This window comes from Chenopodium quinoa, unplaced genomic scaffold (genome assembly GCF_001683475.1).
Source record: "Chenopodium quinoa cultivar QQ74 unplaced genomic scaffold, ASM168347v1, whole genome shotgun sequence".
In the NCBI taxonomy this organism is placed as follows: domain Eukaryota; kingdom Viridiplantae; phylum Streptophyta; class Magnoliopsida; order Caryophyllales; family Amaranthaceae; genus Chenopodium; species Chenopodium quinoa.
Window position 1 is genome coordinate 2,965,393 of NW_018745065.1, and position 72,089 is coordinate 3,037,481.

A 72,089-nucleotide genomic window follows, 5' to 3' on the forward strand; every position below is an offset into this window, starting at 1 on the left:
TTATTACTTGACCAGGAACCAACACTTCACAAAATATTACATTAGGAGAGATAGAGAGTGGCTTAACTACTACGGGGGCAAACCAAAAGACTGCCTTTCCACTAAGACCTAAAGCATCCATCCCACAAAAACCATCAAAGCCAACTGAAGACAACTTTTGTATAGCCATACTAACAGACACTAGAGTTTCCATGAGAAACATAATATCATTCCCCTCTTAGATAGAAATGTTGTGAAGGATATTTTGGCGCTGCAAACAAAATGATAGAGAACTTGTGCATGGATAATAGAAATGAAGTACAATTGTTAATTGCACAAAAAAATTGAAGAATAATTGTACAATTTTCAGTCCACATTTCACATTAAAAAAGAAGCGACAATAAGAGCTAGGACGAGGCAATGACTCTTATGTCTCATCTAAAACAGTGCCAAGTACAATCAATTAACTTATGTAACATTGCCAAATTTTCAGCTAAAGCAATGCATAGTTGCTGCTAGGAAAAAAAAAACGACGACGACTGCCATTTCAGAACAGAAAGCTACCAAAACTGCAATACATTTAGAGTTGAAATATTTAGTGAACTCTCAAGGACTGCTTTCACCACCAGAAAACCATTGCCAAACACCCCGCGAACCTTGTCTCTGTACTGATGTATTGTGCTCAACCTGTTCAGTGAAGAATTTTTCTTTTCTTAGTGATTGCACTTCAGCCTCTACAGAAGGGAGTGATTCCAACATGCCTTGTAATTCTGCTGTCTGTGCCTGGTAGACATTTAACAGAACAAAATGAATTCATAAGATCAACTATGCGTTTAGAAAGCATGTTCAGTATAAATAGAATAGTTGCAGCCTTTGCAGAAGGTACCTCCAACTTGAAACATCTTGATCTCTCTGATATCAACTGACCTTGAACAGAAGCAAGTTCCTAAAGAAAGAATATGTCCTTTTCAAATAAAATTCACAAGTTGCAGCATTGGCAGTTTGGCACCATATAAGGATTGATAAACTGTATACCTTGGATAATTCTTCATGGTTACTGTTAATTTCATCCATCTTTCCCTTCAGCTTAGAGTTTTCTTCTCTAACTTCAGCAAGTGACAATTCCAAGAGTCTTTTTGCATCTTTAACACTAGTCGTACCAGAAAAACCATCCTGCTTTTGACCTGCACCTTCTACTTCAGTGTTCTCTGTCTTGGTTGAATCCAACTGCTTCCCTGAACCAATAGAATAAGCTGCAGCAACGGATGCTGCTGCTGCAGCTGCGGCAGGGGACAGGTACATTTTAGGACGTGCAGAGTCGTTCAGTTTAGGTCTCATAACAAGTACCTAATAATAAAAGGTAGAAATAGCAGACTGTCAGCCATCTTATCTCTTATTTTTAGACAAGGAATTTTGAATCTAAAAGAGTATCAATTAAGGCTTCTTATATTTAACCTTCATCCAAAAGTTCATTTACTGAATCACAACACTGGAAATAGGACATCCAAATGAAAATGAAAGTATTGGGCATCAATTAAATCATTGGAAGGAGTAATGCATAAAAGTTCAAAAAATAATATGCATGGTTCATAAGCTGTACATAGTGCACACCAATGATGCACGGGTACGCCGAAGGGTGGCCGTTTCCCGTACTGGGGACGTATCGGGGACGGGGTACGGCCCAAATACGTCCCCATGGCGTACCCTCGAAAGGTGGTACGGGAAGCTATTTTGGGACGGCTGGGAGGAGCTCCGGAAACGTTTCGGAGACGGATCTTCTTCCATTTTGACGTCCCCAATACAAGCCCAACCCATTTTTTAGAAAAAAAACCCCAAATTTTCTTATGTCCGGTTAATTTTTCAAAACCCTAGAAATTGATATGCCAAGATTTCTTGGATTCCTTGCCGGCGACCACCTGCTGCGACCCACGAGGCCATGATTCCTTGCCGGCAACCACCTGCGATCCACTCAAAAACCGGCGACCACTTGCAATCCACTCAGACACCGGCGATCACCTGCGATTCTTTCTACTTCTATTTCTACAGACTAAAGTTTTTTCATTTTAATGGTTAATGTGATTATTTGAATAATATTTTTTTACTTTCAATTTACAGATTACTGGACAGTAGCCTCAGTCAGGGCCCTCAACAAGTCAGTAGGTTTGTCGTTTTTTTTTTTTTTGAAACCTGTTTGTCGTTTAATTTGTGCTTTGTTTTATTTTATTTTTTTCTTTTCTTTTTTTCGTTTCAAGTGGTTATAATTATGTGTTAAAAAAAATAATTAAAATAATATTATATAATTATCATGTTACTATGTGATTAAAACATTAATTTATTTTGAAACTTTTTATGTATTTATATTTTGCTAAATTAATTTTTTCCATATCCATGCCGTACCCGTTTTTTGAAAGTTTGAGTTTGCCGTATTCCGTCCCCGTATCCGTACCCGTTTTTGTCCCCGTATCCGTTTCCGTGCAACCTAGGTGCACACTATGCATGCTCCTCACAAAATTTAGATGTCAGCCTCATATTTCTTAGATTTCTTTAAAACCAATTTGAATAAAAACATCATTTTTGTGAGATTTTTATGAATCTTCTACCTAAAAGAAGTATTTATGTGTTCGCTAGATTGAGGTTATACTCTCTCCAATCTAGAGAGTAATGGGTTATATGAACCATTCTTGAGGGTTATTGGCCAGAATTATTAAGGTTGAAACTAATTCATGACAAGTTCAAAACACTGAGTTAAATAAATAGGATTACAAAGTCTCTACATACCTCATTGTTATAATTTCCATTATATCCACCAAAAGCAACTAAATATTGGTCCCCATGAATGTGAGCTAAGCAGATGCTGATTCCCTGCTCAGAAGAAAGTAACAATTATTATCCAGTTTCATTCATTCATTAAACAGAATAAAGTACAAAATATCTCAAATTCAAAGGTGATGTCTCCTTAAGTTACACAAATAATTTTACACCACCCACCGCAAAGTTGTAGAAATATAACTATATATATATATATATATATATATATATACAATGAGTAAATAAACTTCGTAAAATCTCTCTATATAAAAAGTCTATTGGTAAGAGTTTGATATAACTCTCTGCATAATATCATCTATCTGGTCAAAGACAAATCAAAATAGTTGCAGTCATAGATTAGTTTTATACTCAACACTTATCTTAATCATTCAGCCACTACATGTTAAAAGGACAATATATGACAAAGGTTGTACTCCCTCCTTTTTTTTTTTTCCTTTTAAGTGTTAAATTTTTTTATTTAAACAAGGATGCTTTTTATTCATTATTTTTTACAGTGTTACACTTCTTTTTTTGGCAAACTACATTTTAATATTATTTATCTCCTTTCATGGTCCCAACACAAGCACACATACCTAACACTACCTTATTTTTATAAAAGGGAAATTCTCTTTGATAACACCAAAGTTTTTAATTTTCTCAATGGTGAATGGTAACAAAACTTATTATCATTGATAAACTTGAAAATTTTATATAATGTTAATTATGACATTAATGATAAATTTTGACTAAATAAATTTTGCCCAACCGCACCTCTCCTTCCCCACTCCCTTCCCCAAATTAAGCTTCCCAACCCTCGAAACTCCATCCCGAAAATTCCCTAACAATCTCTCCTGCCCAAACAAAATCAGTTCATAGGAAGCTAATAAATCGTCGCTTTCATTGTCTTCTGGCTAGTAATCTCCCCAATTTGATCCTTCAAATTGGGATTTGTAAGAGAGAAATTGGAGATTTTTGCAAGAGACCAGCCCAGACCTGAGGTGCGTTTCACATATGCAAAGAGGAAGCCCAAAAAGGGCCTGATAAGAGATCTTGAGCTGGAATAATGAGCTGGGAGTTAGTTACGGAGAGGGGTAAATCAGTAATCAAGGGAATAAGTTTGTTAGTCCTTGTTTTGTGTGTTGAGTTTGTTATTTCTGCTTGTTAGTTATTTTTGAGTATTTAAGGAGGGATTGTGAAGGGGAATGTATCTAGAAAAGTATTGTGGAAATCATTACTTGGAGAGCATCCTTTCCTCTCGAAAGAAGGGAGTTGTATTGTGGTTTCTCTGACTTGCAATACAATATATCATATTTTGGCTGCTGTTTCTCTTAATCAGCTTATATTGCTCTGATTCTGTACTAATCTCTAGCAATTTTTTTAGGGTTGGGGTTTTGGGTAGAAGTCAAGAATTGAGACGAGGGATGGAGAATCGAGGTGGAGGGAATGGGAGGGAGAGTTCGACAGGGGAGGGGATCGGGTTGCCGGCGGCAAGCGGAGTGGGGAGCTAGCCGCCGCCGGCTAAGGGAGGGGTTAAATTCTGGGGTGGAGATGGGGGTTGATTTTTTAAAAAAAACATATATTCCTAAAATTATTTTAATACTATAAAATTAAATAATTAACCATGGTTAAAGAATTTTATTAAAAATAACTATTATCTTTGGTAACAAAAAATACAATGTTACCAATGATAATAAGTTTTTTTACAATTCACCACTTAGAAAATTATAAAGTTAAGTATTACCATTGAGAATTTCCTTTTAAAAAAATTTTATATCTACACTTCATCCCTTAATGTACAATAAGGAATACTTGTCAATTACAACCCGTAAAAGTACCAATTTTACTGGTTACAACCACCAAAATTTATTTTTGCAAATTACAACAAAAAAGTCACCAAACATTGTAAACTACAACCAAAATCTTATTTTCGGCTACTTTCACTGGAATATAATGTCACTAATCATTTATTGATTTAAAAAATAACCACCAGCCAAAACTAGTTTGGAATCATTTATTCCAATAAAAGTGGCTGAAAATCGGATTATGGTTGTAATTTGCGAAAATAAACTTTGATGGTTGTAACTCCCAACATAGATACTTTTAACAATTGTAATTGGTAAATTTTCTATACAATAATTCAATAAACTATTACCTCCACCACACTATCTTTATTTAAAATTGTTTAATACCCAACTACCCCACTTAAATCTTACTCCCTCCATCCCTAAATTATATTCCTATTGCTAGAATTTATTCCTCACATAATAGAAAAAAGTATGAATGTAATTTAGGGACGGAGGGAGTATTATATTAAAGTATTAAAATATATTTAATTATATACAACTATATGCCGGTCAAATTGTAACACTTACCCAAAAAAAACACACACACACATAAGGATACCAAGTTATCATGGGAGGATTTAAGAAATAGAGAACACTTAAAATGGATATGGGGAAAACAAAAACAAAAAAAATAAATAAATAAATTGTTTTTCCTTCAATCATTCAAAATTGTATGGATTTTCTCATATCAATTAATGCAGCCAATTTAATTGATATTTATCAAAATATTGAATTCTAGATGTTAAACCAAGAAAAGACGAAAAACAATGTAATATATAAGGCAAAAAAAAAAAAAAAAAAAAAAAAAACAAAAAACCCTAATGATAGGAACCGACTGACATTCACCACACTTGTCAAAATGCCTATGATTTAGAGACCAAGCGGGCATTTTACCCATAATGTATATGTATGTGATTTGTTGTTATGGTATTCTTCAAATTATGTCCATAATTCTATTTATTTATGTATCCCAACAGAATTTTACCCTTAAATAACTAAGAGATGTACAAGTGTATGAGGTGTCATTTACTTATATAACAAAACCCCAACTGAACCATCAATTGCAAGACACTCTGGCTCATAGGCAATCACCCTAGCCATACAAGGACTGGACTTTGGTGCACTCAGGATAGGTTGGCAAAAAGCCAACAACCCGACCTGAACCCAACCCAAAATAAATGAGTTTTGAGTGAGATTTCCAACCCATTTATGTAATTGGGTCAACCTGAACCCGAACTGAAGTTAAACAGGTCCAGGTTGGAAATTCGAACTCGAAACCAACCCTCCTAAACCCATTTAATTAATTGGGTTGGTTTTGAGTCCCAAAACCCAACCCGCATAACTTAATTAATTTAAACCCTTATTTATTTTTAAATATGGGCCAAGCCCAAACTATCTAAAGTCTAAAGGCTAAAACCCCTCTACTCACCTACCTCACATATCACGCCTTCAACCTCTCATTCCCATTCTCTATTTTTACCTCTCATTTTCTTTTTCTCTCCTCTCTCTTCTCTTTCTTGTTTTCAATATTTTTCCATTAAAATTGCTGGTTTAAACTCTTTAATCTTCATCTTAAGGTAGTTTACTTGTAAATTTCACTATCTTTACTTAATTTTGTTGTGTTTTAATTTGATTATGTTTTATAATGCTCTATTATATCTTGAATTCAATGCATGCATTATGTATTAGCTTGTTATGAGTTTATGTTTTCTCTCTGCATTTTAATCAATTAACAATCGTTAATTATCAGATTGAATTATTAGCCTAATTTTGTTTAAGTATTCTATTTGATGTGTTTTCTGGTTTTCTCTCTCTTTTGGCCTTTTGAATTTTAATCTCATGATGATGATATGTTATTTCTTCACATTTATGCATGCATTTATTTTGACTTTTCTACAGGTTTAATTTTTGCATTCTAAGTTTATATTCTGCAATTTAATTTTAATGAGGTTTGTTTCTGCTTTGTTAATTTCTTACGCATTTGAATTTGTTTTCACTTGCAAAAAAAAAAATAAGAATCCTGAAATCAATTATGGTAGAAGGAAGAAGAATTAATGATAAAGACTGCTAGAAAAAGTTTTTTGGCAAAATGGAGAAGCTTTAGATGTAAATTCTGTTGCAAAAATGTATTTCATATATAATTTGTAATACTCTGTAATATAATGTTTACAGGATGTATTTTCAACTATTGTGAGCGTTGATTTGGATAAGTTAAACATGAATTTAGTTTGTTTTTTATACACATAAATAATTTAATAAATTGTGTAAAAAAGCCTTAACAGGTCGGGTTTAGGTTCGAATTTCTGCGTGTTTATGTAAACAGGTCGGGTTCAGGTTGGGGGTTCTACCCCGTTTATATAACAGATTGACCTGTACCCGACCTATTTGCCACCCCTAACTTAGGAGCCTCCACCACTCATTGAACCTTGCTGCTAAGCCATACACCTTGATGCCAAGGAAGTAAATTATCTTATGTTTTTATCCTAAAAAGTGAGACTTCTAAGCCCTAATTCTTCCCTCATAGGCAATGGTAATAATTATAGCAAGGTAATCCAAGAAGTATCTAAAATTCTAACTACTCACTATTATACAGAGTTTTCAACAAACAACTGCAACAATACAAGGATTGTAAAAATCAACACAAATAGGCAAAGAAATCAGACCTCACTGGCAAGTGGATCTCTTGGTTTCACCGTAGTTACCACTGACCAAACAAGCTTGGTCATATCTAAGACTAGTGTATTGAGGGCTCCTGATAAAACAACCATAAAATTCAATAATAAGTGCCACCAACTCCTTGCAAAACTAAGGGAGGTAACATCTAGAAAATCGTAAAGACGAAAACCATAGACAGGTAGTGTACTTACCGTTTTTATTGTCTCCACCACCAACTATATACCAGTTTCCATGCACCGTAATACCAGAATGTCCAGCTCGGGGAGATACATAATCACCTCGAGTCTCGGGTTGAGACCACTCCATCTACACAATAGGAAGGACCAAAATTCATTTAACAGCCTAAATATAGGTAAGAAATATATTGGGTTAATGAATAGACTTCACAGGTTTTTCAGATTTATCTATTTCTCAATGAAAATACCTTATACAATTATCTAACACTACTTTGAACATTACCAAAATAAATAAATAAATATATAAAAACAGTACTCCTGTTTCAGTATTCTCCATTTTGCATTATTGGTTGTTACTAAATTACTCACCCCAATTTATCCAATTTACAGTTGAGCCACACAATAAAATATTAATCGATCCTTCCTTTACACATTACCTCGCCAACCCCTACTCTCTCCTAAAAGTAAAATAATAAACAATAATGAAAAAAAAAACACCTATCAACACCGCTAACCACATGATGGGCCCACCTTATACTCCCTCCATAACCTATGTGCCCAAACAGGGTATTCCAATGGTTGAATGTAACATTCTCTTTAAAAGAACCAAATAACTGCAACTGTTATTCCATTTGGGAGAAGGCGAATGAAGGGCTTAAGGTAGAGAGGATGAAGGTTCTTATCTCCCATTAGCAATTGCAGGCTGCTGATCTTGATAGAACCATGTCCTTAGCATTTAGCAGAAACTTGAATTGGTGTTCAGAATGGGGAACAATCTTTGTAAATGTAATTTAGCATGCTATAGTCTATATCATGATTCTAGCAAATAGTTAGCACATTCAAGTAATAGCATGGTGTCAATCTCTGGATGATGGTAATAACTTACTCAAGATTGCTGTTGGGAGGCAAACTACAGTTAAAATCTGATTCGGCGCAAATAATATTTCAGATCAAGAACTTCGGTTGGGGGACAGGAGTCTTAATCTCCCTTGATGGTCAGATATCCTAGCTAATCTTATTTGTTGAGCGTACTATCCTACTAGTTCTCTTTCTAACATAGGAGTTCCTCTTAAGAACAAGATAGACAAATTAATCAGAGACTTCCTGTTGACACAGTTGTGATACTAGGGGAATTCATCTTTATCTGCCCAAAGTTTAGGGAGGCTTAGGTCTCCAAGACTTGGTCTATGATAGACTCACTTAATCCACACAAGAAGCAAGAACTGAAAGTAACAACGGATGAGCTTTACATTAGGGAATGAGACGATGACGATTATAGGTGATCCGAGTCTAGCAAGAACAGGGGTCACGCTTAAGGCGATGATCCGCACCTTGATGAAAGGAAATGGTGGGCTACTGGTTGAATTAAGTAGTCTAAAAAGGGGTAGAGAGTAGCCTAAGGGAGGGCAGATTCCGGAATTCTTAAAAGAGGCGGTAGAGGAGTATAGTGTGGTGTTCGAAGAGCCGAAAGGGCTGCCCCTGAACCGTGGTCACGAGCACGCCATAGTTTTAAAAGAAGGGAGCAATCCGGTTAGCGTTCGACCCTATCGCTATCCACAATTTCAAAAGGATAAAATTGAGAAACTCATCAAGGAAATGTTAAAGGCCTGTATAATTAAACCGTCAACAAGCCCCTTCTCTAGCCCGGTGTTATTAGTGAAGAAGAAAGACGGTTCGTGGAGGTTTTGCGTAGATTACCGTGCTCTCAACAAAGAGACGGTGCCGAAAAATATCCGATACCGGTAATCGATGAGCTCTTGGATGAGTTGCACGGGGCTCAGGTGTTCTCTAAGTTGGACATCAAGGCGGGGTACCATCAAATCTTAGTTCGACCGGAGGACACGCATAAAACCGCGTTCCGGACTCACGAAGGGCACTACGAGTTTCTCGTCATGCCATTCGGATTTACCAACGCATCGGCTACTTTTTATGAATGAGGTATTTCGCCCTTTTTTACGCAAATTTGATCTTGTGTTTTTCGATGATATACTTGTTTATAGTGTTAGCCAAGTGGAGCATGTGACACATTTGAAAGTCGTGCTAGCAACTCTTCAAGAACACACCTTGTTTGCCAATCAAAAGAAGTGTGAGTTTGGCAAAGAAAGAGTGGCTTATTTGGGCCACATCATTTCTCATGAGGGAGTGGCAGTGGACCAAGGTAAGATTAAGTCAATGGTGGAGTGGCCCACTCCAAAATCCTTGAAAGAATTAAGGGGGTTTTTGGGCTTAACCGGTTACTATAGAAAATTTATTAGTAATTATGCCCATATAGCCCAACCACTAACAGAGCAGCTTAAACGAGATAACTGCGGGTGGTCTCCAATGGCACAAAAGGCATTTCGGAAATTAAAAGAAGCCATGACTACTGCTCCTGTTCTTAGCATGCCGAATTTCCAGAAAATTTTTGTGTTAGCGACGGATAGATCGAGATTCGGACTTGGGGCCGTGCTAATGCAAGGACGGTCGGTAGCCTTTTTCAGCAAGGTTTTGGGTCCCGTAGGCCGAGCAAAATCGATATATGAAAAAGAATTAATGGCGGTGTGTTTGGCAGAAGTGGAAACATTATTTGTTGGGAAAGAGATTCATCGTGCGAAGTGATCAACAAAGCCTCAAATTTATTGCTAAACAGAGAGAGGTAGGGTCCGAGTATCAGAAATGGGTGAGAAAGTTAATTGGGTTCGACTTTGATCTCCAATACAAGCCCGGGGTCTCGAATAGGGTGGCCGATGCCCTTTCAAGGAGAGGAGAGGGCGAATTTGGGGGCGAACTCAGTGCCCTGGTAGCCACGCAGGTGGTGAATTGGGAGTTATTGGATAAGGAAATTGCGGGTGGCGCAAATTTGTAGAAATTGAAAGAGGAGGTTGAGAGGGGAGAGGGAGCTACGGGATACTCCATTGAAAACAGCAGACTGTTGTATAAAGGAAGGGTGGTAATTCCACGCCATTCAAGCATGAAGAAAACGCTACTCCAAGCCTACCATGATTCACCGGAGGGTGGTCACACTGGAGAAACCAAAACATACCTGAGGATGGGATCGGAATGGTTTTGGGCGGGAATGAGGAGAGATGTGGCCGAGTATGTGAGAAGTTGTGATGTGTTTGACAAGCATTCCCGAGTATCTCCCGGAGGGCTATTGCAACTGCTTCCAATTCCAGTGAGGGTTTGGGAGGATATAAGTATGGACTTTATTGAAGGGCTTCCTCGTTCCCAAGGACTTGACACCATACTTGTGGTGGTGGATCGCCCGACCAAATACGCGCACTTCATTGGTCTCAAGCATCCTTTCACGGCATATAGTGTGGCAGCGACCTTTGCTCGTGAGGTTGTGAGGTTACACGGAATTCCCAGCAGCATAGTGTCCGACAGGGACCGAGTATTTGTGAGTGCTTTTTAGAGAGAGCTCTTCCAATTGCAAGGTACCGAGCTTAAGAAAAGCACATCAAAAGCACATCGTATCACCCACAAACGGATGGTCAATCCGAAGTGGTGAACAAGAGGCTTGAGACGTATTTACGCTATTTCACCGGAGGGCAACCTTAAGGCTGGGCTAAGTGGCTTGCGTGGGCGGAATATTCATAGAATACCACCCCTCACTCAGCCACGCAAGTTACTCCCTTTCAAGCCCTCTATGGCAGGGAGCCACCCAAGTTAATTCGAGTGGGCACAGGACGACTGTGAGTTCCGTAGAAGAAACTTTGCAAGCAAGAGGCTTGATGAACACAAGGCCAATCTGAAATCATGAGGAGGAGCGAAGACAGTAAGCGGCGAGATGTGGAGTTTCAAGTGGGGGATCACGTTTTTCTCAAGCCATATTGGCAGAAAACAATTGCAAGGCAACCTTTTGAGAAACTCGCGGCCAGGTATTAAGGGCCCTTTGAGGTGGTCCAAAGGGTGGGTGCCGTAGCCTACAGATTGTCACTTCCCGCTCACTGCCGCATTCATCCCGTATTCCATGTATCGCAATTGAAAAAGGCCATTGGAGACTCCCCTAACTCACCTACCATACCGGAGCACATCACCCCTGGAGTTAGTGGTGGAGCCCGAAAGTGTGTTGGAAGACAAGCCAAAGCCACGCCGAGGGCAGGGATATAGAGTGTTGATTATTTGAGTCTACGTGGGAGGATGCCGAGGTCATTCAGGAGCAATTTCAGGTGGCGCTTTTGGGGGGGGAGTATTGCAATGCACCCGCGGCCACCAATCACTCTTACAGCAGGAGACCAAGGCAGCAGCAAGGCATCAACAACACCCCTCCAACGGTTCACTAAAGCAATAGCAAAGGCAGAGAGGTTTGGCTTATTTGGGATTCACTGTGGTAACTTGGAAGAAGACAAATAGTAAAGTAAAATAGTAATTGAGGCTCTTGCCAACTTTTGTATGCTAGTGGTAGTATATATAGTTGTCTCTTAAGAAGTAGTCATTCAGAAATTTGTAATTGGAAACTTGGAGAGTGATGGCCTCAAGCCATTAACGTTTTACACAAGCCTTTGAGCTTAATCAACTGACTACCTTAATCCTTCCCTAATTATCCTGTTCATACACGCGTTCCGTTGCATAGGATGAACCGTTCACAATCTATATAGAATGGAAAACAATAATAAGGCTTCTCCCATGCCCAAGAATACTCCCAATGAACAATGAACTCTAAATCACCCACTATGTATATGACCAAAGTCAAAAAGAGAGAAATCCCTGTAAAATAAACATCCATCAGTAAAAAAAAAAAAATAATAATAATAATAATAAAAATAAAAAAATAAAAAGCCTGGTTTCTGTTAGCGCTTCTCATCCATTACATTTAGTACTGTAAGCACATGAAGTTCATCTACAGCAAGCGCAATAATGCTGTTAGCAAACATAATCCATCATATTTATTGCTTTGTTTTTTTTCTACTTTGATCTCCTTCCTCTTCTATCACCTCAAATAAGCTTAGTACACTACATATACCATATCTACTATGTGCCTAAGAAAACCAAGTTCAAGAGGACAGCCATTTTTCCCACTAATATAATGATTTTAGTCATCAGATTACCAAAACCCAAGTCACCCTTCTCCATAGGAATGTGATAGATTTGGTTAAGAGAAAAATTTATCTTCTCGGGAACAACTATTCAAACACAAACATGTAAATTGCTCTAAAGATAGCATATGCATGAATAGGAATAAACCAAAAACACTACCAAAGATTCTGTAACAAATGCAGAACACACTATACAAAGTTAAATCTTTCCATTGTAAAAGAGTGTATGTTTAGCATCAAGTTCAATCAAGTTCCAAAATGGTTTGAAAGACATCTAGATTCTAGAAATCTAGTCCTTCCATCGTTACCTATTAGATAAAAGCTTCAATGGTGCATTTGGTGATTATATTTGGTCTTTGTGCAGCCATATGATCCTAAATAGCTCATGCCTTAGAATTAAAATACTAGCAAATTATATCGTATTCGTTTTAAAAAAAATAAAAAATAATCTCAAAGGACAATACTTACTGTTTCCAAGTCTAGCACGTATAAATCATTGAAGCAAGTTGAATGAGAACATCCGCCAAATACCAGGAGGTAACGTTCAGCATGTACAGCAGCTGCATGATCATATCTTGGAGAAGGCGGATTCTGCCTATCAAAATAACAAGAAAGTGATGCACAGCTCATATGCAATCACACAAAGAGCTTGCAGAAAAGGGGAAAAGAAATACTCACGTAGCTTCAACTTTATTCCAAGTCATTGTGTCAAGGTCGAGAATATATATATCATTTAGAAGTTTCCGGTGGATATCTTCACCACCAAACACTATCAATTTTGAGCCAACCAGTGTGACTGACTCTCCTTCTCGAGCAACCTTAGCAAGAAAAAATACAAGGTTAAATAATTGTACGAACTTCAAAACTTGTGTACCATAACAAAATAATAGAACAATAAAAGAAAAGAGGTGCTTTGGAAAGTGAACAAACATCAGTCAGCATATTTTAGTTACCGGAATTTCTCCAATAGTCTCCATAACACCACATTGTTGCTTCTCTAGATCCAAAAATCGTACTGCAAAATTGACACACGGAATGTCAAATAATAAAGTACCTTTGACTAACAATAATAAACCAAATGAGAATAATGAGAAAATGGCTGAACCTGTTACACAACTAGAATATTTTGAATGCCCATCAAGTAGTAGCAACTTCTGTCCCCAAACAATCTGCAAACATGACAAATAAAATGCATAAGAAAAAATGTGTTTTACTTGGTTGGGATAATTATGGTTAGTCAATTTACCATATGGTGACCTGAGGTGGCTGGGAAGACTTGTACCAAGCTATCATTTTCAGATTTAGCTGCAGCTGGGGCAGCAGGAAGCTTCAGCGACAACCATGTAGTATTTGTAAAATCTAAAACCTAAAAATGCAAATGTACATTAGAAATGTCTTTCAACTACAATCAGCAAAAATAATGTCTTGGTTACTAACGTTAATAATAATTAAATATGAAATGATGATAACCTGAATATCTGACAAGTGGCGACCGTTACGACTACCACCAGAAATGAAAAGCCTTTGCCCGGCAACTGCTGCAGCATGCTAAAAAAGACAAATTAAAATGTTATACCTTGGTTCATATGAATAATCACGACAACAAAATATCAAAATATTGTTATATAAAACAAGAAAGGTAGGAGGAAGATATATAGTACTACATCCACCAATAACATAACACTATAACAAGTACAGAGTAGTACCTTTGATTATTTAGTTAGTATAGTTTTTGGTAAACTATGTGCTTAGTCTGGCGTTACAATTAATTAGAAAAAGGAGTACAAGTTTTCACAAAATAACACATGGAAAGACATATATGCTACAAGCAAGTATTTCATACAGACTACGACTTAAGTTAATGGCATTGACACAAACCCCATCTTTTCCATTACAAGTAAAGTTCCAAATCCAATAACCTTGACTGATTATACTGAACCAGAATTCTTTAAAAAATAAAAAACAATACCATTGAAGCCAAAAGAAAGCAATCTCAACTTAATTCACCCAAAGTCAAATATCTTTCTACCTTTAATGAAATTGCTTAAAATGCAGAAGAATTTAAACAAACAAAAACAGTCAATGATCACAACCTTATAGCGACCCGGCGGTCGACGACCGGCAACAGGAACTGTCACCCATTGATCATGTAGCAAATTGGAAAACCAAGTTCCAACATCAACATCCTGATCTCCATTTTCCATATCAACTGCTTCAGAATCGCAAATTATTAGTTCATATAACATGCCAAAAACAGATCCAATAAAATCAAAATCAAACAATTACCAATCAATAATTCACAGGCCCGTCCCTGAAGCAGGGCAGGAGGGAAAAGAGATCTAATTTCATATTCAATTATCTCGAAAAATACATAGTTTTAGGGATATTTGATTCAATAATCAGATTAGGCTCATAATTTTGGTTATGATGTTTCACAATCTAAGAATTTAGAACCAATAGTTGAGATTTACGAACCCTAAACATAAAGCACTGATAATTAAATTAGATTAGATCAGATATAAACGTTAGATTGTGAAATTGATATGATGAACAACAAACAACTTACCACAGGAATGCGCTTCAACGGAGAACATGAACTGCGCTTCAACGGTACTGCACAGTTCCTTGGGAATACATTTTTTGTAATACCTTTTTTTATTATTATTCAAATGTGTTTCGGGTGTTTTTGTGTCCCGGAGAGTTACAACTCGAAAACTGGATCCAATGGAGTTACCTGTACCTGCTAAAGAACGAAGCTCCGGATGTTCGGTGGTCTACCTCCGAAGATTATGTTACTACGGATTCGGAGTAAAACGTGCGGAAAGTAAGTATCTTCTCGGATTTCGAGATCATGTGTTCTCTGTTTTCGAGAGCAATAAATGATGTAATGATTTAAACATGTCCCAATGAATGGGGAATCTCCCTATTTATAGGATCCTAGGAAAGTGTGCCCCCTAGGGTTTGATGACTTAGGGATTTGGGATGCGCCGTTTTGCGACTATCTCGGTAATTGGGCCTTGAAAGCAGTCAATTTCTGGGAGGGTACTGCTTTGTTTTGGGTGTTTTTGTCCCTCGGGAGTGTTACGGTTCGAAAACTGGTTGCGCGCGGCCGGTACCTGCTAAATAAAGGAGACTCCAGGTGGCGGGAGCTCCACCTCCGACAGCCAAGTTAGTACTTGAACGAAAGTAGGAAAAAGGTGCGGAAATCTAGGTGGGATCTTCTCGAGTTCTGAGATCAGGTGTTTCTCTAATGTAAGATAATGTAGGATATGTTGTAATAAATTGTAGATGCCCCAAAAATGGGGGAATCTCCCTATTTATAGGGTCATTGGAAAATGTGCCCTTGATTAGGTCACTCTGACCTAATTCTGCTGGCTACGCCGAATTACAGCTTTCTCGAGATTTGGGCCCTTGAAGGCCGCCTTTTTCTCCCAAGTTCCAAGAAGAACACGTGATAGATGGAGATTGATCCAATTTGGACCAACCAGAGTATGACACGTGTCAGGACATGATTGACCCACGTGGCATGGATAAAATTACCCAAAACATTTGCCCCACACAGATGTGACGTAGCGCGCCACGTGGCATCTGTGACACATGTCACTTAGCCATAGGAAATAGTAATAAAGTTTTTTTCTGTAGAAGTTTAATCTTTCACATTCTGGGGAAATTACCAAGATGCCCCTGTTTTTACCCCTCTATAAATACACAATTTACCCCTCTCATTTTGGACGTTTCCAAAACATTCTAGAGAAAGAAAATCACTAAATCTTAGAGAGAGAGTCTGTCTTCCGTGTGTGTGTGAACACAAGCTTTGCTAATTTTCCGCCTGCCTTAGCCGATTTACAACCGCCTGTGCCCAAGCAAGCAAGGTCAACTTCAGCAGCATCTTAGTCGGTCATCACCGTTTGCCCCCCTTTCAGAGACAAACGTAAGGTACCGCCTCTACCCCCTTCAGCTCATTTACATTTGTTTCAATTCAATTTGTGAAAAACTACCTAATAAAAAAAAGGGTAATATTATATGTAGCCCTAAGGGCTATATATAAGCATTAAATATACTCTTGAAAATTGTATAAAATTAGGAATTCATGACAAAAACACACGTAAATCCGTATAATTAGTGTTTATATTTTTATGATTTCCTAATTTTATACGATTTTTAGTGTATATTTAATGCTTATATGTAGCCCTAAGGGCTATGTAAGATACTTTCTTAGACTGAATGTTGTAAGAAACTTCCTTAAAAAGGGTAAAATGTTGTAAGATACTACCTTAGACCGAATTTCCACTGTTGACTTAATTTTACAACGTTGATCCACATTAAACACCCCCAAAACCACTGTGAGGGTTGGTTTTCAAGATGTAAAGGTAAAATCGGGGTGGTTAGAGGATATTCCGAGTTGGAGAGGGTAGAATAATGCTTCGGTATTGTGGTTCTTGGGGTTAGAGGTGGTGTTTTTGGGGTTGAAAGGTGGTTTAGGTGTGGTAAATGCGATTTCAAGCAAGTTGTGTTAGTTTTGTGAATGAAAGCGGTGGTTTCGAGAGCATTTTGAGGTTGGTCAACGGTGAATATTAGATATAGGTAGTATTTAACAATATTTTACCATTTCTTAGGTAGATTTTTTTTTACAACATTTTATCTTTATTAGGTAGTTTATTACAACATTTTTTTTATTAGGGTAGTTTCTCACAAAATTTTGGTTTTATTATGTAGTTTTTTTGACAAAAAAATCCTTATGTTATTTGTATTTACATAGTATTTTATTTTATTCCCTTTTATTTTTTTATAATGTCATATTTTTAATTGAAAAATAAATGAATTATACTGCACATAACTATATAAGATAAGACATGCAAGTAGATTAAATCATTTCCTACCTCCCGTAGATAAAAATAAAGGTTTCTTATCATACCATTGCTTCAGCAGCTATACAATCGCGAATATTTGTTTACTCGTCGTATTCACCAAATCTTTAGACACAATTATAACCTTATATTTGACCCACCATTATATACATTTTCCTAAGCAAAGCATTGTGTCATAAACAATTACATAATATGCATACAACCAAGCAACAACTGATAAAACATACAACACAAATATATAGATATGGATATTGGTTAATTTTTGTACGAATAAAAGATATTTATTAAAGATTTGAAGAATAAAAGACAAATTTCATATATTGTAATTATTTAAATTTCGTACATAACCATTACATTAGTCAAGATTAAGCTGTAATATTAATTATGCATTAATATTACTGATCGGAAGCGGCCTCCACCCAGACATTCCGATCACTTGACCTCACTGAAAAATTATCTTTCTAATAATTCCGAATTTCCTATCGGAATAATACACTTGTTCGAAGGACACCATTCCTTTCAGCCGCCTCCAGAGACCAATCGGCCTCCGAAAGAAGTGTTGGTCCAGTCGGACCATGATTCTGGTGACGATGGAGACAACGAAACCTATGTGGCCCATGATGGGTCCCTCATGTCTAATGCATCTGTCATAAAGACATGCGGGAGCGCAATGCTAACCAGGCAGGTCCAAGCAGGCCCCCTGGACAGTCAAGTAAGCCCTCAGGGCAGCCGATTGATCCATCTAAGGCGGCAAGATTAGCCCCAGTCACCCGAGATGAGCTCATGAAATTCATGAGCAGCTTCAAGGGTGAAATTAAAGATTTGATCACCAAGCGGTCAACTACTCCTAGAAAGGAACATTCGGCCAAGAAACCAACTCAGCCTTGAAAGTAGAAGTCGGTCAGGGACCGTCTGCCGACTCCTCACCCTGCTCCAAAGGAGAAGGCTCGACCCCAAATAGAACTCTCAAGACTCTGTTTCCCTGAAAAAGGTGGCTAGGAAAGCCATCCGGCATGTACAGCCGGATGGTAGCAAGAAAACATTCTCTGATGCTCGACATGGTACATGATGAGTGTCATTTATGACACTCTTAGGCTAGGTTTTCTTTATAGTTTTACTCTCATTTTTGGTCTTTTATGCCGTGTTTTTATATAATAATGCTTGCTTTGCGTGTTTATGTGTAAGTCTAGAGAAATGCAAGCTTTTAATGGTTTTCTTGTCATTTTGTTCATTTCTCGACTATTTCTCTCGCTTCTTTGTTTCCTTGACTTTTTTTGTAGGTGTGTGTGGAGTTTCCCGAGGTTTGATCATCAAGGAGGAAGCTTGAGCGCATTCAAGAAGGTTGGAGCTAAGTTCGGGTTTCCAAACATGTCATTCAAGCTAGCTTCACAAGCACAAGGACCTTAGATGCAATGCATTGGCATGAGGCGTTTCAAGTGCTTGGAAGATAAAGGAGATGCTTCTCTCATGAGCATTTCCTCGAGTGCACCAATGATAGGGATGCTCGTGAAAGGAATGGTGTCATTCGAACAAGTGTATTATTCTGATAGCGGGTACAGAATTATTAGAAAGCTAATATATTCAGTAAGGTCAAGTGATCGGAATGCCTGGGTGGAGGTCGTTTCCGATCAGTAATATTAATATAATTAATATTACAGCTTAATCTTGACTGAACCCTTCGGGTCACACCCAAGAAAAATATACGAACTGACTTGACGAATTAATTCGGAAAAATTAATTCGTCGCTCGAGTGTTAAATATTTAGACGTCGGTAATTCGAGCTTGGAGCGTCAAAACCAATCGTCGGAAGTCGAGTCAAAAATAATAAAAAGACGAGACGCGCAAAATAATAATAAATCGACCATATTCCCAAAATACCCCTAGCATCGGAATGCCCCGAGCATCCGAATGCTAGGGGCAAAAATGTCCAAGCATAGGTGGCTAGCAAGCGCACCAAGCCGAGCCTAGCATGGTTGGCTAGGTGCGTGCTAGCGCACCGTGCTAGCAGCCACGCACAGCAGCAGCTAGCAGCCGCGTGCACATGGTGCGTGCAACAGCTAGCTGCCGCAAGCTAGGCGTGCTAGCAGCGCACGCACTAGCAACCACGCACAGCAGCAAGCCCGGACCAAGTGCGTGGCTTGCGCGCACAGCAGCAGCCCGCATCTTGGTGCGGGGCTGGGCTCGGGCTGGGCTCGTGGCTGGGCCATAGAGCTGGTCACTATGGGGAAACTTGAGGAATATGGGAGCAAGTGGGTAAGGACATGTGGCACAAGGAGAGTATTGAGTGGGGAGCAAGTATGGTCCCCTACTCTCCATGTGGTCCTCACTAACCCATTTCACATGGTAATGCCACTTGTAGATTTATTATTAGTTTGCAATTTTAATTTAATTTAGCATTAAATTAATTTGTGGAATTTCATGATCCCACCTTGATGGGATAGAAATTTCCACTCATACTTTCCTCTATAAATACCAACCTTGGGATTTGGAGTAAAGTGCTTGAGTGGGAGTTAGAAAGAGCATTCCATATTTTGGAAAAACTCTTAAACTCCATTAACACTTGGGTTTTGGTCGGACCTTGCTAACTCCAAGGTAGCGGACCTAAAAAGTCGTGTTCGTCCTTTGTGGGTGGATACCGTTGGAGGCACGGCATTTGCGGTGCTCAAGGCTTTCAAGTAAGTGCCCGTTTTGAGAGGGCGAAGCTCGCTTCAAGGGTATGATTCGTTCTTCCTTTTCTTGTGTTTATTTATTTATGCTTTATGGTTTTATTAATTACGAGTGGTTGGGGTTGGTTCCGCGGTGAGTTGGACTCACCAAACCCCAACAGCGGTATCGAATCCCTGCTCGTTTATTTTTATAATCATGTTTTTCAAGGTTTATTTTGGCTTATTTTTCTGATTTAAGTTGCTAATTAGATTAGTAGCTTGGTTTTATTTATTTTAATCCCGTTTTTTAATGTCGAATTTGGCCCAGAACCCAGATTTTCGCCCCAAAATAGTGAATTTTGGGTGGAATAGGTGTTCTGGAAAGGTTTTTACCCCTTTCCCTTTGGGCCTGTGATTTTAGCCAAATTCTGACTAGGAATGCCTTTTTCGAGGGATTTTTCGTTTTTGACGAAAAATTTTAAGTCTTTTCTAACCTTGAAATTAATGGCATAACTTGTTGATTATGTGGTTGATTATTTGCATTATTTTCTGCATTTTTAAGTCCCCTTAAAGCACACTTGGTAGTATTTGATGCTTAAAGGTTGATTTATTTTCACATAATTGCAAACTAATTGCTTTTTAGTGTGAAAATTTTTGTTTTAAGGCTTCCTAAGTGTTAAAGATTCAATCTTTATTTGTGATAAGTGATTAAAACTTTAAAAACCACTAAATTCCATGTTATTTTGTGTTAAACTTTGTTGTTTTAATCATTTTGAGTTGATTGGAAACATAAAGTTTCAACTTTTGTGATAGAAATTTGGTTATCTTCATGTTGGAAGATATAATTTTCAAGGATTCACAAAATTTAGATGTTGGAATTTTCATTTGAACATTAAAGTTCGTATTTTTCCAACTTCCCCTTACTTTGTCAAATTCTCAAGTTTAATTTAAATTGATTAAATTTAAAGTGAGAAATTGCCTCAACTTTGTTATTGCACCAAGCTAAACCAATTTAATTAAGAATGGTTCTTGGAATTATTTTGGTTATTTGCACTTTAAAATTTTATTAAGTTAGACTTATTTAAAATTTTTATTTTTTTCTCATTAAGTCAGTTCTAAAATTAATTTAGAATTAATTAATTATGTCTCGCAAAATGGGATCAAATCCCGAGGCCATGGCACGCAAAACGAGGCAAAGAACCACCCCTGGCTAGCCGGGCTGCATAGCAGCCCGCATGTGGCTGCCAAGGTGGCTGCCCCGCGCACCAGCAGTACACGGCCGCAACAGTCACGCACCAGCAGCCATGGCTGTGCGTGCGCGTGCGTGCGGCAGTGGCAGCAGCCCATGGCTGCTTGCCGCGGGCCATGTGTGCGGAGTTTTTTGTGTGTGCATATGCTTGGTGCGGTGAGGTGAATAGCTGTAGTATGCTTGGTTTGCATGAGCCGCGATTATTCGAGTTTCCTTGGCAAAACGCTTAAAGCGAAAGCCACTTGAAATGCGGTTGGCTTAATATTGCTTATTTTTCCGTTTTATTTATTTTAATTAATTTTTTTTATTTTAATTAAAATTTTGGGAGGCAAGGCCTCGGTTTTGAGCGACATTGGCAAACTTTTATTTTGACAAGTTTAGGTGCTACCGACTTAATTTATTGGATTAATTAAGGGAAATGCGGAATTTAGTGGGAGCTTCAATTATTAATGACGTCAATTACATTATCGGTTAAACATCTTTGACTAGTTTTAATTAGGCGTATTAATCGGATTAACCACCTAGATTAGTTACTAGTGCGCGCGTTGTTTAAATGCATTTTACTTGTTTGATATTGTAAATTGCATGGGCCATTCACAAATAGTGAATGGATGAATGGAATATATATTCTCTCTCACGGGTTTTATGAAATGGCAACTAGTGGGACCCGATTAGGATATAAAATACGGACTACGTGCCGTTATGTATTTTTGTAAATCTAAATACGGTCTACGCACCGTTAAGTATTTTTGTACCTTAATATTTAGATTATTCCTAGTCGTAGACACTAGTATTTGCATAGTTTGGTTAAGTCTTGAAGACGGCGTATCTTGGAAGACAAGCCTTGAATTGCAAATGAAGACCTTTTGAAGATTTGAAGAATTCAAGGGGTCATGCTAGTTGCCAATATGCATCTATAATTTCGCTTTATATTTTATGCTTATATACATGTGAATTATTCGTTAGATGCATGTTTAGGTTTTCTTTATGTTGCGATGATTAGTTAAGTTCACTTAAATCAACCAACATAGAAATCCTAGGTCCCTAATAAAATTGAGTCAAACTTGCCTTTCCAAAACAACACTTACCAACCGAACGAGGGTGATGGTAGGCTACGCCAAAGCGAGGTGTCATCACTTCTCCAAGGCTCATAAGCACACCGGGTGTGCACGTTGGTTTTGGTTTAACTCATCGGTATGAGTGAGGAGTCCTCACATACCGTGGCAAAAGAGATACATCGTCAAAGATGCATTAGATGCAACGATTGTCTAACCAAGAGTGGCTTAGAGCCATTAGCAAGGCAATGCTTACCCTAGAAGATTGAGTGTTAAGACAAGCCAAAGCATGCTTAACCACTCTTTGTTTCTTCGGATCTTGGAATCGCCTTTTTCACAAAATAGGGACAATTTTACGTGTAAATAAGACGCTAAATAAGTATTGAAAATTTGCATGAATAAAATTCAATCTTATTTAAGTAATTTTGAATGGTTTTTCATTAAAATTCTTTCAATTGTAGAATCATGTCTTCAACTAATGACAACGACCTTATGTACCCGAAACTTCCCGAAAAGTTACCATTTTTGCTCAATTTGGTGAACTTTAAGGAATGGGAAGATGAACTCCGAATGACACTCAGAAATTGCTACCTAGAGCATATCTTGGACACTCCGATCCCCATTTTCTACTCGAAAGGGATCATGAGTGATGAAGCTCATGAAGAATGGAGCATGGATTGCAAGAGAGTTTCGAAACTCATGGCAAACTCCATCCCGGATCAATGGAAGGAGATTTTCTCCGGCTATTTTCCGGACATGATGCTCAAAGCTCTTGAGGATGTAGTCAATTTGAGGGTCACCAAAAGTGCTAGGGGCAATTATGATGGTCACGTGGAGGATGTGACTAGGTCACTCTCCAAAATGAGGATTAAGCCACCGCAAGATGGTTGTCTCTCGGAAGAAAGACAAGAGGTGTGGGGAAAAGTCTACAATGCGAGACTTAGGCCCGGAATGCCACTTCAAGCTCATGTAATTAACATGACAAGGCTATTACCATCTAGAGCAAATTGGCAAACCAGTGGAAGACGAGCAAGCGGCTCACATGCTTCTTAGCTCTCTTCACTCGGGATATGTGGGGCTTAAAATGCGTCTCACCGCCAATAGGGATACATTGTCCTTAAGGGAAGTCATCCAAGATCTCCAAAAGACCTATTCTTGAAAGAAGGATAACTTTGCCCTTAGACCAAGGAAGAAGGAGTTCAAAGACAAGAGGAAGATGCGCTGCTTCTATTGTGGTAACCCCGGACACTACAAAAGAGGATGCATCAAGTTTCTGGATGATGAGGCGAAAGGAAAAGTAACCTCAACCTCAGGTATCATCTTAAACACTTGAATATAAGCAATTTTAAAAGGTATTAGATACCGGAAAATTGACTCACAATACACTCCTTTTTCAGGAACCAAGTGAGTGGTGCTTTTTCATGTGGAAATGAGTGCACAAGTAGGATGAAGGTGATCTATCCAAGAAAACTTGTAATCTCATGTTTTGTATAAAGAAGTAGAACTTATTTAGTTTTATGCACCATACTTTTGATGTAATTCCGACGTTGGACGTCGTTTTCATCAACCAAGACTTTTGTTTTGATGTCTTGAATATATTTATGGAATGACACTTTCACGTGTTTTTAGACAAAATGTTTGATACCAATGCAAAGAAATCTAAGACTACACCATCTAGTCAAACTTACTTGTGGCACTGTCGTCTTGGCCACATTAACATCAAACGCATCAAGAAGCTTCTTCAAGAAGGTATTCTTGACTTATTTGATTTAGAATCCTTTGAGAATTGCGAAGGATGTTTATTAGGCAAGATGATAAAGCAACCATTCTTCAAGTTGGGAGAAAGGGTCGGTGACTTGTTGGGACTAATACACACCGATGTATGTGGGCCAATGAGTACACCCGCAAGGAGTGGTTATCGGTATTTCATAACCTTAACGGACGACTATAATAGATATGGTTATGTCTATCTAATGTCGCACAAATCTGAATCGTTTGATAAATTCAAGGAATTTCAGAGCGAAGTTGAAAACCAACTCGGCAAGAAAATCAAAGCGCTTCGATCGGATCGAGGTGGCGAATATTTGAGCCAAGAATTCGATGACCGTCTGAAAGAACATGGAATACTTTCATAGTTGACACCTCCGGGAACTCCTCAATGGAATGGAGTATCTGAAAGGAGGAATCGAACCCTGTTAGACATGGTCCGATTGACTATGGGTCTTAGTGAACTTCCAATCTCTTTCTGGGGTCATGCACTTTTAACTGCGGCACTTACACTGAATCGTGCTCCGTCAAAGGCACTGGAAAAGACTCCATATGAATTATGGACAAATAAACCTCCAAGGTTGTCTTTTCTCAAGATTTAGGGATGCGAAGCATATGTCAAGAAACTCATTTCTGACAAACTTCATCCGAAATCTGACAAGGTTTACTTTGTGGGTTATCCAAAAGAAACCAAAGGGTATTACTTCTACAACAAATCCGAGAACAAAGTGTTTGTTGCTCGTGATGGTGTCTTTTTGGAGAAGGAGTCTCTCCAAAATGACAAGTGGGAGGAAAATCGAACTCGACGAAGTTCGAGAGGACGAGGAACAAGGACAAGTTGACAATCAAAGTGCTCACGAAGCATCTGTTGACATTGGTCGAGTCAAAATATGCAAAGTCAAATTGACAATGCAAATGCTCAGTCCATTACCCTACGTAGGTCAACTCGGCCAAGATCTCAACCTGACAGATATCTCGGTGTTGTATTAACCAAAGATCAGGATATCCTAGTAGTGGATGGAGATGAGCCGGCAACCTACAAGCAAGCTATGACGAGCCCCGACTCTGCAAAATGGGAAGAGGCCATGAAATCCGAAATGGACTCCATATTTGAAAATCAAGTATGGGACTTGGTTGATTTACCCATAGGTTACACACCTATTGGATGTAAATGGATTTTCAAGATGAAAACCGACAAAGATGGAAATGTATTCATTTACAAAGCAAGGCTGGTAGCAAAAGGTTACAGTCAAATTCACGGCGTTGATTATGATGAAACCTTTTCTCCACTAGCTATGCTTAAGTCCGTTCGAACTCTTCTAGCGATTGCTGCATATTACAATTATGAAATATGGCAGATGGACGTCAAAACCGCCTTCCTCAATGGTATTTTGGAAGAAACTATGTACATGACACAGCTTGAAGGTTTTGTCAACCAGAACAATCCTAAGAAGGTATGCAAGCTTAAGAAGTCCATTTATGGATTAAAGCAAGCAAGCAGAAGTTGGAATCTGCGATTTGATGAAGCCATCAGTAAGTTTGGTTTTATCAAGAATCCAGATGAGTCTTGTGTTTACAAGAAGGTTAGTGGGAGTGACGTCGCCTTCCTAGTCTTATATGTCGATGACATTTTGCTCATTGGAAATAGCATTCCGTTGTTAGAGTCTGTAAAGGCTTGGCTCGGGAAATATTTTTCAATGAAAGACTTGGGAGAGGCTTAGTACATATTAGGCATCAAGATCTATAGGGATAGATCAAAGAGGATGATAGGAATGAGTCAAAGTACTTACATCGATAAGGTACTAGCTCGATTCCAAATGGAAGGAGCCAAGAGAGGGAACCTACCCATGTCACATGGCATAACCTTAAGCAAGAAGCAGTGTCCAAAGACACCTGATGAGCGAGAAAGGATGAGTCGTATTCCATATGCTTCGCTTATTGGATCGATCATGTATGCCATGGTACGTACTAGGCCGGATATATTGTATGCCTTGAGTGCTACGAGCCGATACCAATCAGACCCAAGAGAGGCGCATTGGACTGCGGCCAAGAATATTCTAAAGTACCTGAAAAGGAACAAGGATAAATTCTTGGTCTATGGCGGTAAAGATGAATTGGTTGTTGAGGGATATACCGACGCAAGCTTCTAGACAGACAGAGACGACTCCAAGTCACAATTCGGATACATATTCTGTCTCAATGGAGGAGCGTTTAGTTGGAAGAGTGCAAAGCAAAGCACAACCGCTGATTCTACAACTGAAGCCGAGTACTTGGCAGCGTCTAAGGCAGCCAAGGAGGCAGTTTGGATTCGCAAGTTTATTGATGAACTTGGTGTTGTACCCTCCATCAAGGGTCCAATAGACCTCCATTGTGACAACAATGGAGCTATTGCTCAGGCTAGAGAGCCACAAGAACATCAGAAGGTCAAACATGTCAAGAGGCGATTTCACATGATTTGAGAATGGAAGACAAAGGGTGAAATCTGAATTTGCAAAGTGGGAACGGATGACAATGTAGCCGACCCACTTACTAAACCCTTTTCTCAAGGGAAGCACAACAAACACATTGAGGCAATGAGAATCAAGCATGTCGCGAACTGGCTTTGATTTCCATATTACAGTGTTTTAATTAAATTTTGGACAATGTTAATGTAAAGCACTATGATGAACCATTCAGTTTTTGGAGTAATTAAAATTTTTCATGCAATTTAATTCACTCCGTCTCTATTTAATTGTGGTTTAGAATTAAATAATGAGTCCATTCGATTTTAATAAATATTCAAAATAGGGTATCAAGTCAATGGCTTGGATAAAGAAACACCTATTAAGTGAATATTGAATATTTTAATCGAAAATTATCCCTAATCAAGGTCATATTTTTTGTGGACGATTAATGACCATTAGAGATTAGTGTGTAGTATGATTTATAGCACCGTTTCTTGTGCTATGAGGATATAAATCATTTGCACAGGTATTGGTATAGAACCATACTGGATCGACCTATGAGAATACTTTAAGAGATTTAAAATCGTCATAAGTATTTTTCTCATTATTACTATCAGAACTCTTTTCCTTGACCATGAGTAGTGGGAGGTCTCTTGTTTGAGTACTAGTCCGCTTTGGTATCCGCCAAACGTCTGCCGTAACTGGGGATTATAACGACAGATATCGGGCGGTTAAGTCCTCTTAGTAAGAGAAGCTACATTACAAGACTGGAAATGTCCCCCTACTAAAAATAGGGAACATGTCTTGTTGTTTACAAGGCCTCTCGAAGAGCGAGACTGTGAAAATGCATGGTCGTGCTCAGATGAATTTAAGAAATCATTTGCTTATTGACAGTCAAACTCGGATTTCGAGAAACACTTCTGGACGTAACAAAGATGATGAGTAATCTTACTATGTAGTTCATGAAGAGACATAGGAAAGGGGCTATACACTAAATACACACTTGTCCGGAAGGACAAGTGGGAGATTTAAAGGAATGGTGTCCTTCGAACAAGTATATTATTCTGATAGCGGGTTCAGAATTATTAGAAAGCTAATATATTCAGTAAGGTCAAGTGATCGAAATGCCTGGGTGGAGGCCGCTTCCGATTAGTAATATTAATATAATTAATATTACAGCTTAATCTTGACGGAACCCTTCGGGTCACACCCAAGCAAAATATACGAACCGACTCCACGAATTAATTCGGAAGAAATTAATTCGTCGCCCGAGTGTTAAATATTTAGACATCGGTAATTCGAGCTTGGAGCGTCGAAACCGATCGTCGGAAGTCGAGTAAAAAATAATAAAAAGACAAGACGCGCAAAATAATAATAAATCGACCATATTCCCAAAATACCCCTAGCATCGGAATGCCCCGAGCGTCTGAATTCTAGGGGCAAAAATGTCCAAGCATAGGTGGCTAGCAAGCGCACCAAGATGAGCCTAGCATGGCTGGCTAGGTGTGTGCTAGCGCACCGTGCTAGCAGCCACGCACAGCAGCAGCTAGCAGCCGCGTGCACGTGGTGCGTGCAGCAGCTAGCTGCCGCAAGCTAAGCGTGCTAGCAGTGCACACACTAGCAGCCACGCACAGCAGCAAGCCCGCACCAAGTGCGTGGCTTGCGCGCACAACAGCAGCCCACATCTTGGTGCGGGGCTGGGCTCGGGCTGGGCTCGTGGCTGGGCCATAGGGCCGGTCACTATGGGGAAACTTGAGGAATATGGAAGCAAGTGTGTAAGGACATGTGGCACAAAGAGAGTATTGAGTGGGGAGCAAGTATGGTCCCCTACTCTCCATGTGGTCCTCACCAACCCATTTCACATGGTAATGCCACTTGTAGATTTATTATTAGTTTGCAATTTTAATTTAATTTAGATTTAAATTAATATGTGGAATTTCATGATCCCACATTGATGGGATAGAAATTCCCACTCATACTTTCCTCTATAAATACCAACCTTGGGATTTGGAGTAAAGTGCTTGAGTGGGAGTTAGAAAGAGCATTTCATATTTTGGAAAAACTCTTAAACTCCATTAACACTTGGGTTTTGGTCGGACCTTGCTAACTCAAAGGTAGCGGACCTAAAAAGTCGTGTTCGTCCTTTGTGGGTGGATACTGTTGGAGGCACGACATTTGCGGTGCTCAAGGCTTTCAAGTAAGAGCCCGTTTTGAGATACTGTTGGATACTGTTGGAGGCACGACATTTGCGGTGCTCGCTTTAAGGGTATGATTCGTTCTTCCTTTTCTTGTGTTTATTTATTTATGCTTTATGGTTTTATTAATTACGAGTGGTTCCTTGGGTCGGGGTTGTTTCTGCGGTGAGTCGGACTCACCAAACCCCAACAGCTCGGGAGCGCGGAGATTGATTAAGCAAGCGAAGGAGGCAAGGCCACGAGTACTAAGCAGGGGTGCGCGCGCACAGCATTGGTGGTGCGTGCGCGCATACCCAGCTGTGCGCGCGCGTGCGGCCTGGGTGGTGCGCACGCACTGCCTATCCCGACCCCCTTCGCTTGATTCTTCTATTTATAGCTTTTGACTTTCTTTTTTTAGGGAGATGACTTATTTTGTACTTAAGGATTATTTTCCAGAAATAGTAGAGAGAGAAGCTTAAGATTTACTTGATTGTACTTGAATTTGGTCTTAGATTTCAATTTAATCTTGGAATTACTTCTTCAATTCAATGAAAACTTGTGAGAATTCTTTCCTTTGAATTACTTTTATTGCAATTTCCTTTTGATTCTTGAATTTTGATTTGAAATTCATTCTTTGCTTTAGAATTTGTTGATTGATTGAATTTCTTCTTGAGTAAACTTGAAATGAATATGATAGTGATTGAATTTGTTTTGCTTCTCAATTTTACCATGATTAGAGTAGATTAGTTGCTAGGGAGAAGAGAAAGCATGCTTGATTGATGATTTTTACTAGTTGATGATCCTTAATTGATTGAATTGTTGCAATTAAATTGGTTGACATAGTTGTGCATGTGATTAATTAGACTAGGAGTGATCAACCTATAAGATTAATCTAGATTGCATTGTAATTTTCAATGATATGAACCCTTGATTTGAGAATTGCTTTAATTGATTAAATTTGATTGTGATTTTCCTTGATTTCCATTCATAGTGAACCCTAGTTTGGTTTATTAGGAGATAGCTCTTGAATTCTATTGATTGCAACTATTTTTTTTCCATTGCAGTGTTTGAATTGATTGAGTGATCCTTCAATTAGCGTAATCATTGAGCTTGCATGTGGAACCTATATCCGTAGTGTTACGTATATTGAATTTCTCGATTATTTTGGCTTTCTCGATACCTTAGTTACCAACCATAACCTTCTACATTCTTCGAAGTAGCTTGACATAGGATATAGCTTCCACCTACTCATTCCTTTGGGTTCGACCCTTGACTTACCATATACTAGTATTAGGTTGGTCGAGTGTTTATACATTTAGTTTGGCTCTAGGAAAGGGTAGAAAACGACTTACATTTTCCTTCTGTCAAAATGGCGTCGTTGTTGGGGAGTTTGTTATAGTTGTCGAGTCTATTTCATCCTTAATTGAAAAAAAGAAAGAAAAAAAACAAACAAAAAGATTTTTCTTTTTAGGCTACACTTGTAGTCGTGCTACTAATCATTTCTTTTGAGATTGTATGCATAGAGCACATGGTCATTCACTAGTGCCATTTGATCCGGAGATTGAGAGGACTATTGCAAGATTAAGGGTTGCTAGACGATCTTTGAGTTCTAGCATCTCAAGTGAAGAAGAACCACAACAAGAAGAACAAGCAAGAATGGGAGAAAATCCAAGGGTAGCTTTGAAAGAATTGGGGATTCCCGGTGCAAATAGATTTGAGAGTGGGATTGCTCCACCTACAACACCGACGAATTATTTTGAAATAAGGCTGGCAATGATCACTTTGATAGAGAGGCGACAATTTAGTGGGGCCAAGCATGAAAGCCCACTAAATAATCTCAAGGAGTTCGAAAAATATTGCAATACTATCAAGGTGAATGGAATTTCCTAAGAATTCATCCGCCTCAAGCTCTTTCCCTTTTCCCTCATAGAGCGTGCCTTGGAATGGCTAGACAAGGAGGTCAAGCCAAATTCTCTAAGGACATGGGACGAAGTTACCAAGGAATTTTATCTTGTTTCTTTCCACAAAAGAAAACAGCTCAGGCTAGAGTTTTTATTCAAGGTTTTAAATAAAAGCCAAGTGAGAGCCTCTATAAAGCATGGGAGAGATACAAATAGTATCAAAGAGAATGTCCTCACCACGGAATTCCTACTTACCAAATTATTCAAATATTCTATGGAGGCCTTAGTCCTCAAGGGAAGTCATGTTTAGATGGAGGAGCCGGAGGTCCCATCATGAATAAAACGGAAGAGGAAGTGGTAGACATAATTTAAGACGTAGTGAGATACTATAGAGATTGGCAAGATGGAGAGAGAGAGAGTCAACTAGCAAGAGTAGCTCTTCGGTGTACTCGGTTGATCATCTAAATGCAATCAACAATGTCTACTCACAAATGACAAACTCGGGGAAGGAAATGTCCGCTATCAAGGCAAAATTGGAAAGTGCTAACTCCCAAGTCTCATGTCTTCTCTCCCAATCTAATGGGAGAGGTATGTCTTCTAATCCTCAACCCTCTCCTTCTTCCAGTAACATGCCTAGTGGATGCTTATTTTGTGATGTTTGTGGATCTGTAGGGAATATTTCAAGCATTATCCCAAACTTAAACCCCACTGTGATCATACACTAAAGTAAGGTGGCGTCTAAAGGGAAGGAAGGTAGAGCAAAAGAGTTGCTAACAAGTTTTAGGAACTTGTAAACCTTTCACAGGGTGAAGGTTACACCCCTTAACGATCCAAGAGATCTTAACACCAATAGGTCTGGAACCAAGACTGGAAGTTCGGGGATGAAGGTACAAATCCAATCTAAAAGAAAAAGAACCTGCCCTAATAATAGGCCTTTACTTTATTCTTCTCGTATTCATGTGCCCTTTCTGACTAACATGCAATCATTAGGTCTAAACCTGTTTAATCTATGTCGGTTGAATATTAATGCACAAATAAATTTGTTATTGGCGATCACTTGAATTATAATCATATTAACCCTAAAAAAGATTATTAATTATCTTATTAAATGTAATTACAAGTACAAATTCCCTTTAAACATGTATAAAAGGTGTGATCAAGCAATAACAAATAATAAATATAATCAAGTAACATAATATTAACAAATTATGTTAAATAATTCGTAAATTACCAAATTACGTTAAATTATACAATTCGACACAACAATAATCATAATCATGTTAAATCATAATATTAATAGCAATATCCTAGGCATAATACTAACAAGATTAATAACAAACCCTAGCATGTCACTAAACAATAAAGATTAAAGCTTTAACCCTAACATGATACTAACATGCTATTAAGAAAGATAATAGGAAGAATCATAGAAATCATAATTGATATAAGAAACTTATTCTTTACCCTAAACATCATATTAAGAAAAGCATCCTAACATGATACTAGGAATCAAAAAACAAACTAAGCATGATTTTTATATCAAAATATCAATAAAACAATTAAAGTACTTACTTGGATGCCTCGTATCTCTTTCTAATAACAAAATACACACGTTAGTAACATCAAGAAAAATATAAAATCAAAAAATTAAATCAAAAAATTAAAATAGAGATTTGGGACCAAACCCTTAGAAATATCAAACCTTTCACGTCTAGGGCGAAGGCAACCTCGAACTTGGATAGGTGTGTCTAGTGCTAATGTATGAGGAATTATGTTTGTAAAAGGCTAGGCTAGAAAAAGGGAGAGAGAATAAGCTTTAGCTTAGAAAGAGAGAAGAGAATTAAAGAATTCTATTTAAGAGTTGATGATTAAAAACGGAGGTCCAGGGACCCTATTTATAAGAAAATAGTCCGGAATTGATCAAAACGAATCAGAGTTTGAAATGCAATAAAACACGCCTCTGTCGCCAACAACAGGATCTGTCGCCAGGCGACAAACCTGTCGTCCGGTGCTACAAGACAATTTTTGCAAATTATGTTTTTATCATATCTTTTGATCCAAAAGCCCAAATAAGTCATATAATATGTCGTTGGAAAGATATTGAAGTCTAATTTCCAACCCAATTAGAATCAAATTAAAATATTTGGAAGATAAAAAGATATTGCCGAAATAGTGGAAGGGTGTCAATTTTGGATAGAGTTTCGTATTCCATTCATAACTTTTCCGTATAGCTCGGAATTAATATTATAATATATCTCATGAAAAAATAATTTCAAGATCTATCCAACCGTACAAGATTTGGGTAAATATTATGAGACACAAAAATAATATCTGAATATATTCCATTTCGTACAAAACAAGGATTCTCAAAAGGAGTAGTTTTATTCTATTTCAAACTCTTTGAAACATAATTATCAATCCTAACTCCATTAGGATTCAAAAGAACATTCTAGAGTATTCTAGAATAATATAATCAATTCTAATAGATTTAGGAATGATAATTAATGATTGGCCCTCCTCTAGATCATTGGGACGCATATAAGAACCAAATCAGGCCTAGTTTAGTATTTTGGCCATAACTTCCTCATTATTCATCGGAGTTGGGCTTATAATATATCGTTGGAAAGTTCTTTTCAACCCCTATCCAACTACACTATTATTGGACCCTTTTCATGGACCAAAATAAACTGGATTGGTTATTTTCATAAAATAGAGTAGGTTTTCGAAAACAGAAAGATTTTGTATAAAAACTTACCGCAACATTAGACTTTTCACACCTTCACTTTGTTCGATTATGATTCGATGCGAAAGGTATTCATCACTGGGTTTGGTTTTGGGGAGACACATTTGGGTGTCTACAGAAGCTCCCACTTTGACTGAGTTTGGAGAAACACAAGTTTCGAAAACAAAAGTCAAAGTATCGATAGGGACGGAGAATGATTCATAACGTTCTGCGATCCTAAATCATTCTTGTAACGCTGAAACCTGCAAACGTCTCTGGGGGTAACTGATTTGTTGTGACGATCTTCCTCAATCTAGGGGATACCGCCTGAAAACTGCTCTACTTGTAAATGCCCCCGATTTCCGCTGTGATAGTCTTCTACAAGCCAGAGAATACTATCGAAGATTGTTTTGCTATTTGTCTTATGACTATCTTCCGCAAGCCAGGGAACATGATCGAAGATAACTTCGCTTGAAATCACCTCCAGTTGTTCGTGCCAACCCTCCACAAGTTAAGGAACGCCGTCGATTAATGATGATACATCTCGAGCCTTTTTCTTAAATCATAGTGACAACCTTCCCAATCATAGCAAAAGTCATCGAAGACCGCCTCATCACGAACCGCTCTTCTCAAATCTTGGTGACAACCTCCAGAATCTTAGAGAATGCTATCGAAGACCGCCCATCTCGTGCTATCTTCTCAAATCTTAATGAAAACCTCTACAATCTCAGCAAACGTCGTCGAAGATAACTTCACTTGAAACCATCCTCAGCTTTCTGACAACTTTCCATATCCTAGGGAACGCTGTCGAAGATAACTTCGCTTGATGTCATCCTCAGTTGTTGTGATAATGTTCCAAAGGAAATTACTGAAGACCAACGCTTGTCGATCTTTAAAGCTCGCTTGAACTTTGCTGTTGCATTTTTTTTTGCTGTAATTTCCGCGATGCCGGCACGTCAGCGCATTTTTACTGTTTGTGAACCATTACGTCGGTGCTTTTTACTTCTTGTGAATCTTTATGTCAGTGCCTTTGTTATGAGCCAATATTTAGGCGCTTTAAGCTGAGTGAGATGATCTTTTATCAGGTCGATCACTTTATGTGATTGTAATCAAGCCAATTACAAAATCATGTCAAATTGCTTAGAGGGGCTAACTGGCGTACCAATGAACCCGAAAATTTCTATACTAGGTCCGCATAATCTAATATGGGGGCCACGCATTGTGTCGTCGCACCAGCACCTGCTTGGAAAATGTGTTGCCGCACTTTGCCTCTGTCTCCAGGCAATAGATGTTGTCACTAGATGACAACCTTGTCGTTTGGCGTTGGAGTAAGGTTTTCATTCGCGACTTTTTGAAAAAAAATTCGGGAATGTTCTTGCTTGCTGAGATGCACCTGCATTTATATTTTGGACTATAGGACTTTGCTCATCTCTTTAATTATCTTAGGGTTGACCTAAGGATTAGTTAAGACTTAATGTGTCTTTAACACATATGACTTGTCATGACTCGACTCAAAGTGCTTGAAACATGTGTTAGACTCAATTCAAGATGATATGACACGATATGACTTAACGTTCATGACTCGTGTGTGCATTATAGTGTGATCGTGCGACTCGAAAAATGCAAAAAAGCAAAAATTTCCGTCATTTTTGTGGAGGGTATCGACTTTCTCCCGAAAAAGAAAGACGCAAAAAAAAGAAAGAAGCGAAGTTTTTAAAAGTGCATGTTGAATGATCTTAGTCAAACATTGTGCAAGGATTAATTCATCCTAGGTATCTCAATTGTTGACTCCATGATGAAAGTATTTGGGTAACTTAGGCACGGAGGCTAAGCACTTCGTACTTTGTGATGCAATGATGAGTGATGAGTGATTTTGTTATGACGAAGTATGATTCAATGTTGTGTTAAGATTTCATGACAAAAGGGTTCCTAAGGGAAGGACTATTTGGTCATATATCAGTGCAGTGTGTGAAAATGACACTAAGGTTAGGCCCCAAGAGCTAAGCGTGTGGAAAAATATATTAAAAAGAGTCAAATGGTGGTGACTCTTAGGCTGGGTAAGCTAATAATGTAAGGATCAAGCCCCCAAGTCTAGCTCTACATGGATAACGATGAGCATTGGATATCCCTTGATATAATCAATTATGCATTTTTATATTACGGCCGCACCTCGATGTGAGGTTGCCTACGCATCCGTTAGGAATCAAGCCGAACGTAGCTCTAGCCGAACCTCGCACAAGTATGTGTATGCCTCAAAGAGGTCATTTAAGGGTTGTAACGTGGTTAGGCTAAAGGTTTGAATAAGAAGAGGATAAAAGGCTCAAGACCCTAGATAAACCCCCAAGGTGTGCAACCTTGCTTTTGAATATTTTTATGCTTGAGGCTTTGTACTCTTTTTTTTAGCTCTCTCTTTCGCTTTAGCATTTATTTTATTTTTATAAGTGTGGGCAATCCCGATCATGCGGTCTATCACTCACTTGACATTCATGTTTCTCAGGCACGGTACCGAACACTCGATAAAAGACGCAATCTGAGACGTGTTCATATCAAAGACATGTTCGTGTCAAATACATTGGAACACTTGCCCTTTTGTACACTTTATTATTTCTATTTTGTTGTTTTAATCTTTTGAATCACTCAAGCTTTTGTTCTTTGAAAATCGCATAAGTTACACACTATCCCATCTCAAGGTTAGGTAGATGTGGGTTGAAGAAAGAAAGGTCAATCGTTAGATGAGGCTCAAAGTGGTTTATCAAGAAAGGATTGCATATTTGAAGGGTAAAAGATGATATGATATGGCTACAAGGGGTGCCTCAAATCATTGGTATACCTTGTGCTTAGTTTTTCCTTTTATTTATTTATTTTTTTTTAATGCGATGCAATGATCATACGCAAGAAATAAAATGCTCATTTTATTAAAAGGGAAAAAGAAAAAATCTAAAAAGTATATCTAAGGAAAAATAGAAGGTGTCTATGCTAGACTTATTGGGGATGGGACAAAATAAAAGAAATAGAAAAAGAGGTCATGAAATCTTGTCGTTGAAGCTTGCTTCGTGTCTTTGCTTTATCATCACTCGCTCTTCTTGCTAGCTGGAGGTATGGGAAGCTTGTTATTATCGATCAAATGTTGGATAGCCTCTTTTAGCTTCCAACAACTCTCAGTAGTATGACCCCTACCTTGATGGTACTTGCAATGTGCATCTGGGTTCCAACTAGACAATCTCTTTTCAGGTGCATGATCTTGAATAGGTCCAGTAGGAGTTATGAGTCCCTTAGTATGGAGTAGATCAAAGGCAGCATCATAGCTCATCCCAATGGGGGTGAAGTCTTTCCTTAGTTGCTTCTTAGATCCTTGGTTATCCATGGCTAAGACTTCACTGAGATCAAAGGTACTAACATTGTTACTAGAGTGGGCGTTTTCGGAAGAAGAAGGATTGTCATTCTTCTTTCCTTTCTAGCCACCGTGGTTAATATTGTTAATAGCTTTTTGCTTTGCGAGGTCATCTTCGATCTCGATGTCATAGACGGCCTGGAAAGTATTCAAGTTGTGTTGATATTTTAAGTGCTTTGAATACTTTTCTTGTAAATTTTTGGTGAACATCCTCACGGATTCTTTTTCAATAGGGAATTCGATCATGTTAGCGGAAGTTTCCCTCCACTTGTTGAAGAAGGAGGTGAACCCTTCGTTTTCTTTTTGTTTTAGCATCTCAAGTTGTCTATGGTCGGTTTCAATTTGAATATTACACTTATATCTATCAATGAAAGAATTTTTTATTCCATCCCATGTAGAGGTCTTCTCTTTATCAAGAGAGAAGAACCAATGTTGACAAATGGTTTCAAAAGATAGCGAGAACAAAGAGTGAAAAATATTCTTATCAATCCCTTTAATGTTCATTACAGTTTCAAAGGCCCTTAAGTGGAAGTAAGGATTATCTGTTGCCTTGAACTTAGGGATGTCATTGGCATTGAACTTTAGCGAAAGAAGCTCCTTGTCCACTGAGACCCTTTGTGAGCTAATGCCCTGAAATCTATAGTCATTGGATATTTTGCTCAAGCTTTCTTGCATAAGCTTCATTTGTTGTTGGTTCACAGGGTCATTGATTAAAAGGGTTAAAGCCTTCAACACCTCAGTCACATTGGCCATTTGCTTCTTAAGCTCATTGACTTCTTCTTGACTTGCCATTATCTTCTTAGCTTTTCTTTTTCGACCGACTGGTTTATCAAAAAGTTGAACTTGAATAAAGTTGTTGTCTTTGATTAATCTCCCTTCTCTCCTTGAACAAGTAATGTGGAAAGGGAAATTAGGGATAAGTTTTCATTATTTATTTATTTTGACTTAAACTCTATTCAACATGGAAGAGAAGGTGGAAAAGAATGGGAATAAATTGGACCCCCACTCGAATGACGGAAAACGACTCTTGCATGAACCTAAGATATGGTCATTGTGTACATACATATAATTGTGTGCTAAACATAGTGAGTGTAGGTGACATGTTAAGACTCATGTCATGAACATGTGGCTAGACTATGTGACTAGACTCAAGCAAAGACTAAGTTAAGACCTCACGTATATGCATTAAACTGAACAGGCTGTGGTATTTTAGTCATAACTTTTGATCTGCGACTCTATTTAGGACGACCCCAACGCCAAATTAAAGATAAAACTCGGGGCGGCAGATCCATAGGCTGTACGACTAGTAGTTCTTCCTAGAACTCCGGATATGACCAAAACAAGTTGACGCTTGTGCAGTATACGGGAATAAAAATCCGGGTTGACTTAAAGGAACTATGGCTCGATTTTAAGTTTTATTCATTAGTTCAAATTAATTAATCAATTAATTAAGCAAATTATTTTAGTCCTTGGTTAGTTTATTAAGACTTATTTACAAACACAAGTTAAACCAAACGGTTAGTTTAGTCACATAATAAGTACGCACAAGTAAGAGATGCACAAGTAGTCAAATAGTCACAACATGATGCAATGAGTTTGCAACCTAACCATGGATCTAGTTCTCTAAAGTTTGGGATATGGGTTAGTCAAAGAGGGTCCATGGTTATGAGTCCGGATGCACCGTGCGGAAGCCTTACCTTTGGAAGGGTTGGCGCGTATGGATGGGACCCCGCGAGTTAAACTCGCTTCCATGGTTTGGTGAATTCAACATTCTCGGATGTACCCTTTGTTGCTCAGAGCGTTTAATTGGGTAGATGGAGCATGAATTCCCAGAGGGTTATGTCCATATGTAGAACACATATGGGTTTCAGAAAAGAGTGCAAAACTCAATCAGGAAGTAGAATCGAGCTAACAGTGCTAAAACTAGTCGAAACAAGAAGACAGATTTCTTGCTCGATATTGGAAGAACACGGCGCCAGAAAACAGAGTCTGTCGCCAAACGACAAAATTTTTGCTTGGCGACAAAGCCATTTTTCAGGCGATGAACGCCGCTTTCTAGACGCTAGTTCCTACATGCCTCAACAGCTTTCTGTATTCTTAGAATTTTTCAATTTTTGGATTATTATTTCGATTCTAGTTGTGAAAGATATTTCTTAAATTTCCTACGTGTAAAAATCCTATGTTTTTGACTCATTAGGGATGGTCTTTCCAATGAGAACCTTTTTTATGCATATGACAATAATGTTAATTAAAATTACGCACATGAAATACTTAGAACTTTTCGAGACTCATCCACTCATTCTAAATAATTGCCAAAATTAATTTTAGGAATTAAAATAGAAATCCTCCCCAGCGGAGTCGCCAAAAACTGTAGAGAATATTTCAAACATTATCCCAAACTTGAACCCCACTGTGATCATATACTAAAGTACGGTGGCGTCCAAAAGGAAGGAAGCTAAAGCAAAAGAGTCGCCAACAAGTTTTAGGAACTTGTTAACCGTTCACAGGGTGAAGGTTACACCCCTTAACGATCCAAGAGATCGTTAACTCTAATAGGTCTGGAACCAAGACTGGAAGTTCGGGATGAAGGTACAAATCCAATCTAAAAGAGAAAGAACCTGCCCTAATAATAGGCCTCTACTTTATTCTTCTCGTATCCATGTGCACTTTCTGACTAACATGCAATCATTAGGTTAATCCTAAACCTGTTTAATCTATGTTGGTTGAAAATTAATGCACAAATAAATCTATTATTAACGATCACTTGAATTATAATCATATTAACCCTAAAAAAGATTATTAATTATCTTATTAAGTGTAATTACAAGTACAAATTCCCTTTAAACATGTATAAAAGGTGTGATCAAGCAATAACAAATAATAAATATAATAAAGTAACATAATATTAACAAATTATATATAAATTATCCGTCATTTAACAAATAACATGAAATAATTCGTAAATTAACAAATAACATTAAATAATTTGAAAATTAACATATTACGCGAAACAATTCGTAAATTAACAAATTACGTGAAATAATTCATAAATTAACAAATTACGTGAAACAATTCGTAAATTAACAAATTACGTGAAACAATTTGTAAATTAACAAATTACGTGAAACAATTCGTAAATTAACAAATTACGTGAAACAATTCACTAATTAATAAATTACGTTAAATTATATAATTTGAAGCAACAATAATCATAATTATAATTATCATAATCATGTTAAAGCATAATATTAATATCAAAATCCTAGGCATGATACTACAAGATTAATAACAAACCCTAGAATGTCACTAAACAATAAAGATTATAGCTTTAACCCTAACATGATACTAACATGCTATTAAGAAAGAAAGTAGGAAGTATCATATAAATCATAATTGATAATTGATATAAGCAACTTATTCTTTACCCTAAATATCATATTAAGAAAAGCATCCTAACATGATAATAGGAATCAAAATAACAATCTAAGCATGATTTCTATATTAAAATATTAATAAAGCAATTAAAGTTCTTACTTGGATGCTTCGTATCTCTTTCTAATAACAAAATACACAAGTAATTAGTAACTTCAAGGAAAATATAAAATCAAACAATTAAATCAAATAATTGAATAGAGATTTGGGACCAAACCCTCAGAATATCAAACCTTTCACGTCTAGGGCGAAGACAACTTCGAATTTGGCTAAGTGTGTCTAGTGCTAATGTATGAGACATTGTGTTTGTAAAAGGCTAGCTAGAAAAGGGAGAGAGAATAAGCTTTAGATTAGAGAGAGAGAAGATAATTAGAGAATTCTGGTTAAAAGTTGATGATTAAAAACAGAGGTCCAGGAACCCTATTTATAAGAAAATAGTCCGGAATCGATAAAAATGAATCAATGTTTGAAAAGGAATAAAACACGTCTCTGTCGACAACAACAGTACCTGTCGCCAAGCGACAAACTTGTCGTCCGAGTTGCAAGACAGTTTTTGCGGATTTTGTTTTTTTCATATCTTTTGATCCATAAGTCCAAATAAGTCATATAATATTTCGTTGATAAGCTCTTGAATTCTAGTTTTCAACCCAACTAGAATCAGATTAAAATCTTTTGTAGATAAAAAGATATGGCTGAAATAGTGGAAGGGTGTCAATTTCGGATAGAGTTTCGTATTCCATTCATATCTTTTTCGTTATAACTCGGAATTAGTATTATAATATATCATTGGAAAGATAATTTCAAGATCTATCTAACCATAAAAGATTTGGGTAAAGATTATGAGGCACAAAGATAATATCTGAATATATTCCATTTCGTACAGAACAAGGATTCTCAAAAGGAGTAGTTTTATTCAATTTCAAACTTTTTTAAACATAATTATCAGTCCTAACTCCATTAGGATTCAAAAGAACCTTCTATAATCAATCCTAATAGCTTTAGGAATGAAAATTAATAATAGGCCCTCCTTTAGATCATTGGGCCGCATATAAGAACCAAACCGGGCCTAGTTTAATATTTTGACCATAATAACTTCCTCATTATTCATCGGAATTGGGCTTATAATATATCGTTGGAAAGGTCTTTTCAAGCCCTATCCAACTACACTATTATTGTACCCTTGTCATGGACCAAACTAAACTGGATTGACTATTTTCATATAATAAAAATAGAGTAGGTTATCGAAAACAGAAAGAAAGATTTTTTTATAAAAACTAACCGCAACATTAGACTTTTCACACCTTCACTTTGTTCGATTATGATTCGACGCAAAAGGTATTCATCACTGGGTTTGGTTTTGGGGAGACACATTTTGGTGTCTACAGGATTGTGTGATCATGATGCTTCTAATTGCCTTCATTCATGTATAGTTGTTTGTGATGATCAAGATGGAAATGTGAATGAGCATGTGAACTATTGTAGGGAATATTTTCAAGCGTTAACCCCTAGCTTGAACCCCACTGTGATCATACACTAAAGTACGGTGGCGTTCAAAAGGGAAGAAGATAGAGTAAAAGAGTCGCCAACAAGTTTTAGGAACTTGTAAACCGTTCACAGGGTGAAGGTTACACCCCTTAACGATCCAAGAGATTGTCAACTCCATAAGGTCTTGAACCAAATAAGGGTTCGGGGATGAAGGTACAAATCAACCTAAAAGAGATTGAACCTGCCCTAATAATAGGCCTCTACTTTATTCTGATCGTATTCATGTGCGCTTTTTTACTAACATACAATCAATAGGATTAGCCCTAAGCTAAACCTGTTTAATCTATGTTGGTTGAATTTAATTGCACAAATAACACTATTATTGGCGATCACTTGAATTATAATTATATTAACCCTAACACGATTATTAATTATCTTATTAAGCGTGATTACAAGTACCAATTCTCTTTAAACATGCATAAAAGGTATGATCAAGCATTAACAATATAAATAATCAAACAACATAATAATAATCAAAATAATACAAATATAATTATTATAATCATAACAATCATAATTAAGAATAATCAATAATAATAAAGTATAACAATTATAATCATAAATCATAAAGTATAATCATAATAATAATCATCGTAATAACAATCATAATAATAATCATCGTAATAACAATCATATTAATAATCATGTTAAAGCATAGCAAGATCCTAGGCATGATACTAACAAGATTAATAACAAACCCTAGCATGTCACTAAACAATAAAAATCAAAGCTTTAACCCTAACATGATACTAACAATCATAAATATTAGGAAAAACATAGGAAGCATCGTAACAATCATATTTGATATTAAAATTACCCTAGACATGATACTAGGAATCAAAATAACAATCTAAACATGATTTCTACATAATAACATCAATTAAACCATTAAAGTACTTACTTTGACGCCTCGTACCTCTTTCTAATAACAAAATACATACGTTAGTAAATTCAAGGAAAATAATAATTAAAATAATTAAATTAAATAATGGAAAAAGAGATTTGGGACCAAACCCTCAGAAATTAGACCTTTCACGTCTAGGGCGAAGGCAACTTCGAATATGGCTAGGTGTTTCTAGATCTAATGAATGCGGAATTTTGTATGTAAAAAGCTAGTTTAGAAAAAGAGAGAGAGAGATCAAAAGAATCTTGATGAGAGTTGGTGAATGATTAAAGAGAATGAGAGAGGATTGATGAATGAAAACTGGCTGTAGGTGAATGAAAACGGAGTTTTTACGACGTTATTTATAGAGAAAATCAGCCAAAAAGATAAACATATCCAAACAGAGTTTGGCGCACATGAAAACGAACCAGCGCCAATGTTGGCTGTTGGCGCCAGGCGCCAATGCTGGCGCCAGGCGCCAAGCGTAGCTCCAGGTGCTACAGCTGGCGTTTGGCGCTGATTCAGAAAATCACGTGTTTTCTTAAAATCAGATAAAATTGCCGTACAGGAGGATAAAATTGTATTTCCCTCAAAAATGCTCTTTGATTTTAATTAAAACTCTGAAAAGTCAACAAAAGTCAATTTATCAATGCTAATTGAATTAGGAATGAAAAGAACCTTCTAGAAGAATCTTGAAGACTAAAACCATTCCTAATTGCATTAGGAATGATAAATCATATTAGGCCCTCCCCTAGATCATTGGGCCGCATATAAGGCTCAAAACGGGCCCAGTTTAGTAAATTGGCCATAACTTCCTCAATATTCATCGGAATTGGGCTTATAATATATCGTTGGAAAGCTCTTGTCAAGCCCCATCCAACTACACTAATATTGGACCCATATCATGGACCAACCAAACTGGATTGGCTGTTTTTTTAAAAAAGTTTTCAAAAATAGAGAGAATAGAAAAGAAATTAAAACTATCCGCAACACTAAACTTTCCACACTTTCATTTCATTCGATTATGATTCGACGTGAAAGGTACTCATCACCGGGTTTGGTTTTGGGGAGACACAAATGGGTGTCTACAACTATGTGTCAAACAATAATGATTCTAGGTTTGAGAATCAAAGAGGCCAATAGAATAGGAATTACAACAACCGTGGCAATTTTGACAACTACAACCAAAATTCCCGAGGTAACTATAACAACCAAGGTTATAGTGGCCAAAATCAAAACCAAAATTATGGTAATCATAACCAAGGTTATGGTAACCATAATCAAGGTAGAGGTAATTGGAACAATCAAAATAGGGGAAATTTTCAAAATAACTCTCAAACGGGTCCCCCACCCGGATTTGCTCCAAAGACCCAGAATGATGATTCCTATGTTCAATCCTCCTCTTCTTCTTCTAGGACTAATTTGGAAGAAATCATTGAAAATCAAACTAAGTTGTTGAACACTTACATGGCCGTAAGTGACAAGAAATTTAATGAAATGATGACTCATAATAAGATGCTTGAAAACCAAATTTCTCAACTTGTTAATGCTTTGAAAGACCAAGATAGTCTTTCATTTTTACCTTCCCAAGGCCTAGATCCCAAGAGACCAGTCAAAGCTATTGTTACAAGGTGTGGTAAGGTTCTTGAGGAGAGTTTTCCTAGAAAGAGTAAGATCAAGGAAGCCACAAATGAGGTTTTGGTAGAATATGAGAGAGATGGTGCATCTTTGAGTGAGGTTGAGATTAAGAAACCTAGTGAGGTGAGAGTGGAGAAAGAAATTGTGAAACCCAAACTTCCTTATCCACAAAAATTCATGAGACACAAGTTAGATGAACAATTTGGAAGATTTATTGACATGCTCAACCAACTTCACCTTTCTCTACCATTTACCAAAGTTGTCACCCAAATGCCCAACTATGCAAAATTCCTCAAAGACATTTTGAGCGGTAGGAGGACTTGTGATGTTGTAAAGACGGTGAACTTGACCAAGAATTATAGTGTAATTATAATGAACAAGATGCCACCTAAGCTCAAAGACCCCGGAAACCTTTTTCATCCCTTGTGCCATTTATAAAATGCAAATCGAGAATGCCTTATGTGACCTAAGTGCTAGTGTTAGCCTTATGCCATATTCGATATACCAAAGACTTGAGCTAGGGGAACTCTTACCTACCTACATCACTTTGCAATTGGTCGATAGGTCAATTAAGATTCCTAAGGGTAAGGTGGAGGATGTTCCTTAGAGGGTTGGGAAATTTGTCATTTCGGTGGAATTTGTGGTGATTGAGATGGACGGAGATGCTAGCATTCCTATCATTCTAGGGAGACCATTCCTTGCTAATTCGGGTGCTATGATAGATGTGAAGAGTGCTAAAATTTCACTCAAAGTAGGGGATGAGGTGGTAGAATTTGACTTGAATGATAGTATGAAGTATCCAAGTTCCTCTCTAGAAAATTGCATGTTGATTGATTCTCTTGATCATGTTGTGTCTTCCATGCACGAGCAATTGCTCAATTATAATGATGCTCTTGAGAATGTTTTGTTGAATAAGGAAAAGATAGGTGCTCCTAGCAAGGAGATGGATTTGTATGAAGATGTCCTCAACGGAGACCTTGAGGATGTTGAAGAGAAAATGTGTATGAGCATTTCTAGCCAAGAAGAGTTGCAAGTGGAAACATCAAAGGAAGGTAAAGTGGTTCCAATGGTTGAGCTCAAGCCTCTCTCATCACACCTTAGGTATGAATTCTTAGGACCCAACTCTACCTTTCTCGTAATTGTTAGCTCTTCTTTGAGTGAGCGCCAAGATCAAGAGTTGCGTGGTGTTTTGAGAAAGCATCAAGGTGCTTTGGGTTATTGTAGGGAATATTTCAAGCGTTAACCCCTAGCTTGAACCACACTGTGATCATACACTAAAGTACGGTGGCGTCCAACGGGACAGAAGATAGAGCAAAAGAGTCGCCAACAAGTTTTAGGAACTTGTAAACTGTTCACGAGGTGAAGGTTACACCCCTTAACGATCCAAGAGATCGTCAACTCCACAAGGTCTTGAACCAAATAGGGTTCGGGGTTGAAGGTACAAATACAACCTAAAAGAGATTGAACCTGCCCTAATAATAGGCCTCTACTTTATTCTGATCGTATTCATGTGCGCTTTCTTACTAACATGCAATCAATAGGTTTAACCCTAAACCTATTTATCTATGTTCGTTGAATATTAATGCACAAATAAACTATTATTGGCGATCACTTGAATTATAATCAAATTAACCCTAAACAAGATTATTAATTATCTTATTAAGCATGATTACAAGTACAAATTCCCTTTAAACATGCATAAAAGGTGTGATCAAGCAATAAAAATAAATATATCAAGCAACATAATAATAAGAATAAAATAATAATAATCATGTTAAAGCATAATAATAGCAAGATCCTAGGCATGATACTAACAAGATTAATAACAAACCCTAGCATGTCACTAAGCATATAAAAATCAAAGCTATAGCCCTAACATGATACTAACATGAATAAATATTAGGAAGAAAATAGGAAGCATCACAGGAATCATAATTGATATAAGCAAATCACCCTAAATATCATACTAAGAAAAGCATCCTAACATGATACCATGAATCAAAATAACATCCTAAACATGATTTCTAATAACAAAATACACACGTTAGTAACTTCAAGGAAAATAATAACAAAATACAATTAAATTAAATAATTGAAAGAGATTTAGGACCAAACCCTTAGAAATTAAACCTTTCACGTCTAGGGCGAAGGCAACTTCGAACTATGCTAGGTGTGTCTAGTGCTAATGTATGAGGAATTGTGTTTGTAAAAAGCTAGGCTTAGAAAGAGAGAGAGAATCAAGAAATTCTTGATGAGAGTTGGTGAATGAAAATGGAGTTTTTAGAAAGCTATTTATAGAAAAACTCAGCCAAAAAGATAGAAAATCAAAACAGAGTTTTGACGCGCATAAAACTTGATTAGCGTCGACGTTGGCAATTAGCGTCAGGCGCTGAAGGTTAGCGCCAGGCGCTATTAATCAGCTTCGTACGTTTTTGTTTTTATCATATCTTTTTATCCGAAAGTCCAAATAAATCATATAATATGACTTTGGAAATTTCTTGAAGTATAATTTCCAACCCAATTAGAATCAGATTAAAATCTTTTGTAGATAAAAAGATATGGTCGAAATAGTGGAAGGGTGTTAGTTTTGGATAGAGTTTCATGTCTCATTCATATCTTTTTCGTTATAAGTCGAATTTAATATTATAATATATCATTGGAAATATAATTTCAAGATCTATCCAACCATATAAAATTTGGATAAATATTATGAGTCACGAAAATAAAATCTGAATATATTCTACTTCGTACAAAACAAGGATTCTCAAAAGGAGTAGTTTTATTCAATTTCAAACTCTTTAAAACATAATAATCAATCCTAACTCCATTAGAACTTAAAAGAACCTTCTAGAGTATTCTAGAAGACTATAATCAATCCTAATATTTTTAGCAATGATAATTAATAATAGGCCCTCCTCTAGATCATTGGGCCGCATATAAAAACCAAATCGGGCCCAGTTTAGTATTTTGGCCATAACTTCCCATTATTCATCGAAATTGGGCTTATAATATATCGTTGGAAAGGTCTTTTTCAAACCCCATCAAAATACACCATTATTTGACCCTTATCATGGACCAAACTAAACTAGAATGCACGTTTTTCAAAAATAAGGTAAGAAAAGAAATATTTTCAAAAACAGAAAGAAGAGATATTTTAATAAAAACATCCTTATCACTAGACTTTTCACACTTTCGTTTTGTTTGAAAATAAAATGACATGAATGGTACTCATCACTGGGCTTGGTTTTGGGGCGACACATTTGGGTGTCTACAGAAGCCCCCACTTTGACTGAGTTTGGAGAAATGCAAGTTTCGAAAACAAAAGTCAAAGTATAGATAGGGACGGAGAATGATTCAGAACGTTCTGCGATCCTAAATCATTCTTGTAACGCTGATACCTGCGAACTAGCGTTAGTTAAACAGATAAAAGAGTTAAAAAACGCGTATCTTGCAGCGTCGAGCACACGTCTCTAAAGTAACCGATTTGTTGCTGCTTTTTCTGTTTTGATGTCCTCCTTCAAGTCAGAGAATGCCATCCTGCATGAAGACTGCTACGCTTGCAACTGCCTCCAATTTTCGCCTTGATAATCTCCCGCAAGCTAGGGAACACTATCGAAGATTGCTTCGCTTGAAACGATCCTCTTCCGCTTTATGACCATCCTCCACATCTTAGGGAACACGATCGAAGACAACTTCGCTTGAAATTACCTTCAGTTGTTTGTGACAACTCTCCACAATCTAGGGAACGCTATCTTGCTGTTTCGATGTTCACTCGTCTCTGAATAAAGAGCTTCTTTTTTTTTGATATGTTCACGCGCCTCTGGACAAAGAGCTTCTTTTTTTAATATGTCCACGCGTCTCTGAAAAATAGAGCTTGAAAGGATTGTCCACGCGTCTCTGAACAAAAGAGCTTGAAAGGATTGTCCACGCGTCTCTGAACAAAAGAGCTTGAAAGGTTTGTCCATGCGTCTCTGAACAAAAGAGCTTGAAAGGATTGTCCACGCATCTCTGAAAAAAAGTGCTTGAATGCTTATTGCGATAATATTCCGAAGAAAAATTTCCGAAGACCAACGCTTGTCGATCTCTAAAGTTCGCTTGAACTTTGCTTCCGCTATGCCAGTACGTCGGCGGTTTGCTGCTTGTGAACCATTAAGTCGGTGCCTCTGCTGTTTATTAACCAGTATGTTGGTGTCTCTGTTATTTAGGAACCAGTACGTCGGTGTCTCTGCGATGAGCCAATGCTTAGGCGCTTTAAGCTAAATGAGACGATCTTTCATCACGTCGATCACCTATTGTGATTGTGATCAAGCTAACTACTTGATCATGTCAAATTTCTTATAGGGGCTAACTGGCATACCAAGGAACCCAAAATTGCTGAAAGAGGTTGAAATATTGCCACTATTTAGATCCTCTAATTGCGGTATTTTTCTACGTTTGTCCCTTGTTTGTACCCCTTTTGCTCCGTTTCTCCCTTTATTATGTTTTTGTGCTTTTCCTCGTGTTTTGTAGGCTTTTGGAGTTGATTTTAATAGAATGAAGAGCTTGGAGAATTGGAGTTCATTTGAAGAGCTACAAAGGAAGTTAAGGAGCAAGCAAGCAAGGCCATGCGGACAACGCGGGTCGCGCTTTCAGAATGGCGCGGGCGCGCCAAGCCAAGCGCGGGCGTGCCTAACATTGGGGTTGAAAATATTGAAGGAGGCAGAATGTAGGCGCGATTTGGGCGCGGCTTAGGCGCGGGCGCTCCTAAGATAGGCGCGGGCGCTCAAGGGCCTGAACTCCGAGACTAACCTTTGTTCACTCTTTTAGCCATAACTTTTGATCTACAAATTGGATTGAGGTGATTCAAGTTGCATTAGAAACTAGACTTAAAGAGGTTTCCAACGCTAGGTTGCACGCCCCCAGAAGCCTCTTATAACAGAAGTTATGGCCATTTGAAAATGAATGTTGCTGTCAGGCCAATCCCAATGCGCGGGCGCGCAGGCCTCTATCGCGGGCGCGCACGAGCAGATACGGGTCTTTTAAATGCTTCTTCCTCTCCTCTTTTTGGCCAAGTTTTGATGGTGGGTTTCTTTGGGGTTTTCTCTCTCCTCTTTGAGGGGTTAAACCCTAACATCTCTCCATCAATCTTCACATAAATTAGGCTTAGATTTAGTTTTAATCTTTGTTTTTATACTTTGCAATGTAGATTAAGAGTAATTTAGGGTATTTTAGAGAGAGAAAGTGAAGAGCTTCAATGGTGGATTGAAGAATATGAAGATGCAAAGTGACATTGTTTTGGATTCCTTTTCAATACTTCAATGAGCATTCTAAACTCTATCTCATTTATTGTTCTTTCTTAATTTCTTGCTTGATTAGAGTAGTTATTTAGTTTAATTGCTTCTCTTTGTTCTTCTTGTTGGTTTTTGTGTTAGTTGTTCATGATTAGTGAGTAATTCCCTTTACTAAGGGATTGGTGATAGCATGTGGTGAATCTTGAATGTATTAGGCTAGACAAATGTTGGTTATATGTGATTAAATATACCTTGTAACCATGTTTTACTAATTACTCCATGTGAATGGCCAATCATGTGTTGTAATTGGGTGGATTGAACTAAGTTATGACGATAGTGTAACTTAGGGATATCCATTAGGTGATCGATTCTATGCAAAAACCTTAACTTTCATAGCTTATGACGATAGTATGAGCATGTGTTAAGTTGGGAAAGCCTTTGACCCCGATAGGTGGTTAGATGGTATTGTTGGTATTGCCTTATATGAGATATTTGGTTTGCATGTAAACTCATTTCCATTGCCTAACTTTATTGAAGATCATTGTCATGTTTGACCCTCTCCCTTGGTGTTAGTTTAACTTAATATTAATCTCATTTTGTTTATTGTTCTATCCATCCTATCTCTTTGACCTAGCTTAATTGGTGGTGGTGTTGATAGTGTTTATGTCGTCTCCGTGGTTCGACCCTCTACTTACCACTAAACTTGTTTAGTGTAGGTGTAGGTTTATAAATATTGTTTGGTTGAGGGTAGTTAGTCCAACGACCTAATTATCCTTCACCAAAATGGCGCCGTTGCCGGGGACGGCTTCCATTATTGTTGTATTACCTTATTGAGTCTAGGTCTTTGCGAATATTTTCTTTTCTTTTTGTTTATTTTTTGTTTAAAAAAAAAGGAAAAAAAAGGGGAAATTCCAAAAATATTTGAGCTTTCTTATTTGGTTGCTATTTGTTTTGCCTCATTGAGTCATGGATCAATTTGTCCAAAATGAAATGTCATGTCCTTCTTTGCCTCAATTTGAATATGAGCCCTTTTGGGTATACTTTAATAGGTTTGAAGACTTCTCTAATTACCTTGGTTGTACTTTATGGGAGTCTTGTGAGATAATTTATTGGGGTTTGAATGAGTACACTAGGGGGGTGGTTGAAAACAAATTTAATGGTGAATTTCGAGCCACATCTTCGGATGAGGCTTGGGATTTCTATTTGTGGTTTGCTCGGGATAGCAATGAGCAAGATAATTATGATAATTGTCGTGATTTTTCTAACTCTTGCATAAACTCTAATGATGATTCTTATGTTCCCCATGATGATCCCTTGATGCATGATGGCAACCCTTCCCTTTTGTATGCTAATTGTAATGAGATGCATCCCAATGTTGATAATGTTCATGATATTTTTCAATGTTCATCAATTATGTGCATGAATTCCAATGATGCTTCACACACCCAAAATTCTCAAATGCATAATTCTTCATCTTCCTTTCCTTTTTCATACACGATTCCTAATGAGTTCCCCTATGTGTCTAATGAGCCTTTTTGTGAGGGTAATTCAGTGGGGAGATCGAAGGAAGAAGAGTGTATGGAGATGCTTAAGGAGTTTATGAGAAAACAAGATGAAGAGAGGAATGAAAGGGAAGCTTGGATTAAAATGATGGAAAGTAAAATTTCCCAACTAGCCTCATCCCAAGAGGATGCCTTTCCTTCTTCTCCCTCCTCCCATTTGAGTGAGCCTAAGGGTAATCAAGAGAGTGAGACAACTCATTTGGAATTTGAGAATGTGATTGAGGATGATGATTTTGAAAGTGATGGAGGGAGTATGGATGGTGAGATTTTTCATGACTTCGTGGATACCAACCCCTCCACCCAATTTGAGCCTCAAAACTCTTCGCAACCCATTGACGATACAAAATTGATGCAATTAAACATTGATTTGAGGTTGCTTAGAGAAAAGTTTGGTTTAGGTGATGATGAGATACCGATGTTCATTCATGGTGACTTAGGGAATGTTAACAATGATGATCATGCTCTTGTTGAGAGTGAAATATCCCAATTGGTGATTGAGAATACATCGAAAATCTTTGAGGGTATTGAAGATGAGTTGGAAGAGAAAGCTTGTGATTCAATGCTAGGTGGTGTAATTGAGGTGGTGAGTGCGATCCCAATTCAAACCCCTTCAACTTACATCCCTTTTTCAAGGAAGTTTAGCAATATTCCTTCTTTTCCCATCTCACTACCATATTTTCTCAAAAATAAACCAATTTAGGAGCCCCTTGCCTCTCTATACCACCATGGCCTTACTTTTGATTTCAATGATGAGCTTTCACCTTCCAAAATGCAACTAAATGAGTTTGTTCCCTCTTTTTCTTTTTCTTATTTTAATTTTTCTTTTGATTTTTCTTTTAATTCTTTTTATTTTTCTTTTCCCCCTCCCCTCAAGCATAGAGTTTCTTTCAACTTTGTGCTTGCTTGTCATATGAGCATCACTTATGCTCTTTTTCATGAAATATTTTCCGATGCATATGACAAGCTTTTGCGTTCTTTGTCCGGTTATTTACTAATAAGGTCAATCTTGGACCTTAAACAAGACTTTCTCGGGAAGTAACCCGTGTTTATATTGCTTTTAATTTTCTTTTATATCTTTTAATTTTGTTTTCCTCTTGTTTATCTTTGTATATAGGTACTTGATGTCTATACTTTTGCGCATGACCTTTGACCGAGAACCATAAGAAGTAGAAAACCAAGGAATATTTGTAAATGGAAGTTGAAGCATCAAAGAAGAGCAATTTAATGGAAATGAGGAAAATGACTTAATTTGCGGGTTTCTACACCCACCTAACATTTTGGTTCACTCTTTCCATCTCCTCTCTTTTGTTGCTTTACCCTTTTATTTTCATATGGTTTGAAAGATAAATGTTTGTGGTTTTGTTGTTTCCTTCTTCCCTTTCTTGGTCTCTTGATTGCTTGATTTACCCCCCATACATACCAAGGTTTATTTTTGACTTTGGTTATTCTATATTTGGATGGCCATGAGTGCCTTATTGACTTGACTTTTGGTATGCATGGCTTTGTCGTTGATCATGCTCTCTTCTAGCGCAATTTGTATATACATTCTCAAGTTGTTCTCGTTTTGTGAATATTTGTTTGTATAGCGTCTTTTCCTTTGAAAACAAGGCAAGTTTGCATATGTGTTTTGATCCGTTCTTGTTTTGGTCTTACTACTTTGAACTTGTGTCCTTGAATGTTTTCCTTCCTAATTGGTAATGGTATGCACGGTTTGAGAGTGTTTTGGGTTGAGTTAAACATATTTTAATGCTAAGGTAGCGGTTTTAAGAACTTTGGGATACTTGTAGCCTTAATCCATGGTTGTGGTAAGACGGTGTCGCTCTCCATGGTGGATATGAACCCCTTAGGTCGGTAATTGCTATACAAATCCTGTGTGAGGTTTATTTGTTCTAGCCTTCATCAACTTTGTTGAGTGGCATATTTGGATCCTTGGTTATGAATTTTTCAATCCAGAGTTTGACTTCTATCTACCCGAGATCGTGACCGAACCCTTTAAGGGAGGAAATAGGCATTTTTCATTTTCTTATCCTTCTTTTTGTTTTGTTACAAAATTGGTTTTCTTTTAAATTTGCCCCTCTTTCTAACCCTTTGAGCCTATTTCCCTTTCTTGATTTTGAGCCACATTACAAACCGAATGACCTTTTGTTCCCCTAAACCTTTTGTTTATGTGAAGCATGTTGGTTTGAGAATTGTTTTGTGTTGATTTTGAACGCAAATGAGAAAGTTGTAGTTCTTTGGTCAAGCAAGTGAGTAAACTGTGTTTCTATTCAGTGAAATAAGAGAAAATGCTTATGAAAATCCGTCCTTACTCAAATAAGGTAAGGACCAAAAAAAAAAAAAAAAAAAAAAAAAAAAAACTTCATATCCCTCGTGTTTGAGCATTGAGGACAATGCTCCGTTCAAGTGTGGGGGAGTCCTGTTTCTTAGTCTTGTTAGTGTGTGTTTATTGAATAAGTGTGGGGGAATACCACCAAATTTTTAAATTTTTTAAAATTTTTCCCACCTTACACCCCAAGCATACCCTTACAACCAATAAAAGACCTTTAGACCCTATAGAGTTTAGTCTTTATCGATGGAGGAAGATAGTTGTCAAGCTTATAGAGAGAGAGTGCATAGCCAAGACGTCGGGATAACCTTCTCATCGTTTTCATTTCTTTATCTTTTTCCGGTTCCTTCGAGGAACCATGAGAAGCCCACCTAATGGTTGACTTGAAGCTAGTGGAGAGAACGCGGCTAGCTAGTTTGGGATGAAAGGTGAATTGTACGGCTCTTAGTTCTCTATGCTTAGCTTAGTCTATGTTTCTTTCAACCCTAAACATCTTGGAACGTGCATACCCTTATTTGTTTAGAAAGTTGTGCATTCATTGGTGCTTGTTTCGTTCCAAAAAGTCCACCAAGAACGTCTTGTTTTTGTGTTTATTTTATTTGTCTATGCATTGCCTTGTTTGTGTTGCTTTATGTGTAGAGTTATGGGTTAAACTCTTTGGAAACCCTTACGAGAGCACACTCGTCCTCATAGGCGACTTTGAGGTTTAAATGGCTTGTTGTTTACGCTAAAAACAACCTTGATTCCTACGAAAGTGAGTTAGTGTATATTCTTTTTCACCCCTCTCCTTTTAGTGTTATTAGATCCTTTTTCTTTCTTTTTGTTTCTGCTTTTGTTCTTGCTTGAGGACAAGCAAGAGGCAAGTGTGGGGGAATTTGATAAGTGGCATTTATGCCACTATTTAGATCCTCTAATTGCGGTATTTTTCTACGTTTGTCCCTTGTTTGTACCCCTTTTGCTCCGTTTCTCCCTTTATTATGTTTTTGTGCTTTTCCTCGTGTTTTGTAGGCTTTTGGAGTTGATTTTAATAGAATGAAGAGCTTGGAGAATTGGAGTTCATTTGAAGAGCTACAAAGGAAGTTAAGGAGCAAGCAAGCAAGGCCATGCGGACAACGCGGGTCGCGCTTTCAGAATGGCGCGGGCGCGCCAAGCCAAGCGCGGGCGTGCCTAACATTGGGGTTGAAAATATTGAAGGAGGCAGAATGTAGGCGCGATTTGGGCGCGGCTTAGGCGCGGGCGCGCCTAAGATAGGCGCGGGCGCTCCTAAGATAGGCGCGGGCGCTCAAGGGCCTGAACTCCGAGACTAACCTTTGTTCACTCTTTTAGCCATAACTTTTGATCTACAAATTGGATTGAGGTGATTCAAGTTGCATTAGAAACTAGACTTAAAGAGGTTTCCAACGCTAGGTTGCACGCCCCCAGAAGCCTCTTAGAACAGAAGTTATGGCCATTTGAAAATGAATGTTGCTGTCAGGCCAATCCCAATGCGCGGGCGCGCAGGCCTCTATCGCGGGCGCGCACGAGCAGCTACGGGTCTTTTAAATGCTTCTTCCTCTCCTCTTTTTGGCCAAGTTTTGATGGTGGGTTTCTTTGGGGTTTTCTCTCTCCTCTTTGAGGGGTTAAACCCTAACATCTCTCCATCAATCTTCACATAAATTAGGCTTAGATTTAGTTTTAATCTTTGTTTTTATACTTTGCAATGTAGATTAAGAGTAATTTAGGGTATTTTAGAGAGAGAAAGTGAAGAGCTTCAATGGTGGATTGAAGAAGATGAAGATGCAAAGTGACATTGTTTTGGATTCCTTTTCAATACTTCAATGAGCATTCTAAACTCTATCTCATTTATTGTTCTTTCTTAATTTCTTGCTTGATTAGAGTAGTTGTTTAGTTTAATTGCTTCTCTTTGTTCTTCTTGTTGGGTTTTGTGTTAGTTGTTCATGATTAGTGAGTAATTCCCTTTACTAAGGGATTGGTGATAGCATGTGGTGAATCTTGAATGTATTAGGCTAGACAAATGTTGGTTATATGTGATTAAATATACCTTGTAACCATGTTTTACTAATTACTCCATGTGAATGGCCAATCATGTGTTGTAATTGGGTGGATTGAACTAAGTTATGACGATAGTGTAACTTAGGGATATCCATTAGGTGATCGATTCTATGCAAAAACCTTAACTTTCATAGCTTATGACGATAGTATGAGCATGTGTTAAGTTGGGAAAGCCTTTGACCCCGATAGGTGGTTAGATGGTATTGTTGGTATTGCCTTATATGAGATATTTGGTTTGCATGTAAACTCATTTCCATTGCCTAACTTTATTGAAGATCATTGTCATGTTTGACCCTCTCCCTTGGTGTTAGTTTAACTTAATATTAATCTCATTTTGTTTATTGTTCTATCCATCCTATCTCTTTGACCTAGCTTAATTGGTGGTGGTGTTGATAGTGTTTATGTCGTCTCCGTGGTTCGACCCTCTACTTACCACTAAACTTGTTTAGTGTAGGTGTAGGTTTATAAATATTGTTTGGTTGAGGGTAGTTAGTCCAACGACCTAATTATCCTTCACCAAATATACTGCTCTGAGTGGTTGAGCTCTGTTGCCGTTGCAATGCCTTTGGCGCCGCGATTTGGATCTGTCGCCAGATGCTGAAATCTAACGCCAGGCGCTGAAATCTGTTGCTAAACGCCAGATGTTGTTGTCTGGCGCTGGATTCGGGTCTTCCTTATTCTGCTCTTGCTGCCGCTATTGCTCGGTTTCGCTCCGAACTTTGAACTTGGTCGTTTCCTTTCAACCAAATCTGCTCAAATCTTTTGTAAATTAAAGCTCTTCATCTCTAATTTATTGATCTATGTAATTTTGCTCAAACTCTTCTCATCTTGGAAGAATCTCATGTATCGTATTCACGGTTTTTTTTTGAAAAAATTTGGAAATGTTCTTGCTTGCTGGGATTCACCTGCATTTAATCTTTGACTATAGGACTTTGCTTATCTTTCTTTAGGGTTGACCTAAGACTTAATGTTGCTTGACTCATTGACTTGTCGTGACTCAAGGTATGAACTTGACTCGCTGTAATTGACTCGAGGTTGACTCGACTCAAAGTGTTTGACACATGTGTTAGACTCAAATCAAGGTGATATCATGACATGACTCAATGCGTACATGACTCGTGTGTGCATTGTATTGTGATCGTGCAACTTGAATAATGCAAAAAGGCAAAAATTTTCCATCATTTTTATGGAGGGTACCGACTTTCTCCCGAAAAAAGAAAGACACGAAAAAGAATCGAAGTGAAGTTTTTTTGAAGATGCATGTTGAATGAGCTTAATCCGTTAACGTTGTTTCTCACAGTACAAGGATTGTAACATCTTAGACTATCCTAGTTGACTCGATAATGAAAGTATTTAGGTAACTTAGGCACGGAGGCTAAGCACTTCATACTTCGTGATGCAATGACAATTATGATTGATGAGTGATGTTGATATGACGAGGCATGCTTCAACGTTGTGTTAAGATTCCATGACAAAGGGTTCCTAATGGAAGGTATATTTGGTCATGTATCTGTGATGTGTGTGAAAGTGATTCTAAAGTTAGGCCGCAAGGGCTAAGTGTGTGAAAAAAGATATTATTTCAAGAAGAGTCAAATGATGGTGACTCTTAGGCTAGTTAAGCTAAAGATGTAGGGATCGAGCCCCCAAGTCTAGCTCTAAGTAGATAGAGATGAGCATTGGAGATCCCTTGATATGATCATGGTGTGTGAATGTGAATATGAATGCATTTTTATTACGGCCGCACCTCGATGTGAGGTTGCCTTCGTATCCATTAGGAATCAGGCCAAACGTAGCTCTAGCCAAACCTCGCACAAGTATGTGTATACCTCAAAAAGGGCTTTTTAAGGGTTTTAACGTGGTTAGGCTAAAGGTTGAAGAAGAAGGGGATAAAAGGCTCTAGACCCTAGATAAGCCCCCAAGGTGGTCAACTTTGCTTTTGAATATTTGTATTTTTATGCTTGAGTTTCTACTCTTTTTTAGCTCTTTCTTTTGCTTTTGCATTTATTTCATTTTTATAAGTGTTCGGTCTATCACTCACTTGACATTCATGTTTCTCAGGCACGGTACCGAGCACTCGATAAGAGACGCAATCTGAGACGTGTTCATATCAAAGACATGTTCAAGTCAAAGACATTGGAACACTTGCCCTTTAATACACTTTTATTATATTTTTTCGCTTATTTTTTTGCTATTTTAATATTTTGAAGTTACTCAAGATTTTTTATGAAATTGAAAATTGCATAAGTTACACACCATCCCATCCCAAGGTTAGGTAGATGTAGGCTGAAGAAAGAAAGGACTATCGTTAGACGAGGCTCAAAGGGGTTTATCAAAAAAGGATTGAATATTTGAAGGGTGAAAGGTGATATGATGTGGCTACAAGGGGTGCCTCAAATCATTGGTATACCTTGTGCTTAGCTTGACAATGAATTTTTTTTTTTTTTTTTGTAATGAAATGATCATATGCAAGAAAATAAATGATCATTTTATTAAAAGGGAAAAAATAAAGAATCTACAAAAGTAATCTAAGGGAAAAGAAAGGTGCCTATGCTAGACTTATTGGGGAAAGGAAAAAATGAAAAAGAAATAGAAAAAGAGGTCATGAAATCTCGTCATTGAGGCTCTCCTCTGTCTTGTGTTGTTTGCTCCGACATCATCTAGTCTTCTTACTAGCTAGAGGCAATGGGATCTTATTTGCCTCTATGAGATCTTGAACGAGGTTTTGAAACCTGTAGCATTCATTAGTGGTATGACTATTTCCTCGATGGTACATGCAATAGGAGTTTAGATTCCATCTCGAAGATCGATTTTCTGGCATTGGATCCTCGATAGGGCCAATAGGTTTGATTAATCCTCGATCGTTAAGACGGTCGAAAGCAGCATCGTAGGTCATTCCAATGGGTGTGAACTCTCTCCTGGGTTTCCTTTTAGATCCTTGATTGTCCATGGCTAAGACACTATCATGGTCAAAGGTACTAACATTATTACTAAAGTGGGCGTTTTCTGAAGAAGAAGGATTGTCGTTCTTCTTTCCTATCCATCCACCGTGGTTACTATTGTTAGTAGCTTTTTGTTTTGCGAGGTCATCATCGATTTCAATTCCGATGTCATAAACGGCCTTGAAAGTATTCAGATTGTGTTGATATTTTAAATGCTTCGAATACTTCTCTTGGAGATTCTTGATAAACATCCTCACAAATTCTTTTTCAGTGGGCACCTTAATCATCTTAGCGGAAGTTTCCCTCCATTTATTAAAGAAGGAAGTAAAGCCTTCATTCTCTTTTTGTCTTAGCATTTCAAGTTGTCTATAGTCGGTTTCAACTTGAATATTGCACTTATATCTATCTATGAAAGCGTTTGTTATCGACTCCCAAGTGAAGGTTTTCTCTTTGTCAAGGGAAAAGAGCCATTGTTGACAAACAGTCTCAAGGGATAAAGAAAACAAAGAATGAAAGACCTTCTTATCGATCCCCTTAATGTTCATTATAGTTTAAAAAGCTCTTAGATGAAAGTAAGGGTTATCTGTTGCCTTGAATTTTGGGATGTCGTTGGCATTGAACTTATTCGGAAGAAGTTCCTTATCCACCAAGACCCCTTGTGAACTAATGCCCTGAAATTTATAGTCACTAGATAGCTTGCTCAAGCTTTCTTGCATGAGGTTCATTTGTTGTTGCTTCACAGGGTCATCAATTTTGAGGGTTAAAGCCTTTAACACCTCGGTCACGTCAGTCAATTTAATCCTAAGTTCATTAATTTCCTCTTGAGTTGCCATTATCTTTTTAGCCTTCCTCTTTTGACGAATCGGTTTATCAAAAAGTAAGACTTGAATAAAGAGGTTATCCTTGACTAATTGCCCTTCTCTCCTCGACCAAGTACTGTGGAAAAGGAATTTGGGGATATTCATTGTTAATTATTCGACTCAAACTTTATTCAACATGCGATGGATGGAGGAAGTGAAGAAAGATGATATAGATAGAGGGATATGAAGAATTAAGAATGGAATGTATCCCCAACTCAAATGACGGAAAAAACCGATTCATGCATGAACCTAAGACATGGTCATGGTGTGAAAAGAGTATGTACAAAGTGTGTGCTAACACTAGTGAGTATAGGTGACATGTTAAGACTCGTGTCATGACCATGTGGCTGGATGATATATCCAATTTATATAGTGTTTTACCCCCGTCCCGCGGTCATAATTAGTAGTGTTTTTGGCTCCTTAGAGCCACTTTTATTACTAATTTGTGTTTTCTAGTGTTTTCGTAGTTTTAGTTGTATTTTACAGGAAATTGTACTTTTGGAGCATTTTCCCGGGTTTTTATGGATAAACTACGGAAGCTAGAAGGACACGGCCACTCTTGAAGCCCAGGATCGGTGGGAGCTGATGATTAAGGGCTCGGTATGAGATACCGGGGCTATTGGATCGATTAATTAAGACCCGATGAGGAAACTTAGATTGGGCCGAGGAATTGAGCCCTATCGAAATCCAAGCCTCGAAGAAGAAGACCGGGCCCGATCGGGCAATCATACGCCCGATCGGGCGGCTGCGCGCATAAGGACCCTCAAGGAAGAGGCGCGCCCGATCGGGTGAGCGTAAGCTCGATCGGGCGGGGCACACCAGTAGCGGGCAAGGCAAAAAGGCGAGCCCGATCGGGCGCGTGTTTTCTCAGAGCTGATTAGATTAGTTTTAATTTTTATTTTGAGGAATGTTTAAGTACGAATTAGTACGTAATTTTGGATTACCTTCTTCTTTAGATTTTCTCTCTCTACTTAGGATATTTCTCTCTCTTAAATTCTCTCTCAACTTTTGTTCTTAATTACTTTCATTAATCCAGATTTCTTTTGGTAACAATTTCTTCTCTTTTAATTTCAGCTATTTTATTTACTTCTTTGATTAGGCTTTGCTTTATTTATTTGATTAGGTTAGTTATGATGATGCTTAAGTAGTTTTATTTCTAGGGTTTATGGGGATCTAATAAATGATATGAAGGGGTAATTTTGTGATTGTTAATTATCAATGCTTGGTTAATTTCCTATTGATTGATTTAATGCTATGCAATTAGGTTTGGGAAGATTTAATTGTATGAGTTTAGCAATATTAATTCGAGATTCGACAGATGAGAATTGATGTTTAGGCTTAGTTTCAATAGACAGACTAATTTATAAATGGTTAAGTAGAGATTCGACGGATGAGATTTATTACCGGTAAATTAACTATGTGATTATAATACGTAGCGAAAGCCCTTTATAATCTGATTAATCAATGCTTGATATTGCTTATTATGATTTGCCCTGGAATATTGTTTATTAGTGAACCTATGCCCTAGGTCTTTTAATAATTTATTTCTCCCTATTTTATTTCTTCCGACCTTATTCTTCGTAGTATAGAATTTATTCCCAAAAATATTGGTTACCTAGATAATTTAGATTATAATAATTAATTAGGAGTAGAAAGAATTGTTTCCATGTGGAGTTCGACCCTACTTCCCTATATACTTTAGTTAGAGGACTTAGGTATTTACTTTTGATTAGGGGATACGACTTTACCCTGTCAAAATTTGGCGCCGTTGCCGGGGAAACGATTTTATTTTTATTTTCTGATTATTTTTTGTAGTCTAGATTATCCCCTTTTGTCTCGGAGAACGTTAGTTGTTTGAGGCAATTCTCATATTTGTCTTTTAGTTCCTTGTTTATGCCCAGGTGTTCCAGATCAGGTTACATCCCATTCGATCCTGAGATCGAGCATTCTTTTCATAGGCAAAGGAAAATCTATAGACAAATTCTGGCGGGTTCCGAGGAGGACAATAGTCGAAGAGATCCTCCCTCTGATTCTAGTGACACAGATATTCCTTCAGATTCCGAATCAGAGATGACGACAAGAAGAAACTCAGTGACTACTCGCTGCCGAAGCTCACAGATTTCCCACACCTTACTCCCACTCCAGCACTAGATGGAGTTCAGTTTGAAATCAAGCCCCAATTTATCACTATGATACAGAGGAAGCAATTCAGTGGAGCAAAGGGTGAAGATCCTAATCTTCACATCGCATATTTCTGCCAACATTATAACACCATTAGACAAGCCGGAGTCACGCAAGACCAAATCAGGGAGATTCTTTTTCCTTTTTCATTATGTGGCAAAGCTAAATTATGGTTTAATGGTTTGAATAGAACTGCACTTGGTATTAATGACTGGGAAACTCTTGCTTTGAATTTCTATAATAAATACTATCCTGCAGAGATAACAGCGGTGCTAAGGAGTGCTATTCATAACTTCGCTCAAGAGGCCGACGAAACGCTATATGAGGCTTGGGAGAGGTTCAAGGATCTACAGAGAGAGTGCCCCCACCACAATGGCAATTGATCCAAGCATTCTACAATGGACTTGGAAATTCTTCTAGATTAGTGCTAGATTCTGTAGCTAGTGGGAGGTTCATGAATTTAAACGTGGACGATGCAGGACAGGTTATCGAAGACATGGCAATACACAATTCCCAATATGGGAATCCGAGAGGGTTTGCAAATAAAGGAAAACATAATGTCGATTCCGTATCCTTTTTGCAAGCTCAATTAACGTCTATTTGTCAAAAATTAGATAATCTTACTGTTGCTCCTAACTCTGTAGCTTATGTTTCTGCTGTTGCTAACAATGAAGCTTTTTGTGAAAATTGTGGAATTGTAGGGCATTGGGAGCAAGATTGTAGGAGCTCTATGGAACAAGTTATTGCCTTTCAAACCTATAGGCAGAATAACCCATATTCCAATTCCTACAATGCCGGCTATAGGAACCATCCATATCTTTCATACCGGAGCACCAATGTACAAAACCCTCCACCTCCACAACAACCACAACAGCAAACCCCACCATAGCAAAAATATTATCATCCTAATTCCGGCCAGAAAAACCAAGCATCACCCTCATCATCTTCCGAACCTGCCATGACAGAAATTAGAGCAATGCTTGCTAATATGCAAAAGCATATGGAGAATAGGGATGCGCAAATTGATTCCATTTTAGCCCATAATAAAATGATGGACAATAAAATTGCACAACTTTCATCTACCCTACAATCCCGTCAGCAGGGAGCTCTACTATCACAACCTATCCATCCTACAGATCATGCCAATGCAATCACTCTAAGGAGTGGTTCACATTATGATGGACCTCCTATGCTAAAGGAAGATAGACCAGTTCCTGATCTAGATTCCTCTATACCAAACGCTAATCCTGCTAGCCCTGCAGGGCTACAATTAGATACTAACTCTACTAATGTTTCTGTGCAGGGTAAATCGCAGTATGAGGGAGGAGATGTGTAGAGCCCGGTTTTCAAACTTCCATTCCCTAATAGACAACTGAAGAGTAAGTTTGATAAACAATTTGGTAAGTTTTTAGAGGTTGTGAAAAACCTGCAGGTAACAGTTCCTTTCACTGACTTAATCACTCAAGTTCCTGCTTATGCTAAATTTATGAAAGACATTCTGACTAGGAAAAAGGGCCTTTAATGAAGTAGAAACTGTAGCTTTCACAGAGGAGTGTAGCACTCTATTGCAAAACAAATCCCCTCCTAAATTAAAGGATCCCGATAGTTTTTCTATCCCTTGTCATATAGGGAATGTTTTTATTGATAAAGCTTTGTGTGATTTGGGTGCTAGTGTCAGTGTCATGCCATCATCTGTCTATGCTAAACTTAATATGGGAGAATTAAAAGTTACTAATATAACTTTGCAAATGGCAGATCGTTCGGTAAAATACCCCTTAGGTATTTTAGAGGGCGTCCCTGTCAGAGTTGGTAAATTTTTTATTCCTGTTGATTTTGTTGTGTTAGACATGGCAGAGGATACGCAAATACCCATTATATTAGGTAGGCCTTTTCTCCATACTGCAGGAGCTATTATTGATGTTAAAAATGGTAAACTAACCCTTTCTGTAGGTGACAACAATGTTACTTTTAATTTAGGGAAGGTTTTGAAAGGGCCTATGCTGGAGGAAAATTGTTGTTATATTGATGTAATTGATATAATGGATGATATTTGTGATGATTTCTTGCCACAAGTTCTTGCGAGGGATCCCCTAGAGGAAGTTCTCTGCGGGAATTTATCTAGAGACAATGCAAGAGTTTGGGGTAATGAGGTACAAGATATTAAAAAGGCTCTTTCCTTAAAAGAGCTAAGTTCCAAGGAAACAATGAAGGTAGTAAATTTAGTCCAGGAATCAAAACCTGCAGAGGTCAAGAAACCTGAGCTAAAACCCCTCCCTTCTAATTTAAAATACATATTTCTTGATGAACAGGAACTATACCCCGTGATCATCAGTACTGCACTTACTGACCTACAAACTTCCCAACTTCTAGGGGTTCTCAAAACCCATAAGAAAGCTACTGGGTAGAGTATTGATGATCTCAAGGGTATTAGCCCTGACTTTTGGATGCACAGGATACATCTAGAGGACAACTATAAGCCCCGCATTCAACCCCAACGAAGATTAAATCCCAACATGCAGGAAGTAGTCAAGAAGGAGGTTATGAAATTACTTGATGCAGGTATTATCTATCCTATTTCTGACTCCAAATGGGTAAAACCTGTGCAAGTAGTGCCAAAAGAGTGGGATGACTGTGATAATCAATGAAAAAATGAATTAATTCCCACTAGAACTGTAACACGGTGGCGTATGTGCATTAATTATCGTAGATTAAATATCGCCACTAAAAAGGACCACTTCCCTCTTCCTTTTATAGATCAAATGCTTGAGAGGCTAGCTAACCATAAATTCTTTTGCTATTTGGATGGGTATTCGGGATTTTTTCCAAATTCCGATTCACCCTGAAGATCAGGAAAAGACAACTTTTACATGCCCTTATGACACTTTTGCATATCGTAGAATGCCTTTTGGTTTATGTAATGCACCCGCTACCTTTCAACGTTGTATGATGAGCATTTTTTCTGATTTCATAGAGTCTATTATGGAAGTCTTTATGGATGATTTTAGCGTGTATGGTTCTTCATTTGATTCATGTTTAATTAATCTCGCTAAAATTTTGAAACGATGTGAAGAGTGCAATTTAGTTCTTAATTGGAAAAAATGTCACTTTATGGTGACAGAGGGAGTAGTTCTAGGTCATATTGTATCTGATAAGGGCATACAAGTAGAAAAAGCTAAGATATCAGTGATTGAGAAATTACCTTCCCCAATTAATGTTAAGGGAGTTAGAAGTTTCTTGGGTCATGCGGGGTTTTATCGTCGTTTTATCAAAAAATTTTCTAAAATTCCTAAACCACTGACTCAGCTTTTTCTTAAGGATGCTCCTTTTATTTTTACTAACGAGTGTCTTGAGGCTTTCAACAGGATTAAGCAGGCTTTCGGCACCCATCATATGTGCTCCCGATCGGAATCTTCCTTTCGAGATCATGTGTGATGCAAGTGACTTTGCACTAGGAGCCGTGCTTGGACAGAGAAAGTACAAGGTTTTGCATGCTATTTATTATGCAAGAAAAACTTTGGATGAAACCCAAGTCAACTATGCCACTACGGAAAAGGAGTTTCTTGCTGTTATTTATGCTTTAGAAAAATTTAGATCATATCTTGTTGGTTCTAAAGTCATTGTTTTTACTGACCCTGCAGCATTAAAGTACTTGATAGCTAAGGCGGAATCAAAGCCAAGGCTACTCCGCTCTTGCTCCAAGACTTCAACATAGAAATAAAAGATAAAAAGGGAGCAGAGAACGTAGTGGAAGACCACTTGTCACGTATCAAGTATGATGAGGGTAAGGATTCTCTACCTATAGATGATTCTTTCCCCGATGACAACCTTTATGCAGTTGTAGAACAACATCCATGGTGTGTGGATTTTGCTAATTATTTATGGGTGGTACTCTACCTCCTGACCTGTCCTACCAACAAAAAAAGAAATTCCTTTCTGATGTTAAACGTTATTTTTGGGATGATCCTTTTTTGTTTCGTGAGTGTGCAGTGTGTTTCCAAATGGGAAGTCCACGGTGTGCTTACTAGTTGCCACACCTCACCATATGCAGGATATCATGGCCCCACTAAAACGGTGGCCAAGATTAATGAGTCGGGATTCTATTGGCCTACGATGTTTAAGGATGCCAACATTTTTGTGCAGGCTTCTTACTCTTGCCAAAGGGCTGGAAACATCTCGCGGAGGCATGAGATGCCCCAAACCAGAATTCTAGAAGTTGAAATTTTTGACGTTTGGGGTGTTGACTACATGGGACCGTTCCCTTCTTCAAAAGGGAACCGTTATATTCTTGTCGCCGTCGACTATGTATCCAAGTGGGTTGAGGCCATCGCCACTCCTACCAATGATGCCAAGGTGGTCCACAGACTTTTCAAGAAGACCATCTTTCCAAGATTTGGCGTAACTAGAGCAATAATAAGTGACGGAGGATCTCACTTTCATGAACGGAAGTTAGACACCCTCCTCAAAAAGTATGGTGTCTACCATAGGACAGGTTTAGCCTACCATCCCCAAACTAGTGGCCAAGTTGAGGTTTCCAATCGTGAGATCAAGGCCATTCTAGAGAAGGTGGTGGCAAAGTCAAGGAAAGATTGGAGCGACAAGTTGGACGACACCCTTTGGGCATGCAGAACCGCATTCAAGACCCCTATAGGTACTACTCCGTATAGACTCGTGTACGATAAAGCATGTCATCTCCCGGTCGAATTGGAATATAAGGCATATTAGGCTTTTAAGGAGCTCAATTTAGATGCCAAACTAGCGGGAGAAAAGAGGTTTCTTCAACTTAATCAACTCGATGAGTTTAGGTTGACGGCCTATGATAGTGCTCGAGTCTACAAGGAGAAGACAAATAGGTGGCACAACAAGATGATCCTTCCGAGAAAATTCAAGGAGGGTGATAAAGTGTTACTATTCAACTCTCAACTTAAGCTTTTCCCAGGAAAGCTAAAGTTAAGGTGGTTGGGTCCTTTTATTGTAAAAAGGGCCAATAAATTCAGTTCTGTGGAGGTTTTTGACGAACATGGTAACGAGTTCAAGGTTAATGGCCAAAGACTCAAGCTATATCATGAGGGAACTACGATCGGTGCAGTGGAATTACTTCACCTAAGCGGTTTCGATTCACTCTGAGTTTCACTGTGGTAAGAAGGTCGTGCGGGACCTAGATAAACCAGCGCTTTGCGGGAGGCAACCCGTATTTCTTGCTTTCTAGACTAATTTTTTATTTTTCATTATTTTTACTTTTTCTTAGAGAGGTGAGGAGAGTGAATTTTACCTTTCATGAGTGTTTTTATATAGGTTTAGATCACAAAGTACGGAGGTTTCAAGAGAAAAGGAGTTTTGTGCTAGGAGTCGTGCTTGGACAGAGAAAGAACAAGGTTTTGCATGCTATTTATTATGCAAGAAAAACTTTGGATAAAACCCAAGTCAACTATGCCACTACGGAAAAGGAGTTTCTTGCTGTTATTTATGCTTTAGAAAAATTTAGATCATATCTTGTTGGTTCTAAAGTCATTTTTTTTACTGACCATGCAGCATTAAAATACTTGATAGCTAAGGCGAAATCAAAGCCAAGGCTACTCCGATGGGTTCTCTTGCTCCAAGACTTCAACATAGAAATAAAAGATAAAAAGGGAGCAGAGAACGTAGTGGAAGACCACTTGTCACGTATCAGGTATGATGAGGGTAAGGATTCTCTACCTATAGATGATTCTTTCCCGGATGACAACCTTTATGCAGTTGTAGAACAACACCCATGGTATGCAGATTTTGTTAATTATTTAGTGGGTAGTACTCTACCTCCTGACCTGTCCTACCAACAAAAAAAGAAATTCCTTTCTGATGTTAAACATTATTTTTTGGATGAGCCTTTTTTGTTTCGTGAGTGTGCAGATGGATTGTTTCGCAGGTGTGTTCCCGAATGAGAAGTCCACGGTGTGCTTACTAATTGCCACACCTCACCATATGGAGGACATCATGGCCCCACTAAAACGGTGGCCAAGATTAATGAGTCGGGATTCTATTGGCCTACGATGTTTAAGGATGCTAACATTTTTAGGCAGGCTTATGACTCTTGCCAGAGGACTGGCAACATCTCGCGGAGGCATGAGATGCCCCAAACCGGAATTCTAGAAGTTGAAATTTTTGACGTTTTGGGTGTTGACTACATGGGACCGTTCCCTTCTTCAAAAGGGAACCGTTATATTCTTGTCGCCGTCGACTATGTATCCAAGTGGGTTGAGGCCATCGTCACTCCTACCAATGATGGCAAGGTGGTCCACAGACTTTTCAAGAAGACCATCTTTCCAAGATTTGGCGTAACTAGAGCAATAATAAGTGACGGAGGATCTCACTTTCATGAACGGAAGTTAGACACCCTCCTCAAAAAGTATGGTGTCTACCATAGGACAGGTTTAGCCTACCACCCCCAAACTAGTGGCCAAGTTGAGGTTTCCAACCGTGAGATCAAGGCCATTCTAGAGAAGGTGGTGGCAAAGTCAAGGAAAGATTGGAGCGACAAGTTGGACGACACCCTTTAGGCGTACAGAACCGCATTCAAGACCCCTACAGGTACTACTCCGTATAGACTCGTGTACGGCAAAGCATGTCATCTCCCGGTCGAATTGGAATATAAGGCATATTAGGCTTTTAAGGAGCTCAATTTAGATGCCAAACTAGCGGGAGAAAAGAGGTTACTTCAACTTAATCAACTCGATGAGTTTAGGTTGACGGTCTATGATAGTGCTCGAGTCTACAAGGAGAAGACAAAGAGGTGGCACGACAAGATGATCCTTCCGAGAGAATTCAAGGAGGGTGATAAAGTGTTACTATTCAACTCTCGACTTAAGCTTTTCCTAGGAAAGTTAAAGTCAAGGTGGTTGGGTCCTTTTATTGTAAAAAGGGCCAATAAATTCGGTTCTGTGGAGGTTTTCGACGAACATGGTAACGAGTTTGAGGTTAATGGCCAAAGACTCAAGCTATATAATGAAGGGGCTACGATCGGTGTAGTGGAATTACTTCACCTAAGCGGTTTCGATTCACTCTGAGTTTCACTGTGGTAAGAAGGTCGTGCGGGACCTAGATAAACTAGCGCTTTGCGGGAGGCAACCCGTATTTCTTGCTTTCTAGACTAATTTTTTATTTTTCATTATTTTTACTTTTTCTTAGAGAGGTGAGGAGAGTGAATTTTACCTTTCATGAGTGTTTTTATACAGGTTTAGATCACAAAGTACGGAGGTTTCAAGAGAAAAAAAAGTGTCGAAGTAAGAGAACTCCAGATCTAGGTACGGGCCTGATCGGGTGAGGCTCGCCCGATCGGGCGCGCACCTAAGGTCCAAAGTTCAAGTTTATTTCGCCCGATCGGGCGCGCACCTGCAGTCCGATTTGAGCAAAATTCCCCGATCGGGCAAGGAGTCCCGATCGGGCAGAGGTCGCCTGATCGGGCGCGCAAGTGAAGACAGAAATTGAGGAAAACTTCATCCGATCGGGCGGATTTTTGGAGAAATCGAGAGCAAAAAAAGAAATATCGGGCGGGCGAAATGGCGATTCCAAGGTCCGTGTTCACGCCCGATCGGGCGGAGGTCGCCCCGATCGGTCGCGCACTTTGCAAATCAGCATAAGCCACCTTCACCCGATCGGGCAAGGCTCGCCCGATTGGCCGCGCCTTTTTAATCCGGGGTTTTAAACTCCCTTCTCCCTTTCTCTTTTCTTTTTCTTCCTTACTTCTTCTTTTTCCTTCATACTTTCTCTCTCTAAAACCTCCATTTTAAAACCTTTAACTCCACCTTCAATCCAAGATCTCCTCAAATTCACCCATCAAAACCTCAAATTTCTTACATATTCTTAATCCTCACACCTTCCTCTACACTTTCCACCCATTTTCTCCCACTTTCTCTCATACTTCCTTCAAACCCTTAGAGAGAGAAAGCTCCAAATACCCAATTTTCCACATACAATGGTTTCAAAGCGTTCAAGGACACAAAGGGGTGAAAGTTCTAGGGCACAACAACCCACGGTCAACTTGGAGCTTCAAGTACTGGGATGGGAGGAGGTTATTATCACCTCGGAGGAGCAACGGGCTAGGATGCTAAACCTCATTGATCGACAGGTAATCTCAATCCGTTTTGTTCATCATCCCACACTAGCTAGATTAGGTCTAGATAAATATGTGGAAAAATTGTTTAAAGGTATAGGCATGAGCGGTTTCTTTCAAATGTGCCATGATACATATGACTATTTAACATTATAATTTATCTCAAGTTTTAATGTTATTAAAATGAATGCATTATTCACTCATGTGCAATTCCGATTATTCAACAACGATGTGAGATTAACTCTTAAAGAATTTGGAAAGTTGTTTGATTTGAAATCGGATAAACCAATCGAACCCTCTCAAGACCACACCGTCGTGGTCTACAAGAGGCTAACTGGGGAGGATTTGGCTAACCTCCAACACGCCAAAGGGACGTGGATTCAACATCCCGTCCCAAAATTTTGGCAAAGATTTTCCGGCCTCACTATTTTTGGGAGGCATGAACCGGCAAATGTGAAGAGGGATGAATTGGAACTATTGGCATCCTATGTAATTCCTAACGCTGAAAAATTGAACATACCCCATAGGATAGCCAATCACTTCCAAAGGGCGGCCAATGCGGCCGAAGCGAGTAAGTCTAGGGCACCTATTTATTTTGGGGGGTTAGTGACCCATATCGCCAAAAAAAACCTAGGTTGGAACCCGGATGGGCATAGGAAAGTTTAGGCTCAAACCTCATGGACCTAGCCTATTTAGGGAGTCTAAGCTGGGTGCAACCCGTGGGGGGTGACACTTGGTGGATAGTCCACCGACAATCGGGTAGGAGGGACCAAGCCTTCACCTTACCCAACCCCGCCTTGACCAAATTTGAGAAGGGGAAGCCTTCTTATACATTTGAGATTAACGGTCAAGGTGAGGTTCAACCACCTCACCCTTCACCACAACCCCACCAATCTCCCCAAGACCATTCCCCCCATCACCATTCACCACACTACCCACCACCTCCACCCTTCACCTATGGCGTACCCACTTCCTCGGTCGACAATAACGTCGACCCCAATGCCCCTTATGACTTTTTGGCTTTTAGGAGCCAATTGGACCGTATCGAGATGGGGCAAGGGAGAGTTGAGGGTATGATGCAAAACGTAAATTCTAGGTTAAGCACCTTAGATAGTCGGGTAGGGCACATAGAGAGGAACCTCGGAAGGGGTCTATACCCCATGTACGATGATTATGCACGCCGAGGGGCTATTCCCCCTGAGGCATTAGTTCCCGATTGGTTCCAATACCCCCAAGGAGGGTATTCTCACCCAGGTGCATTTGGTACTTATGTGGACTACTCTTCAGTCCGTGGATATGGGGGTGACGCTCCTATTGGGGGTATGGGGGGGGGGGAATGTGAACCCTAACTACTTTGCAGGTGGTTCGGGTTATGGTGGTGCTGGATCGAGCCAGGGTGGTGCCGGCTCGAGCTATGGAGGAGGATATGAGAGGATGGATGACGATGAGGAGTAGCTTCCCTAGCTACGCTCCCAAGTCAATGAGGGCATTGTTTGATTTGGCTTGGGGGGAGATTTCTTGTATATATGGTAACTTTCTTTCTCTCTTCTCTATTTATTGCTTTCCTAGTGTAGTTTTTATTGCTTTCCCTTATAAAAAATACAAAAAAATTTGAAAAAACAAAAAAAAAAAAAATCAAAAATACGTCCAATGAATTATAATTCATGTTCCTTGTGTCCCGTACTTAGAAAATATTATTTTGATTCTTGGTATATGATAATGAGCTTTGTGAATTCGTTGATCATGATTTGAAGTTTAATTGTTTGGATTCCTAAACATGCGTCAATTTTGCCAACTATTTGTGAATATAGTGCTTGACTAGTTGATTTGGTTAGGAATGTGTGGTAGTTCCTGGTATGTCAATGAATTTGAGTATTGGTTTGCAACTATTAGTAACTTTATATAGCTCAATATTATGCACATTGAGGAGGACGAAGGCATTTGTTCTCTTAGGAAACCTTCAGACGATATTAGATACATTTGTTCCCTTCTTGTTACCCATGTTGTTGCTTGTGCCCTTTTATTGTTTATTTAGCCACATTACAAGCCTATATGAGCCCCATTGGTTACTAGTCCCAATCTTGGCTTGGGGGAGCTATTAGTTGGTGAGGGAGTTGTGGTGTGCACATTAATTGCACAATGTGGGAATAAAAGAAGAGTTATTGTTCTTTGATTTTATGATTGGAAAATATTGATGTGATGTGTTACAAAGTTGAAAATTTCCAATAAGAGGTAAAAAGAAAAAAAGAACAAAGGAAAAAAAAGTTGTTTCATATGTTCAAATGTTCTATTTGAAGGTTGTTCAAGAAGAAAAAAAAAAGAAAAAAATTCAAAAAGAAAAAAAAAAGAGTTCAAGTTTGAAAAAAAAAGAAGAAAAAGAATGAGTTCAAAGTTTGTATTTCACTCAAGTTCTACATTATCATATTTTTATGAGTGAGAATTGTAAGTGTTGGGATTGTTTATATTGTTTGGAGTTGTATTTGGTGGATTCTTGTTGGAGTTATTTATGTTGATGGAGATGTATGATCATCATTTATTTTGATCATGGGTTTATTAGGATTTGGCTCCCTTAATGCATAGCTTTTCTCTCACATATTC

General features: G+C 38.2%; 2 protein-coding genes across 4 annotated transcripts; one reads left to right on the forward strand and one right to left on the reverse strand.

Moving 5' to 3' along the window:
• Window positions 1-263: 263 nt before the first annotated feature.
• LOC110709333 (acyl-CoA-binding domain-containing protein 4-like) lies at window positions 264-15,224 on the reverse strand. Of its 3 annotated transcripts, none has more exons than XM_021887545.1 (14): window positions 15,068-15,224; window positions 14,595-14,710; window positions 13,972-14,049; window positions 13,748-13,867; window positions 13,607-13,670; window positions 13,455-13,516; window positions 13,180-13,319; window positions 12,970-13,096; window positions 7,499-7,613; window positions 7,295-7,383; window positions 2,758-2,841; window positions 1,015-1,326; window positions 866-925; window positions 264-762 (listed from the first exon to the last, which is right to left on the reverse strand). In XM_021887545.1, exons 1-14 carry the CDS (start codon window positions 15,093-15,095, stop codon window positions 586-588), a joined length of 1,572 nt encoding a protein of 523 aa, XP_021743237.1. In that variant the 5' UTR covers window positions 15,096-15,224; the 3' UTR covers window positions 264-585. The 3 variants fall into 3 exon arrangements, with proteins under 3 accessions (XP_021743237.1, XP_021743236.1, XP_021743238.1); XM_021887544.1 differs by having other exon boundaries at window positions 14,595-14,713; window positions 15,068-15,171; XM_021887546.1 differs by lacking the exon at window positions 15,068-15,224 and adding an exon at window positions 14,788-15,006.
• A 28,820-nt stretch (window positions 15,225-44,044) lies between these two features.
• Window positions 44,045-44,653, forward strand: LOC110709369. Its single transcript, XM_021887579.1, has one exon. The coding sequence runs from the start codon at window positions 44,045-44,047 to the stop codon at window positions 44,651-44,653; it is 609 nt and encodes a 202-aa protein (XP_021743271.1).
• Window positions 44,654-72,089: the final 27,436 nt, after the last annotated feature.

Coding starts and splice junctions, on each gene's coding strand:
- LOC110709333 (XM_021887544.1), bottom strand. CDS start 15,095: ATGTTCTCCGTTGAAGCGCATTCCTGTG. Junction 13,517..13,606: donor ATATTCTAGTTGTGTAACAG/GTTCAGCCATTT, acceptor TCAATTTTGCAG/TACGATTTTTGGATCTAGAG. Junction 2,842..7,294: donor GAGATCCACTTGCCAGTGAG/GTCTGATTTCTT, acceptor TCTTCTGAGCAG/GGAATCAGCATCTGCTTAGC.
- LOC110709369 (XM_021887579.1), top strand. CDS start 44,045: ATGGCCGTAAGTGACAAGAAATTTAATGAAATGATGACTCATAATAAG.